Genomic DNA, 72089 nt, shown 5'->3' with positions numbered 1-72089 from the left:
CAGACCCTTGACCAAAGCACAGTTTTTATAGGTGTGCTGCAATGTAATTCTGTCTAACTTTTAATTTTCTCATTTGCATTCTGTGGCTCACATTACCAGGAAAGAGAGGCTGTAACATAGCAGCAGTCTCCTGAGTGTTGCAGAAGTTGCAAATGGTTACTGGAGTAGAGTTATGGCCTGTGCCACATGCCCTGCTGCCTGATTAGAAACTGGTTTATTACTGGATTCATGTGCTCTTTGGGATATTTGTTTCATGACAAACATTGCACCGGCTTCTAGTTCACCAGAAGAAAATTGTGACTGTCTCTGTTGACAAACAATTTTGTGTAACACAAAAGAAACAAGAACCTTTCAGAAGTATTCCTTCAATTTTTTCTTTAAAGTGATATGAAATATTGTGATATAAGAAATATACAGGAGTAAACAAAAGTACTGAGTTTCAAAGCATTTGACTTGTTGTTCAATTCATTACCTCCTGAAGATGACTGCCTTCCACATAGCCAGGATAAGAGGCAAAATATTAATTTTTAAAAGTCAAGAGGATATTCTTACTGTATTAAGTCAGTTCTTTGTATTTCCTATTCATTTTGTGCAAGTCAAGTGGTCCAAAGTGCAGAAGGAGTCAGAAACTTCCAGGAAGGGACTTGTCTGGTACATGAGAATCTTAAAGAGTTCCTACTCCTAATTTCACAACAGTTAAAACACTTACTAGAAGGGGAACAGATACTGTTTGACTTTGGAAAAAAATACAACTGGAGCAGAAGCACATAAAGGAATTTGTTGCAATTGACAGCAACCATTTAAATCATGTTGAAAAGAGGAGGGAAGGCAAGGACAACTATACAGAAATAAAAGGAGAGCTTGCTGCTTTCCAGTGTCAGCTTAAATTATTCTTCAAAAGCAATCCAGTGCTACAGCAATTCCCTGATGGTTCACACAGCCTGGGATTTCTTTACTTCTTTCTCTAAGTAGAACACACTGATAAGCAAAAAGCAGCAGGCTACATTGACATTTACATTTCCACTTCAGCATGTTATCTCTTTTCCTACAGAAATGTAATTTATTTTCTATTTCCTTGTAGAAATACTTAGAGGATTATTATGTAAAATAAATAGTCATCCTTGCTTCTCAATAAATAGCAGTTTTAGGTTTCCTGTTCTTTCCTTTTTTTGGTGAATTTTTTAAGGAATAGATATTTTGATGAAAAACAAACAGAAAAATCACAGCTAATAGTAAGGTCAAAAGATACTTTGCACTGTTATATACAAAACAAGGAAATACCTATTAAAATGTGTTTCTGCAACAATAAAATCAAAAATTCTTTTAGCCTTCCCAGTATTACATTTAGGATATGTACTGCAGCTACATTGAGAGGTATATCTTGAAGGAGTCTCAGTATAGAGCAAAAAAGTCTCCAAATTTTTCATATCTTAATTCTTATAAATGTATGCAAACTACTCAAACATAAACAGCTAAAGATAAGCAATTATATAATTTGCAGGTGAAAGAGCAAGTAGCAAAAGTAACCCAAATGTTATTAGCATTAGCCTCTAACAGCTAAATTCTTCCCACCTATGTAAATTCCATAGTAATTCCAAAGAAGCCAGGTTATCTTTACATTGCTCTGTATTAAGGGACAAATGGGTTTCTAATTTGTGATCTCATCAACTTGCAACTGCACAGGATGTTACTCCACTGAATTCAGCCATCATCATCCATACAGAACAGCAAAGTCCCTGGTTCACCAACACGCTTCAGTAAACCACTTGTTTTAATGAACTCCTTGATGGAGTCATTCCTGTAAGAGCTGCATTCCACACAATAACAGTGTCTCAAGGCAAACAGGTATTTGTGCTTCTCTTTTTTTAGAAGTTTTTCCTTCTTCTGACTGAATCGAAACCAATGGCAAAAGAATTTTTTTTTCCAGAAAAAAGGTCCTTTGTGGCCGTATTTTGCAGTTATCCTGGGTAACGCTGCTGAAGAAGGTGAAGTCTGCAGCCCTGTTCCTCACTTTATGTGCATCAGAGCCCCAGGAGAACAGAGTTGATGCTATGGGTACCATAACATGAGGCAGCTATTTCCTATGGGACAGCAATTACTACAGTGAGGAGTAGTAGCAAGAGCTGATCTGCCCTTCTGCCCCCCTCCGACAATTAGCAGAAGCAACAGTGGATCTCTGGCCTTCCCTCATTCTCACAGGCACATGAAACTGCAGAATAGGAGGAATGAAGCATAGTGGAGAAAAGGGAGTTCTGCTGATTAAACCAGATTTTGGAACCCCCTAAAACAAGAGCATGGACACAAGGGCCAGGGAAGGCTACATAATTTCACAAAGGCAGGAGAGGGCAAAAAGGAATTACACAACTTTCTCAACCCCTTAAAATACCTCTGTTTTTTTACCCATTCAGATTATTTACTAGTTACCCTTTTCTGTCTGTCTGTCTCTCTCTCTGACTTCCAACCCTTTCATCTCCCCTTCTCCACTTCCCTGTTTTCTTCAGCACTCTTCTCATTTGCACCCTCCTTATCTGCTCCAGTTTTCCTTGATCCTATCCAACAGCTTTTCACCACCTCTGCCAGAATCACATCTCCACAAAACTGAACTTTGCTTGCACTGTTGAGGACCTCTAACCCAGTTTCGCCTTCACTGTCGAGGATCTTTGATCCAGTTTTCAGTCTCCCAAATCTGGAAATGTTTATCTGGTCTCCAGTTCTGCAAGGTCCAGAGCAGAATCCCTCTGCTCTGTAGAAAAACATTTATGCCCAAATAGAAGTCTAAAGCCAGGCATTAGGATAGAAGATTCACCCTAACAGAAAGCAGGTGATGTTATAGATATCAGCTGGCTCTGTAAGTCCTGCGTTCCTTTCTTTATCCTATGTTTTTTAAATCTGTCTTTGACCCTTCTGAATTTCTTTCTCACATGGACACATATTCAGTCAAACAACTTAGTGTTTTACTTGGTTAATTAAACAGGGATAATATATAGCTTTTAATTTAAACAAAATGCTGAAAGTTGACACAGCATCTCTTTTTACCAGGTTTCAGACCACATGTGAAATTATGCACCTTCCCCTCTCCTCCCACAATACTGAAGAAGAAATTTAAACTGCATTATTGCTTTCACAAATGTGTATGTAGATATTCAGACATTGATCAAACCTAGTGCTGTTCAACAGATGTTACAAAGAATGAAAGCCAAAACACTGAAACTTTTTGCATTCCTAATGAGCAAACTGTTCCCTTTTTTATTGTCTTAGTTATGGTGCATTGCTGGAATCAGACAGCTATGATACATGGAATGATACAGAGATCTGTGCCATAGTCAAACACTGTGCAGGTGTGCCTCATTAATGTCAGATATGGAAAGATGGCTCCTCTGAGACTGGAGATTTATAGAGCCGAATGCTTTATATATTCTGTGCTGAAAAAGCTAGATGCCACACGTCTAGGCCAAAGCAAAGCCAAAGTTCACAGCTAGACTCTACAACACAACCATCTGAAAATGGAAAGCAGAACTTCTGCTCGCAAAGTACCATGGGACATAAACTCACATTTACTTCCAACTTCCACTGCAGCTTGAGTCAGAATTTTTTTTTTTTACTTTTCTTTTTCTTCAAGTTTCTCACAGGTAAAAAGGGTAAAAATATTATTGCAAGAAGAAAAAATCCTGGATTTTTTCTCAGAGGAGAACATACCGTGCAGTCCTGGGATTGATTTGATCACCAGCTCTTTGGAAGAGGGCGGTGGAAGCTTTAGCCTGCTGTCAGTGCTAACAGGTATAGCCTGCAATTCCACATCATGTGGCACAGTCATGACCCCACGGCTTCCTGGGACACAGGGTCCTGGTGTACAGGTACTTACCTGTGATCCTTTCCACTAAAATTGTAAAAATAATACCAGAACAGATTGGGCTTTTAAACTCATGTATTATGACTGTTCTTCCCACTATGGACTAGAATTTGCTGATTTTATTCCTAAATCTTCCCATGTGCCCCAAATAGGAAGACTTGTGTAAAAAGTGAATAGATCTGATAGTGTTTTAATAAAATTACTTCAAAAGCCACACATTATCTCAATATCTAAGTCACACAATAGAGCTTTGATTTTAAAATTCTTTCACCTTTTCAAATTAAAAAATCTCTAGCCTATTTCAGTTAAGGAAAATCTTAAAATTGTTTCATTTAGTGCAGGTAATTCAACTGGACTTTTGGAATTTAAAATATTGCTGACTCATTTTTTCTTCCAACTTTTCTGCTTCCTATCAAACTTTTTCTTTTCCTTTTGAACTGACAGGCTAAGTGCCATTGAACTAAAGATTTCAGCACATGTCAGTAAGAACTTTCATGGGCTGTCAGTACACCAAAATATCAGCGGACACCCACATGTTCTCCACAGAAGCAAGTGGGACACAGAAGAAAGGGAATGCGAGAATGTTTTTTGTACCCCTTAATGTACCACTGAGTGCCAAGGAACCTGTGCAAAGGGGGTGGTGCTCATCCAGAGGTACTGACTGTCTAGTAGGAGAGGGAATCCAGGATTCTTCAGCACTTCTGTGCAATACTCCCCCTTCCCCATCATAGGATGTGACTTCTGCCGTCATCTGTTGGTATGAATTGAATTATCACGGCTTATATTTTAATGCAAACATCTGTAAGTACTCCTGTAAATATTAGAAATTTCACTGCACAGGTGTTCTGAGGTCTGACCTCTTCAAGAAGGGAGAAAGGGAGGTTAGACTCCAAATATAGAAGGTGTTTATCTTATAAATTCTTAGTAGGAAAGGCTGCAGTTGTCAAAAATATGCAGTTTTTCACTTGAATACATATGCGTACGTTATGGATATTTCCAGGTTCACAGCAATGTGAATCACATCTCCAGCTTCAGGAGCGGACTGCAAGACTGAAATGTTATGGGTAATACAGAAAGACTTTTCCACCTAAAAAAGCAAAGTCCAGCAATTTAGCTGAATTTTCTCTACATACATGACAGAAGTCAGGCTTGTGCAAAGCCAAACAATTTAGGAAACACGCCAGAGATCCATAGAAATTTTAATTCACAGCTTGAGAAAGTAATTCCTATGACAGTGTTCCCAGTCTGTTGGCTGCATGACTTCAGAGCTATGACAGGTTCAAAGGAATCTGGGACAGTGGATGTGATGCTCTAGGTTCACTTAAATGGCAAATGTTCAGCAGGGGTTACAGATTGGTACACGGATCCTTGAAAGGTGCTGGAGTGCATGGATCTGTTTTGTCCATGGTTAGTGTATGCTGTGTTACTTTGAAAGGCTGAGCAGCTGGCAGAAAAGCTCCCTGTTCCCACTGTACTGGCTGCTGTTTGCTGGGCTGAGACGGGAGTGTCACCCCCTCAGAGCAGGTAAACTTGCTCAGCAGAGAAAAGGTGCATTTTCTAGTTCAGAGCTCTTTTCATATTTGAGGGGAGAGCTTCACAACAGGGAAAATGGATCACAAAGACACCTTTAAATTCTGGGTGCACTGGAGTCCTGTCCCAAACTTTCCTCCTTTGCTTTGCTGTGGTTTTGTGAGCTGCCAACAGAGAAACAGAACCTTCGTACAAGAGTGCTGGCTCTAAGGCAACCTGAGAAATTAAATTCTATCATTATTTTCTGTTCCTACCAAGACCAGCAACATTTCAAGGGTATTGCCATCAGCAAATCTTTAGCCTGCCAGAAAGTGTGCAGCTTTGAAGTGAGAAGAAAAAGAATTAGCTGGGTATGCCATTAAAGAAAGAAAACAATAGAGGGAAATTAATCCATCTGTCAACACCCTTCAGAACAAAGAATAGCAACCAGCATCCTGCAGAATAATGCAGGTCATCCCTGCTGGTACCAACATCCAGTCATGGATGCAAAAACCACAGGGTATTGATACATTCAGTGATGTGGATCCATAAATGAAATTAATCTGATAAATAAAATAGAGTGAGATTTTCAAAAGTGTTCATTTTATCTCAAGGCTAGATAACTCCAGTGGGCATTATACACCTTGTGTTCAGGGCAAATTAGACGGACACTGGGACAACTTTTCTGAAAGCCCCACAAATAGGGCTTAACTTGTAGCTCAGTTATAGTCATGTAAACCAGCCACTCACTCAAGACAGCTGAGTGACATTAGATCAGATCTGATCTGATCCTCACAGCTTTGACTACTGCCATCATACTGGGTTCATTTGATGACAGACTCCACAGCAGTCTGGGAACTTGGGAGGCTCTCTGATCCACCCTGTTGCCAGGAGGCAGCATTAAACAGACATAAACCATCTCCCATACATATTTTTCTAACCTGTTCTTTAAAATGTCCAACAGGTTCTCTCTGAGACCTGCTCTGTGTTTATCTGTCTTAGCTACAGAATACCAATAACTCAATATTTGATGTCATAAAAACACAGCCTCTGATTATTCCTACCTCAAGGCAGGTTTTACACACCATGAGTGAATTGTACTTTTAAATACTTCAAAACTTTTGTGCAATTGATCAAGATACTTTAAAATTCTAATATTATCTGTTAATTCTAGTATGAAATTATTAAATCAAATACTATTTTCCCCACAGGAACTTCAATAAAATATTTTATTTCATCATTCAAGTTATTAATGAAACTATGAACAATAATCAACAGAGAAGAGACTCTGAAGAACTCCACTCGGTGTATTTTTGTTTTGTTTGGAATCTTTGATGCATAGATACTTTGTAGCAAAATCTAGATTCACATGGGAGTAACTTGATCTACATCAACTTGTACTCATTTGTTTAGCTGAATGTCATCTGAGACAACCTCAAAAGCTTTTTTAAGGTGCATGTGACATGCTGTTTCTAATCTACACAAGGAATCCTGCCAGAAATGAAAATTAGATTGTTTTAATAGGATTTATCTTGAAAATTCCATGTTTGTTCTTTCTAGTCACTTAATTACCTGCTAGGAAACTGCAAATAGATCAGCTGATTATTTCTTTGCCTATTTTTCTGAGAGTTTTAACTTGGGGTGACTCGTGTATAATATTCTGTCAATAATTTCATTGTGAAGACAGGGAGGGTTACCTCCCATGAATCTCACCTCTTCTTTATGAGTCCTCAAGTACTTTAATATTTCTTTAATGTTTTAATATTTATTTTATATTGTATTGCTAAACCAATTTTATCTTCAGAAGGAAACCTTGAGGAACTAAGGTAGATCTACATGAATAATGAAAGGCATGAACTGTCATTTCTTAGCATAAAAAACATATCTGACAGTGAATATTGGAACTTTAATGAACCCTTTTAAAATGCTCACTTTTATCTTTCAGAAGATCCGTCAAGACAGGATACTCATTTTTATGATGAGGATATATAAGGCTGCACATTTTTAATCTTTAATGTTATACACTGAAAGTGTCATGTATATAATGATTCTGCCTAGTAATGTTTTACTTGAGAATGTATTGTAGAATGACTGACAAGTCAAAAGAGGTAAAAAGAGTTTTTAATCTCCCTTGCAAGCTAGACTGTAGTTGTCAGCCAAGTAACACTGTCTCTTAAGAAAATGTGGAAAACGATGTTGCAGGTGAACACCTTTCCACATTCCTGAAGTCTTACCCCATTTCTAAAACAAATTCCAAATGAAAGCACTTTAGCTCAAACTGGTGGGCTATAACCATTTGCCAGGTTTCAATGCAGAAAAAAGTCCAGGCATCCTTACCCTATGGAACACTTGCTACGACAATGGTGAGCACCAGATTGCCTCCTATTTCTCCAAGCCTTTCTGTATTTTGTACTACACAAACAATTTGTCTAAAATTTAATGAAATGGCTTTTCTGTGCCTTGGCTTGTAGATCAAACTCTCAGACTGCAGGCAGCTCGATTTCCATTACACAAACAACATGACCACAAAAATACTGCCAGTATTCTACACAAGATTATCTGTCACAGCCTTTTGTGGGAGCACAACAAACGAGTGTGGCTATCCTCTCAGTGCAATAACTTCATTTAAGAAAATAAATAAATTATGTTTTAATTGAAGAACCCTGTGTATTTTATAACCTATTTTGGAATAAAGGGTGGGGACACGGAAAATGAAGCTGAGTGCTACAAACAAACTTAGCCAGTCTCCAAATGGGAGCATGGAATGCCTGGCAAAATTGCACTTGCTTTTATGTTTCACAACTAGGGAAAAGCCATTCCACCAAAAGGCACTATCAAAGAGTTGAAATATAAACCATTAGAGCAGCAATTTCAAACTAAACAGAAGAGCAGATTTCAGCTATTATATCACCCGAGTCCATCACAAGAAGGCATCATGAATATGTCACAATCTATTTGACATGGCAATATCTTAGGCATGATAGAGTTGCAGCTGGCTCCCACACAAAGGAGAGGGCAGTAGAAAATGGAGGTAAAAGGCGAGAAGTATGTGGATAATACTGCCAATGAGGTTGAAGTGGTTGCTGAAAGAAGTAAAAGTAAATCACTTTATCAGTTGAATAAAGTTACAGTAAGCCAGTTTACACAATCTGGAAATATTGTCAGTAATAAACAGAAAAAACTTTAACAAAGAGAAAAAAAACCAAAAAGTGTTACTTTTCAAAGATTAACTCAGCAAGCATCACAGGACACTTCACCAGTGAGATAACATTCCAAGAGCTAAACATTAAACATGTCACATCACAAAGTGAGAACCAGAAGACCTAGAAACAGTTGAAGTTTGCAAAAGTGAAGAACATAGGGGAATTATATGGGACCAAGGAAAACCTTTGGTATAACAGCACTTGAAATTGAGATACCAGAAGAAGTATTTTACATGAGTTTGACTTAGTGTAACAGTGACTGAGGTGAGATAAACAATGGACATAGTCATTTTAAGCACCTTTCTTCTTGGGTTTTTCTTTTTTCCTTTTAGAGCTGAAGCAAAGCAAGAACAAGCTGCAAGAACAAGCTGCATCTCATGTGTTGGACAGATTTTTACCCTCAGTATAAACATCAAAGAGAGCATCAAATACTGTTTTTACCACTCAGCACAAACTTCATAGATTTCCCCAGCACATGGAGAACTTCTATCACAAACCAGTACAGAACATCTTGAACTGTTATTATGTTCCAACAAAAATTATTGCCATCATTACAGTGGAGCTTGCACAGATCAACACAGGCTTGAAGGAATGGTTAATCATATAGATTGATGCTAAATAATGATGTTGTCATGTTTGGCATTACCACTAACTTTAATATTAGAAATACAGAGATATGATATAGATTTTGAATACCTAGACTTTGTTGATGACTTAGGGTTAATTGCTATCTCAACAAAAGTGAAAAGAAAAAAGCAGTTGCATATTACCCCCGAAAAATACTTTTCTGAGAAAAAAAACAAAATCTAATTAAAACCAAAGTAAACTGTAACTCAATCACTTAATTAAAAAGACAAAGTAACTACAATAGGAATCAGTCCATTTCCATACACTGACAGTAATGAAAAATCTACAGGATTTTGAGAAGGAAATCATTAATAAATGGGCAAGGTGGCAGGTGCATTTACCAATTTAATCAAGATTTTATCACTAAAAGTCTCTTAACTTCAAGACCAATCTGTGAATTTGTAACACACATTATTTCCATCATACTGTGGATCTGAGAGTCAGACTTTGACCAGAGATACAGACATATACATCCTACCTTTAAACTTATCCAAAGAAAATGGAAATATTCAGGACATGTTAAAAGAGTGCCAATCAAACTGATCAAAATTACTTTTTCATAAATCTCCTGGGAAGAGACAGCATATGGGAACTAGGACTCTCGACCCATTTTCATAGAATCGTAGAATGGTTTAGGTTGGAAGGGACCTTAAAAATCACCTAATTCCAACCCCCTGCCATGGGCAGGGACACCTTCCACTAGAACAGCTTGCTCAGAGCCACATCCAGCCTGGCCTTGAACACCCCCAGGAATGGGGCATCCACAACTTCTCTGGGCAACTTGTTCCAGAGCCTCAACACCTTCACAGCAAAGAATTTCCTCCTAATATCTAATCTAAACCTATCCTCTTTCAATTTAAAATCCTCCCCCCTTGTCCTGTCACTCCAGGCTCTTGTAAAAAACTCACTCTCCACCTTCTTTGCAGGCTCCCTTCAGGTACTGGAAGGCTGCAATTAGGTCACACCAAAGCCTTCTCTTTTCCAGGTTGAACAGTCCCAATTCTCTCAGCCTCTCCTCACAGGAGATGTGGTACATGTCTCCGATCATCTTGACCCACCTCTGGACTCAATCCAACAGCTTGTCTTGTGCTGGGACCCCAGAGCTGGATGCAGCACTGCAGGTGGGGTCTCAGCAGAGCAGAGCAGAGGGGCAGAATCCCCTCCCTTCCCTGCTGCCCACAGTGCTTTGGATGCAGCCCAGGACATAGTCAGAACACGGCCCAGAGCCACTTTAAGACACAGTGGTGAAGCCCTATTAAACCCAAACAAAACTCTGATACCACAGAAAGAATTCAGACTTCAAATAATCTATAAAAGGTATAAACCAGGCATATTTTAAAAATATTTACTTGGATTACATCCTATTTATGGTTCTTTCAATGGAATCACTTGCTGCGAATTCAATGTAATAAGAAAGAAGTACAACATACTCGATCATTAGCTATAAAAGAACAGGAGTCCATCTGGAAACCATGTAACAGATATTAAAAGACTATTTATAAATGGAACTTTAATTTGAAGTGTTTCTGAGATTTGATCCTTAAAAAGTTTTCAGTTTATTTCAATTGGGCCAAGTCAGCTTTATAGCACGTATGAAAATATGTAGAAGTGCTTCAGGTTATTGATCAGACGTGCTGCCAAAGCCCTACTCTGTATTTGGGATTAAACTTTCCATCATAGTAGGAAGCTCTGCTAACAGAAAAATCTTCACCTCCAGCCCTTTTTTACAGATGCTTATTAGCCAGCAGTGCCAGCAAGAGCCACTGGAAGATTCCATGTGCCTGAAGAGTGGCAACCACTGTCATGTTGGATACCTTAGGGCATCCAGGAGTTTGCCTGCCTCAGACAAATGGAAGAGCTGGGCTGGAACAGCTGTCCTTCCTTATCAGCAGCTGGAAACCAGCTGGGATATGCCAAAGCACCTAAAATAACTCTAGATACCTACACCTCAGGTATCTGACTCATACTCATTTTTATACTCTTGTCTGTTTTATTAAAGTACCAAAAAAGGATCACAATCTGATTAAAATACATACAGTATGAGGTACAAGCTATAGCCATAATTTAATAACTTATGAGTTAAGCACATGCACACACATCAAACAAACAGATGGAGGGAAATAGTTTCATTTTCATGTTGCTGCTGTTAATCAGTGTATCTGAATAATATTCACTTATCTGCACTCATGGCATATATCACTGTTTAGACAAAAATATTTCATTTGGAGGAAAATGTTTTTGAATAATTTTATCCAGATGTTGGACAGAAGCTTCCAAAATAAAACAGTTTACAAGTGCCAGATCTTATGCCCCTTATTTATTATCACAGCTGGGAAGCAGGATGTTGTCACCCAAATATCCAGCGTAGGACCACCTTGTTTGACACAGAGAGATGTGGAAGTAACCAGTCCTGTTATTGAAGAGGAACACTAAAATGGGATTTAAACTCCAGCTCATGTTGTAGCCAAGATATTATTAGACAAAGAATGAGTATGGGCAGAGAGTGACAACAGAAGGAAAGCAAACAATCACATCCTTTCCTCTGACTGCTCTGTTAGTAATTACAGACAACCCATTCATTCTTCAAGAACCTGTTGCCCATCCTAAAAGGTCCAAGCTGTATTTCAGCCAACAAGCAACACAAAAGACTTCACAAACCTACCACGCAATGCCTGACTGCAAGTTTAGAAAAACTACAGAAGATGCCAGGAGAAAACAATGTTAATCTCTTCCCATTTCCAGTATTTTTAGCCAAGTACTGCAATGGCTCTCACTGACAGTTTTGTATCAGCAGGGTAATCTATTTTTAGCTCATGGAATTTCCTGTATCAGTTTACTCTGTCAAACAGAAAATGCTCTTGATGAATCTAAGCAATGACATCCAAGCAATGACAGGACTTACACAACATTACTTTTTCCCATCCAAGCCTTTTCTCTCCTGCCAAACCTGATAATTCTTTACAGAGCCACTGGCTTTCCAGTTTTGTGCCATTTTGTCCAATGACTTCACAAGGCTTAGCCTCATACAGTAAAATGCTCAGCAAACATTTAAGTAAAGAAACAAATAATTATAACCAATTATTAAGAAAATCATAATGAACATCCAATCAGAATCAGGTGCAGTACTTATTGTTCTTTAAACATGTGGTTGCTGGTTTGGGCACACAGAGCTGCTTTTCTATTTTCAGAAAAGACTCTCTTACCATTTGATATAAGGATACAAAAACTCTCATACATGAGGAATATGTGCAAGGGCAAGTTAGTCACCCAAGGCAGTACAGACTATCACAATGCAGTTTTAACAGCAGATATTCTTTTTCTCAGTTCCACTGACACAGCTTTGAAGATACTGGATAGCAAGAGCATAACCTGATACACCCTTCCCAAATAAACAAATGGAGGAAATTTAATTCTTCTGTACCTTTTTACTTCTATGCCTCTGCAATTCTTCTAAGGATAGACATTCCCTAAATTTTTGAAGTCACAAAGACAAAGGCAGACTCCCTTGCTGAAGTGAATTCATTCCTGTCAGGTGACTGGGGATGTTTCCTCAGAGCATTCAATAATGTAAAATCTGGGATGACGTGTATTTCACTTGATATACCCAAGTCACTGATGACATCACCACAGGAATCTTAACTGAAATATTAATTTCCATATTCCAAATGAAAACTGTGCATCAAAATCACCTCCAGATAAAAAATAGTGAATGTTCCCCATTACTTTCATAGTTTGACTGTAGGAATCACAAACAAAAACTAAAAAAACCCACATTTCCTCAAAGGCTGAAATTCAAGGAGAGCAGCCTTTTTGAATGGAAAAATGTACATAGTCCTATATAATGGCCAACTAAAACTACGATATTATTTTTTCACCTGTCAAAATCTTTGGAATTTTTTAATTTAGCACTTCCTTTTACTTATTCCTATGTATATAATAGAGGCACTTTTAATTCTTACTACAAGTGTAGCTAACTCAATTTCTGTTGCAATAAAACCAGATACAGGATCAATTAAAACTTCTTACAGGAGACCAGTCCAAAAAAATTAAGATGCTGCATGACAGCAGACACACAAAATAGACAGTCATACATATATGCATTTAGTCCCCAGAAATATTTGTGCTCCAAGATTTTTTCCTTACTTAATGAGAAAACACCATCTCCCCCTCTCAATTACAAACAGCCTCAGGAAAGTCACTGGTGTAAAAAAGGAAAGCATTTGACCCACCCTATTGACAGAAGCAATTAGCATGCTTGTTAAAAGAGCAAATGGACTAGGTTAAGATGAGGGAAATGGGAAAGAGAAAAGATTTGGAGCCCTGAAATCAGTAGAGTGGGAGGCAGAGTGAGGTGAGCCAGCTGTGCTCTTACACTGGAAGAGCTGCATATGGGTTTAAAAACAACAGGTGCCCTTTGTCACCTTCAGAATCACTCCAGACACACAGCTGAGGGTGAGTTTTAAGATGAATTATTGATATATGACACAAATATATATGCTAAGAAGGCAAATTCTAATGGAAACTTGTTGAATGTGGTTTTTTAAATAATTATCTCTGTAACTTCACAATGCTTTTCCTTCAAAAAAGAGAAGTGAAGGTTGCTGTTCTTATATTTAACACATTTCAAACACAAGTAGCATGGTTACTGACCTTTCTGTGTGTGCAAGGATGACACAAATTGGTCTGCATGTAAAGAGACTCACTTCTCCTTTACTGTTATTTTTGAAAGGAGTATCTTCGACAATGCCATTCAAAGAAAGAAGCCCGTATTTTTCCTCTGTAGTTGCAATTCAAATAGTAATAAAACCTAGTAAAGAGAATGCTTCTGAGTCTCTTATTTGGTTCTCAGTCTGAAACAGGATTGCTGATTTTTAAATAGTTGCTTTTCAGTTGCTTGTTCAGAACCCCTTATACAATTGACTATGCCAGCTTGCCTGTTACTGATCTGCCTGAGGCAGATCTCTATGTTTTCAGAACAAACAAATATTAAAATACACGTAGAACTCAGCTGAATGTTAAAAACAAGGCAGTAGACTCTGTTCACAGCTCTCGGCAATGTTTTTATAACAATAGAGACATTTTATTTTATTAAATCAATTTAAAGCTCTGTTTATCACAGAATCGCTGTTGATGTTTTCTCTCTGGATGGTCTATTTAAATCATCGTTAAGTGATACAATGAGGATGGTTTAAGTCCTACTTTAGCATTTTATTCTCCAGATATTATCAATCTGATGTTTCTGGACTGTGAAGGGAGGTATAGAACCATTTGCAAGGAGAATTTTGAAAGAGTAAAGCTGTGACCCTAATGATTATATCCTGTGTATACAAACCTATCTAGTCAAGAATTGTGTAATTTTGAAAAGGGGAACATCTAATATTAGGTAATTTTTTTTTTCTGCCCTGCATTTGGGCTCTTGTGTGCTAAGCATTCTCAAGTTTTACTTTATTTTTCAAAAACAGTTAAAATCCTGTATTAATACATATATTTATACATTTATAACACATATAATAATTTTTCGGCTGAGACTTGATGGGCTTTTCAGTGCAGCAATAATTGTAGAGAAATTTGGAGGTCACGTTGAAATTAGTAATGTATGGCTCCCTCTTCATTAATCAATATTTACAACTTGCTGACACTTCCTGTGAAATAGACTATTTATCCAAAAAAAATGTTTTACTTGCTGAATTTGTCTAGTGCTTATTTTTGCCTCAATGGCTCACCTGGAAGCATTTTAGGCAAAAAAAATCAAGCAGGCTGTGGTGGCCCCTAAAACACAAGGGATCAGAGCTGTTATTTTTAAGGTGTTCTAGATTTCCCTTGTCTCCTATTGAAACAGTCAGCTGTCCCAAATATGTTTTAAAGACTCATTGGAACAGGAACTGATTTTCTCATAACCTAAGAGTTCTTGTCACCAAGTCAGAGAACTGCTCTCTCTCAGTCCTTCTGAGTCAGGGCACATTTCAGTATCTTACAGAAAATTTCACAGCCTCTGCAGCAGTACCTTTACAGAGGTACAAGTCTGCCCTGCTCCAGTATAGTCATGATCCTGGGAGACAGATTTTTCAGGGTCAAATATAGAAATGTCTCCCATTTTTATTTGCATGCTCCATTTGCTTTATTTGTAAGCTCCCCAGGCACAAGACCACTACTAAATACAACAGAATTCCCTAATCTGCAATAATTATTGGAATTTGAGTTGAAGCTTATGTGATTGTGTCTTGAACACGCAGTGACAAGTTAAGAGAGAGGTTCTAGAGAAAATCTTTTATTCCCATCCTTTTTACTTCAATCCCTGCTTACTGAAATGTAACCAGGTCAAAGTAAACAAATTAATGTTTGGTTGCCTGTATCATTTTTCTGTTTTTAATGTTTGCTGGTGCCTGTATCATTTCTCTGAAATAGGCAGCACAAGGGTCAGCTGAGTCTTCCAGAGCACAGTGAATGATTCCCACAATGTCAAATCAGGCCAAGCTAAATTGTAGCTGAACTGTCCTTTTGGTCACAAAGTCTGCAGGCGTGTTCATGAAACACAGGAAGAATTTTGTGTCAGAAGGAACAAGCTTTAAAAGGACTAATGAAAGCATAATTAGATCCCAAATTTTTTCCTTTCTCAGCCAGTCATCCTGACCTGTGGCTTCTTTTAAATTAACTGCGTAACTGCTGTAAGATGTCATTCACGTAAATGTTATTTACCTAAATGTAAACAGCACATTATGCTACAGGATGTAGCAAATACTACATTTGGTAACTGGTTACTCTTACTGCTAACTGGTTACACCTGTGTTACTCTTTCCATGTAAGAACTACCTAGTACAATCTGGGACATGTTTTACTCCAGCCTTGCTCTATCTGAGCAAGGACTTCAGGATTCATTAGTCATGCCATGTGTAAACACAATAGCCTGATAGGGCCTAACTGAGAAAGCTGCTGGTTCTTTGCAACAATATGAAGTTTTAGTCTGTTAATTCAAAGTTCTCAAATATCTAAGTTGCTTTGCCTTAAACTTCCTTTTTGACCTTTTCACTGGCATATCCTTTCGCCTTACACTCTTTTCCAAATAATCTCAGCTTTTTCTTGACTCGAGTCCAAAATGTTCTGTTTGAACTCTCTCAGCAACAATTCCTCCTCTACGCAATTTTGTGTTATCTGCTCAGTTTTTCTTGTTTTCTTTGACATTCAGCAATCAGCAGGCCTGGCCTGTGATCAAATAAGTGCTAGAGCTGAGTCCCCCTGAGAACATGCAGTGGCTGCTGACATCACAGGGTCAGCTGCAGGATAGACTTTCCTGGAGCTTTTGCTATAGGGTATCAAATGGACTGTTAATTGCTCTTGCCCTGATGCGTTATACCCATTTTTGTCCTAGTAAACTCTCATAGGATCCAGGAAAATTTTGTGGGCTGAAATTGCTGGAGCAAAAAAATATTTACCAATGTAAGAAGTCTCATCGCCAAATATTTTCATTCATTGGTTCTTCATAATGAGGATTTTAGTTCTAGCCTGTTGACAGCAAACCAGATTGTGAGTAGTTTCTATGCAATGCACAATACAGGTCTCGATCCCTTATCCTCCACACCTGCAAACACCTGTACATAGGATTCACCATGGAAATCTCCTGGTCACATTTCCTCTTCAGACTATCTTGTCCCAGTCCAATTTTAAACATTCAAGAATCAGGAAGTATGATCAGTTCCAGTTAGGAACAGCTTGAATCTTTAAGTTATTTAAGGTCTTGCTCCTCTATATATACAAATCTAATAGCACTCTGTGGTCAGTTTAGGAATGTCCAAGGAAACATCCAACCCAAACAGTCTGAGAGCCTAAAAATTTGTGAGCTAATGTTTTTCTCGTTTGTTTATCAGGAAATTAGGCTTATTTATATAATTTAAATTCAGGCATGATTGGCCTTTCTATACACATGAAGAATTAGATCTGATATCCTAGTGGAGCCAAAAGAAATTACGTACATTTGGGAAAATGAATGCATGGCCATTACATTTCCCAAATCATACCACTGTAACTGGTTTTTTCCTTTACATACACAATAACCATACTTCTTGGAGCTGCTTCCATGACCATTCTTTCATAAAAACTGAGCTCTAAGGAAAGATAAGATGAGAAATTAGAGGAGCAAATACTGAGTGTTAAAACAACAAGGAACAAAGATGTGCCAGTAGTACAGGACAAGAAGGGAATAGAATGGAGGGAAATGAGCTGTTAAAACCTCTGCAAGGGAAGTAAGGGAAAAAATAAAACCAGTACCAACCCTGAAAGAAGAGTCAAAAGAGAGGGTGCAAAAAAAAAAAGAAAGGTGGCTTATTTTTGTTGTAGAAAGAAATATGTTCAAGGTTTGGGGAGGAAGGAATAATCAAGGATAGAAAGCTATAAAGTTATGAGTTATTGCCTGGAATTTCATCTGAGGCTTTGTGACTTCAGTTTCACTGTTAATAATTTAACTTAATAGACGCACCCTCTATTCTGCTAGAAAAATGGCCCCTTGGTTTATACTGAACTGTTTATTCTATATTTAATACTCCCTGTAGGTGATGGAACACTTGAGAGTGCTGACTCTCAACACAGCCATCTGACATTCAGTATTAATGAGTCAATAAATATGCCCCCTTTGTTATGTGCAAAGGCCCAAGATGTTCTCCTGTCTTTGATTTTTCCTATTCATTAAAAATACACAGCCTTTCAAAGCATTCCCTGTCAAACAGAGATAACGGAGATTTCATTGGCCATTGCCTTGTACATGCTGATATATCATCTAAACAAAAGTGTCAGAACATTGACACAGGAGGAATCTGGCCAGCTGGAGGGCTTTAGCAAATAATAAAATATAAAATTAAAGCATTTGTAACTGTTGCGTTTAATATAAAAAATCTGCAAAAGTTAATGACTGGATGGGTAATTCAAAATAAAAGCCCCAGCAGGCAGAGAAATCTAACTAAAAGCTAGCAAGGGAAATTCTTGATCCAGCTCTCTGGAGAGCACAGTTGGAACATGGCACATATTTTTGCAATACAAAGCAATTACAGGCATCTCCAAACAATAAAAATCCATAAAATGTTCTGGTGTTCTGATTATTTTTTTTTTCCTTAGATAAGGTAGAGAATTTACAGGATCCCATTTCATGCTGACAGCTCTCCACATCTGATAGGAACACTAGGAGATAAAAATGCTTAAGTAATCAAATGCTGTGCATATTTTTAAATGTACCTGTTATGTTTAGTACAGCATCATGAAAATAGATGTGTGAACTTGTAAAAATTGAGAGCTGTATTTGTCCCTTAAAGAATGAAATTCAGTGACTATGGACATGATGAAACAACTCAAAGTACAGTCAGTACAAGATATGAAACATCACAAAATCAAATCTGGCCTGTAATAAATCATCTAAATTGACTTTTGCAGCCTCCTGTTGGGGGTGACCATATCACCCACTGTGGGAAAATCATTCATCTTGTCTCTGCAATCTGATGAAAACATTAAATTCCTCAGAAGAGGGATTTTTCAGTTATTTTGAAAACCAGGATGTCCTGCTTTCAGATTGATTCTATAGAGGCCAATCTATAGGAAACCCTGTTTTGAAAAGTTTCTTCCCATTGCAGCTAGTCAAGAGGGGTTAAGCTGTTCCTAATAAGAAATTTTAAACATAACTGAAAAAATATATCAGACTCATTTAATAAAAATGTCACATTGTAAAGAAGAGTAAAATAAGGAAGCTGTCCTTGATTAATATTTGGCTTTGGACCACATTATAAACTGAATGGCAATATGTGTAGATTTTTTAATTATAGCTAAAAAAATTATTCTTTAAAATAGCACATTAACTAGCTTGAAAAAATCTGTTTATATATCTCAAAGTTGATATCCATTAGAAATCTTACATCAATAAAACTGAATCTGATAGGATTTTCCTGGTATTAGGACTAAGTTTATTGGTATTTAATATTTTGATCAATGATCTGGAAGTAAATATAAAATTGCAGTTGATAAAATGTGTGGAATCCATGAAGAGTGTCAGACTGGAAGCCTGGGGGATGAGCTGGAGAAGGTAATGCCACAGACATTAAGGCACATTCTCCTCTCCTTGCATCCCCTTAGACTGAGAGAATGTACGTCGGTCAGCCTATTTATTTAAAACAAAAATCCAAAACCTAACAACCGAAGAACTGTCATCTTCAGGAAAAGACAAAGATAATTTCTGTTTAACAGGAACAACGCGGGCAATGGCTGTAGCTGAAGAAAGACACATTTAAACCAGAGATAGGGCACAGATTTTTAACTGCATTCACGATTAAAGGAATGACGCATCAATTATAAAACATACCTCAAAATACAAATGAGGTTATTATTCTTCACTACATAAGCACAGGAAGGTAACAATATTGTCCCATTTAACTTCTCAGGAGTTCTTACGCTGCCTTTCTATAAGTTAGAATGCTGGCCAGCAATCAAATAGATGGCAAAGTAGGGAAGGAAATCTTTCAAAATGCTTCTTGCTTTCCATTATACCTACAAGGTTGTTAACTACCTTTGCCCAAAGGAAGTCTTCCATGACTCAGCACACATGAGCACAGCTGTCAGTAGAAAATGTCTAGGATTTTGAAAGCTCCTGTGCATTGATTGTATCAGATTAGAAAAAAGAGATAATGACCTATGGTACAGAGACAGTTATCAGGAACTTGTTACTGACACATGAAGTGTAAAGTAATTCCAGGCAATTCTGGTCAAATAACAACATACAAAGTAATTTGCAGCCAGCTGTTTCCTGGCCTCTCTCCTTGGCTCAGTACTCAAGAAAAGTTCCCATGGTTTCTGGGGAAGCACCTAGCTGGGGCTGTTTTCAATGGTATCTGCAGATTAAGCAGAATTTGCTTCTTTAAATCCTGTACTTGAGAAAATACTTTATTATTGAGCACAAAGTATGAGCTGGAATGTTTATTTTTATATCTGAGGAAACAAAAAAGTTTTCAAATACAGAAATATTATTTAAAGGTTATCTATAGTATAAGTTGTTAGGTATAATGACTTGTTAACTTAAAAATAATTTCTTACAGTTGATGAAATAGGTACTGGTTTTAAATCTCTAATATATTTTAAAATTGCACAATATGAATTTTTTTCTTAGTCTTCTGTAAAATTGTATTGTCTGCATTTTCCGAGCCTTTAATCAGTAACACCCTGCTGTTACTGTTGGCCTCTTTTGTGGAGGAAATCAAACTGGGATTCTCTCCAGAAATGTAACTCCTTTAACCTTTACAGAATTCCTTAACTGGCTAGAGGGCAATTCGTCGTGTTCTCGCTTTACAGAGCTGAAAGAGCTGCCTCTGCTGCCCTGCAGAATGACAAGAGCAATCAGGCCACATCCAACCTCAAAAGAATTCAGAAAAGTAACTTGTTAGTAACTTTATGTTCTGCTTCAGGGGTGCAAAAGAACGTCCTGGACTTGCTCTCTCAAGCCATCTTCAATATTTAGGATGAAATCGGAGAGATTCTTCTTGAAAGCTCTATCTTCTAGTCAGTTGCTGAACTACTCTTTAAAAATCTGCATACTTTCCAAAATTTTATTTATTATGGAACTGGTGCAATATAAATGACAAAGTTTTATTTGAAAGGCCTTAAAGCTGAGAATCCAATTCTCCAAGTTTAGAATGTGTTTTTAGTTACATGATCAGCTGCTGTTTTCAGAGCTCTTTAACTATTCCTCTCTGTTCTGAATATCCATTTTCAGTGACATAAAGAAAACTAGATACTTTAACCAGTAAATATCCAACAGCATGCACAGCACCACTATGGGGGTACTTGTCAAAAAAGGTGCCAGAGCTACTGAGATCCATGAGCTTTGAAGTGTTTGCATATTATATTATTTTTTACAAGCGTTTTTAAAACAATGTCTACATGTAATACATGCAGAAATATTCTAAATATTTCAAATAACATTCCAGAAAAAAAAAAGAGGGGTATTTTAGAGTTCACTATGAGATGGAAACTAGTGCATAATCTAAACAGTATGATTGCACCTTGCCCTTCCAGTGATCTCCAGTAAATCCATATCCTGACCTCATCGGTCACCAATCAGAAAACATAATGCTAAGCTACAATATGATTTTATGGCATACCTTGTCCCTGATTTATTATAATAATGAGGGTCTGCTATGCATCCTGACATAACTGGGCATTAATAAAAGCAGAGTTGCATTAGCTCTGCCTTTATAGATGTTTCTGGAATGCATCGGTATTATTTTAGCATGCTGGTTTAAATTGAAGAGATGTGCTCTGCTGTACTGCAGTTGAATTTTTTCTTCATATAAACCACTTGTGCTTAAGAGAGCTCCAACTAAACATAAGTTGTAGTGGTTTGTGCAGCAGGTACCAGATATTACAAAGAGTTTTAAGCTAGTCTATGCTCCAAATTAAGAGAATATTTCCTTTTTCCCTGTATATATCATGGCAGTCTCCTTCAACACAGCCTGGAGTTCTCACATTGCTTTCCTGTTTGGCAGTACGCTGATCTGGTTTCTCTTCTTAATAATCTTCCTGATGATTCCCAGTCTTCTTTCTCATTAAACTACTGAATATTAACAGGCAGTAACACAGTTGTTCTAGGCACATTAAAGGTGCACAAATGATTTACAGATTCCAACACTTAAAACTCTCCTGAGAAGGAAATGAGGGTTTTTCTTAATAATTTAAAAATGTAATTGCACCTGCATAAAGTACACTGTGACTTTAATGTTCTGCTCGATGTGCATGTTTTCCTGTTGAAGTCAAAGGTGTTGTAATCAGGTTAGACAGCAGCAACAGTCAATAAAAAGTCCTTTAATTCATTTTGGCCAAGTTCTGGTTGTGCATCTGACTCTTCAACCTGCCTACAAATACTTGTTCCATGTTTTACCTGATCTGTGCCAGGAATGTGCTGGAAACTCTGAGACAGAGTGTGCCAGGGAGAGTAGATAGTAGATATTAAAGTTTATGTTGTTTGGAACCTGAAAGTTGCAGATTAATGTATGGATTGCTGTGGCAAGTTCACCACCAAAGAAGCTGAAATAATTTTCTGACTAGCCATAGATAGAAAAAAGTTATTCTATGATTTCCCACTACCTGGAATGGATGACAAGTAGGCACAGATGAACTGTGCAAGTTCTTAACTACAGCTGATTACAAACAGAAAAAATATTTGAGGGATAAAGAAAACAAGCTTTAAAGATGAATACAATGCCAAAACACAAGGTATTTCTGGTGCAGAAGGTGCAGACGCTGTACTTGAGTTCCTGAAGACCTCTCATTTAGTAACTTTCATCTCGTCAAGGATGGGCTTTAGCTGATCTGCCAGCACCTAAATTCCCTGTCATAACAGCTGCTACCAAACTGCAGAATCCATGGCATTTGACACTGAACAGAAACACCGTCAAATCTTACAGTGCAATTGTTCTGGTGAAAACTAGAGCCAGTGGCCACTCCAGCAGTTTTTCATAACAAGAAAGAAAGCAATTCACAAAAGCCTGAACTGTCAAACACAAATCTGATGCTGCTCCACTGGAAAACACTACGGGACTTCTGGTCCTCATTTTGTAAGCTTCCACTGCAGATTTTCTGTAATTTCCAAACATTTCTGTGTGACCTCAAGCCTCACAGATTTTTTATTGACAACTTGTGAAGAATGCAGTAAGATGTCTGTTATTTTTGTAAGCCCCAGGGCTTATGACAGGTAGAGAGAGTCCATTTGATGTTTTCCCTTGCTGAAAGTTGTTCCTTATTCCTGTTAGCAAATAAATATACAATATACTATAACCTTGCCACCAGTGTTCTCAGAGGTGATCACATTTCAGTTCTTGTTTATCTTGAATTACCAGACTTTTTGAAAGTGAACTTGAAACACTAATCCAGTGATGAAAAAAACTTCATTTCCTTTCTTATCCCTGCAAAACATACTTTTTTGAAAGGATCATCTGTATTGTAGTCATAGTGCAAAATTCAGATCCTCAAGTAATGTATTTTCTATCTGTGAAAGCATGACTTTAGTCACCATTACTTTATCTGCAAATCAAATGCTACATTCTACACTGGATTTTGCACAAAAGCTTTACTCAAAAGAGAAGTGTTGTCTGCTTGTTGTCCTACTGCAGAACTTCCTAGGATTCCTCCCTATGTGTCCTCATTCTCTAATGGCAATATGCCTCTGCTGAGACTGGTTTAAAGTCATGGGAGGCAAGTTTCAGAGGAGTTGGCTTTCTGAGTTTCTGATATCCCTGATAATGACATCAGTGTCTGTAGTATTCTAGTTCTCCATCTCCTGTGATTTTTCCAAACAAGAAAACTCGGTTAGGAAAATTAGTAATGTCCTTTTCTTCATATGAAATCTACAACATTCCTACCAACAGTTCAGTTGTGACAGATGCTGTTAAAGAGCTACATGGGCTGGGTAAGTTACCAATATGCAAAACAACTAAGGAAAAACATCCAGGCTTTATCATTTTTAGTTAAATAATAAAGCCTGTGACAGTGCACAGCTCTGTGCAGGTTTGCCAAGCAGATGGGAATCAGGGAAGCAGGAAGAGGCTGCCTTTCATTGCACCACTTTGGATCATTCCCTCGCCTCCAACACTGGGGCACCATTTGCACTTTCCCAAAAAAGCAAAACAAAACAAAGCAAAGCAAAATAAACAAACAAAAAAGAACCCCAAAAAACAACAACAAAAAAAACCCAAACCAAAACAAAAACAAACAAAAAACCCAAAACAAAACAAAGCAAACCAACCAAAAAAAATCCCTAGAAAAACCCACAAAACCAAAAGACAAAACAAAACAAAAAAAGAAACAAAGAAAAATCCAAAAACCACCAAAAAACCAAACACAAACCTCTTTGAAGTCTGACACATGCAGACACAAACAGGCATCTAAAACAGATAAAGAGATAAGGGAGACTAAGAAACTTTTCTCCTCACAGGAAGACATTCCTCTGTGCATCCCATATGAGCAGTTCTGTCTCAAGAACTCTTTGCGTCCTTGGAATTCTTCCTGCACTCCTATTTCCGGGAAGAACAATCAGTGACATTTTATAGGGGACAGAAGCTTGAATTTTTGGCAGCAGAATCAAAGAACAGTCTTGCAAATTCTACTCCCATCACTGACTTCCAAACTATACCTAAAATCTCCCCTTTGTACATTCTGTCTGTACTTTTCTTCTCTTTATAAAAACACATGCGCAGCTTTGAACTCAGTTAAAACTGACCGTAGTGAAATTATCAGTATTTCTGTTAAATTTCAAACAGAATTTGTACAATGCATACGGGGGAAAAAAATATTCTGCTTTTCAGACCAGAGATGGCTTGGAATATGTAACTCTGCCAGCTGCCAGTCACAAGTTACACAATTCTATTTGCAGAAATGGATGTACTTAACGTAGTTTTGCTTCCATTTTCAGAGAAATCCATGTGCAGCTTCACATTAGATTGGTTTTGATGGTGGGTGCTGCGTGTGCTTGCTGACCAAAGCAAACACTGTATTTGTCATTTAAGTCCCACAAGTTTTTCTGCAGTCTGCAAATGGTCTCCACAGCTTTTTCCATCACGTTAGGGAGCTTTTATTAGTTAATCTGAGTTATTTATTAGTTAAGTGAGAAGACTGCTGTTACAGTAGAGCACTGCGGAGTTACCACACGGATGAGCACAGAACTTGCAATGCCCTCTAGTGTTTCTTGCCCGGAAATTAAAATGTATAGGGAAATTTCGTTAGCAAGCTTGGTTAGTTGTGCTCCTAAGTCCCTCCGTGGATACTGAAAACAAACCCATTGTAAATACAGCCACACCACAAAACACAGATCCTCGATAAGATGGAAGGCAAAGAAATAGCTGGAACTGCAGAGAGCAGAAGAAATTAAAGTTGCACTGCAGTTTGATTAGAAGTGAGTTATGTCAGAGACAGGGAGAGCACCCCATCCTAAACCACTCCATGATGGCCCTGAATTTTATGTGTGTACACAGTGAGAAACAGTCCCGATGCTGGAAGACAACAATCAAGCCAAGACATGACACAATGTATTTACAAAGTTCTCTCCCAAAACGGCAGAAATTATAAAAGCTACACTAACATCTGGATTTTGTCATCTACCTAGCAACTATCTAAGAAATAACAATTATTTTTGGAGCAGTGGCTGCTTTGATTTGACATGCAGCACAGCAGCAGCAATGTATCATTACAGCACTGTGCCCAAGCTAAACAGCTTTGATCGTTCTTTTATGTCCAAGCAACTCCCTCATACAGTATCACCCTTGTTCTGCAAGTTTCTGGCTTGGTAGTTGAGATCACCCTCCTGCTGTGTGCACTCAGGAAGATATGTCCCTCATATCTCTTACCCCTAGTCAGCAATTTCTGTGTGTAAGTGCTTAGTTCTTCTTCATTTATCTGAAGAAAGTTCCATTTTTAGTTGGTTTTCATACTTCAAACACTTCAAAATAGAACAGAATAAAAGTTCCAAGACAATGTTGTGACAAACTCCCAAGCTATCCCCTACTCATTTGTGAGAGTTTACCTAGTTATTGGTTAGTTTATTTTATGAACACTCTGATGTTTATTCCAGGAATGTGTTGGCTTCATAATTTTTTTACTTCACAAGAAATGATGTGCAAATAATGTTTTAAAAGTAACATCAGCAAAACAGTGACACACAAAGTGGTGTTTGTGGGACAAAGTGATCATAATGTTACCATCAGTCGCTGGGGAGGAATGAATGGGGAACCTTTTTTTGCAGATATAAATATTTAATGCTTAGAAATTTAATTCTTAGAGATTCATCCTCAGGCACTTAACTTCCCATTGATTTTGACAGGTCTTAGGCAGCTGAAGTCCTTTCAGGATTATGCTTTTATTTCCGAGCACCACGACGACGTCCAGAAATAATTAGAAGCAAAGAAAAAGAGTGGTGAAGTTCACTTTTAGCTGTAGTTTCTCATCATCCTCAAATCTAAACCAGCTGAAGAAAAGCCTAGAAATCATATTTTAATCAATGACTCTTTACACATATCCAGAATGTTTAAGCTATAAGAAGAACTTTTTTTAGAAGTCCCTAAAAACTAGTATATAATGGATAAAGATTTTGGGGCGGGGGGGCGGGGGGTGTGGAAAGGTCTATAAGAAAAGAAGCCAAGGCATTAAAAATAGAAATAGTGATAAGGTTATTTCTTTATCTGACCTCAGATTGATATTGTGAAAGCCAGTGGTTTATATGTACAGCAATAAACTCAAATTAAGAGATTGGAACTGATCGTAAAAACTTTGATCAGCACCAGGTGGTGCTGTTTTGCTTTTTTAAAATCTTGTAACTTAGTAAAATATTTACATTTTTAAAGAATAACCTCTGATGAAAGCTAAATGAGTGAAAAGAGTATCTATTTTCTCATGCTGTAGGTCAGTTGTGATTGCTTTTAGTGTTATGCATTTATATATTTAAGAAGCAAAGGATTCCCAGCACAGCTGATAGGAAAATTTTAGAAGTCTTTAGCCTTCAAAATAATCCTACTTCTCTCACGATTAAACCAGCTTTATAAATTGTTTAATTCATAAAAATTCTACATATGCATCTCTCAGATTCTCACACAAAAATAGAAAATTCATATTAATCCAAAAGTGCTGTTTTGTGAGGTGGCACATATAAAGTACGTGTATTTGTAAATTTTTTAATTACAGACAGGCAGTTCCAAAGCAATGCACCAAAGTCTGTGCCTCCAGAAACTCAGACAAGTCCAGAAGCTGGGGCTAAGAGGGAGAGAGAGCCTTGAAATCAATCCTAGAAAATAAATCTAGGGTCAAAATTCAAAGATTTTTTTTTTATTATTTAGCATGTTTGCCACTTATACTTTGCCCAGATGTTTGTATAAAACACAAGTTGCGCCTTTTTATGGTTCTGATCTATTTCTCACAAGACCACATGACCAAAAACTGTATTTATAGACAAGTTTACAAGAACTTTATCAGCTTCAGATTAACAAAATCTACTTCTGTTTTATCAGTCTTTGCAATATATCAGGCGTAATAATTTTTAGGGTGGCTTTTTCAGTTAGGTTTAGGTTTCTCATTGGTACAAAAACTGTCTTAGAGGAAGTAATAAGAATCCAGCAAGTCCTTTTAAAGGCCATGAAGTAGCCACGTGTTGCCAACCTATCCCCACTGTTCTGCAAAACAAAGAGTCTTTGGAGAACTGAAAGATTGATCTGAAATGAGTGACATCATCCTATGCTGCTCTTCAGCTTATCACTTACTCCTTGGATTAATGGCTTCCTCATAGACTATAAATTCGTATTTCCAGGGTTCCTGTACTGCTGACTTCACCAGTTTGCCAAAAGCATTGCCTTTGTGGCTGCTTTTGAAGAGACCCCAGAGCCGTAGGAGATTTGTTTGACAATAAACGGGGCTTTCTCTCTTGCTGCTGGAAGGCTGGACTGAAGGCAGACCCTGGAATGCACAGAATGCTTAGTGCCCCTGCACTCTGAGAAGAGGAGATCACTAAACTCAGTGTAGCAGAGCTGTTCCTTCTGCTCCCTGCAGTGCAGTGCTGGTGTAACACAAGGAAGGTACCAGGACAGCTTGGGGAACCCAGCTGCCTCCATACAGACACAAAAGAAGGAGCTATTCTTTAAGTGATGCAGTAACACCAAAATCTCTGCATGCTTGGGTTTTTTCATATGCAATTAGCCTCAATTACAATATAAACAAATCCAGAGGTGGATATCCATATTTGATTGTGTCAGAAGTGAAAACTAGAGTTTTCACTTTCCTCTGCCCCTTAGAATCTTGACAGCTGTTTGTAGACAAGAGACAGAGCCCGGAAACAGCTCCTTGGAAAAATACCCACCCATCCCACTCCTCAGTCTTTTAAACATGACAACAGACAGGCAGCAGCAGCCTGAGGATTCATCTTCTGGTGAGGGACAACCTACCCTGTTGTCCAAGAACAACAATACCCACTCCACAGAAGTGCCATCACTATCCACTGTTAATCAGCAGAAGATCAAGTCATACCAGAAATAAGCCACTACCGATCTGAGGAATGTCGACACTGAATGGCAGAACAGGAAAGTAACCTTGTATCCTAACAACCATTTCCCACGGCCCTTGCTTTGGGAACTGAAAACAGTAAGGTACAGTGTCCCTTAGTCACAGGTATGATCAAACAGAAAAAAACAATAAGGATGTTTTTCCTTCAGTTGAACGAATGAAGTCTCTCCCAAAACATTCCAACTCTCCCCATGTGCTGATACCTCATGACTCGTGACATAAATGACACGTCATACATATGAAATAATAAGCTGATTTCCACCTTGTGCAGTCCATAAATGCTGGTTAATCTTTGATCCCTGGGCACGCTAAAACCCACCAGACAAGTCAAGGAGATCAAAAGTATTCAAATACAGAAAAAGTAGCTTTACTACCCCTTTTAGTCTTTCCCGAAAGGGGATTATGACTCAAAAATTTCTGACCTTGTCAGCATAGGAAATAGCTGCATAATCTATTAGAGCCTAACATCTGCAGGAGAAAAAAACACAGTATAATTTCAGAAAGAGGAGTATGTCATAAACACAGCATCATAGTATTTTGCTTTTTTTTTTTCCTTTTACATCAGCAAGACCAGAATTGTTCTGTAACAAAGCAGACGGGTTTTCATAAGGCAGTTCAGCTGGCAGCAAAAGTGCCACAAACAGAAGGGGAACCCAGGCATGCTATAGTTATTTCGTAGGCAGGGTGTCTCTTAAAATTCTCTGTTGTTGTCATTTCTGTGTGTTTCAACTGGTTGGATTTCCTCCTTCCCCAATCCCTAGTGGTTTCGTTTTCTCGGCATTGCAGAATTTTATAATCTTTCTCCAATTGTATGTATTTCATTGGATTCAGGACAATGTTCTGTAGTACCATGTTCTCATTCATGTACAAATACATGAGCTGACAAACTTCAAATGGAATAGTGACCTTCCTTTTTTTGTGGCCTAAAACCTTGCAGAAAATACAATGAAATTGCACTTTGTATTTTAGTGAAACTTCAGTCTATAAAACTCAATAAAGTAATTCCTGTAAATGTCAAAGGCTGGGGTATCTGCAGAAGTTGTTACAGGATTAATGCTAGCTCAGACCCCTGGCTCTTAACTTTAGAAACTTATGTGCAACTAAGGTAATGTAAACATATTCAGGAAAAAATACAGGTCTCTGAAAGTATACACTGTATCACTTTTGACTTTCTGCTCCTCTTTCATTTTCCAGTTGCATCACCCATAAGTACCGAGTCTAGGCACACTAAATATGGTAGAAGTTGTAACTCATAATTATGAAAACATTCTATTTGATTTTAAAATTAGTAATTCAGCCTGCTTATCAGCAGTGTGGTGCTTCAGGAGCTGCCATTTCATAAGCTACACAAAATCTAAGTCACTTTCTCTCATTTTGGCACAGTTCGAGGGTCTCTATACTTATATTTACATGTTCCAGTTTTGCTGAGTTGGAAGCAATTCTAATAAAGAACTTCACAATCAATTTTAAACCCATGTAAAAGTAAAATACTACTAGCAGATGATATTACCATTAAATTCAGTATTAGGTCAGTAGTTTAAGAAGCACACAAAAAATGGTCCCCCAGTGAGAAGGAACCCAGGGAAAAAGAAAAGCTCACAAGGATCTTGGAAAGGCCTTCTGGACACACAGGGTGATTTTGATGGTAATGTTTGGGGGTTTTGCTGTTTTCTACCATCAAATTCCAGGCCCAGATGTGGGGTTTGTGTTGTCCTAAGTGAATTGGGAAAACACACCCCTGTTGTGTACAAATTAAACATCTCTGCTCCCTCAGGGCATAAAAATGGTACAAAGGATGAAAAAAAATACAGTAAAGTCTCTGCAGCCTTTTGCTCTGCTGCTGTTGCATAATGTTATTCTGAAAACCACACTGTACTGGACCAATGGGAACCTAGCAGGCCAGATAAGCTGCCCAAGTTCCAGATCTACATGACATTCTAGCCTAAAATGTACAGCCTCAGTATGCATATGTAGGGACTCTTGCCTCTGATTTGCTTGAGGAAAATACAGTGCTCTGCTTCCTAATCATGCTGCTGTCATATGATCAGCTGCCAAAAGCTGATTACATCAAAGAGGAAGTACACATATTTTTTGATTGATCAGTGCTACCTTAAGCATCCTCAGCAATCTTTGCCTCTTTTAAATTTTAATTCAGCTTGTAGACAAGAGTGAACAAATTGCTTAAAATGACCTGTCTTGTCTCTCCCCCACATTTTCAGGGCTCGTTTACCATAGCAGACACACTGGGAAGAAAAGAAGCTATAGCTGTGAACAGGAGGAAAAATTCTCACCTTGTCATCGGATCTGTACCTCCAGGAACCTTTCTACATGAAATATTGTAAGCTTCAGCTCACACACTGCTCACTGATGCAGTCACCTAGAAATACAGATGGTGCCTGAGTGTTTTTCTAAGGCAATGGTGACATAACCACCATGAATTTTCCATCAGCTTCCTGAAATCAAGATGTGGGTATTGCAAAAAGCTCTTTGCTCAGTACCCACTGTGGAAGCATTATGCTGATTTTGATACTGTACATATCAAACTCCTCCAGTCACTGCTACTTAGACACAAAATTCTGGTGTACCTTCAGCTTCCCTGGCACTCTGGTGTCAAAAATCATGACAAAGGTTTTATGGTCATAATTGTTACTCATGCTGCTGTTGCTCACCTCAATGGATGACGGTGGTTCCTCATCTTTTACAGGAGTAGGATTCAGAGGGGATTGTCCTTCTCTTCAAATTTCATGATGGTATCAAAGAAAAAAAGAAAACAAAATTTTAAGAAAAGGAAAAAAGTTAAGACACCTAAATATTCGAGTTACACTACTTGGTGAGAATCCTAGCCACAGACTCACGGTAATTCTGCACTCACCCTCTCCAAACTGAGCTGTTGCCACCATCTACTCAAGCCAAAATCTTCAAAAAAGCTGAAACTTTTGCTCCATGTAGTGGCCACCATCCCACGGAGTTGGGTGCTAAAACATTCAGTGGTTTCCAGTTTGCTATACATTGTGTATCATGCCAGTGATCCTCCTGTTATGGTCTTTCTGGGAGACTACTGCATTGCTGTGCTGCTATAATTACCTCAGGCACAATGTCTGAGGGAAACTAAAGCTGGTGCTTTTAATAACAGATTTCAAGACTTTATTAGCTGTTGATCTTATGTCACCCTTCGGAGAGAACCTGAAGGAGAGGACCACGTCTTGAAAAATTCTCATCATTAGAGAAAACCGATCTCATAAAAGGGAGCAGAGAAAATAAATTATGGCAGTTCATGGGTAAGAAATAAAAACGGTGAAGATATGGGTCACGTCCCTTTTATACATCCATATCGCTCTTCATTCAATATACTGCATCAGAATTTTGCAGATAGGAACCCAGTAAGGAGTCCTGTGATCATCTGGAGCGCCCTGTAACTATTGTTTTGTGAAAGAGGGAACCAAACTGGATTGGATTTTGTGGGATTGGCAATTATTCATATTATTACTTAAGGAAACAGGATCAACTGGGCAATGCATTATCTTGGCCAGCAGGAAAATGCATGGGGGAAAACTATTGTCTCACATAGCGGGAGCTCTGGGGGAAAGAAAAAAATAAATAAAATCTGCGGCTGCAGATAGGAAAGACTTTGCTGCATTTATCCGAAACTTGGGTTTTCACGGTTCGCAAGTCCGTGAGAGAAACACCACCGTGTAAGAGCGCAATCCCCGCAAGCCCAGCCGCGCTCTCCCGGCTGCGCAGGGCGCGCTTCCCCCGCGCCCCGCGGCGCGGCGCCGCTGGGCCCCAGGAGCGGGCGGGCGGGCGAGCGGGCGGGCAACGCGGCGGGGCCGGGCGGGCCGAGGGGCTGAGGGGCCGAGGGGCTCCCACCTGCCCGCGGCCGCCCGCAGTCCCGCTGCCGCGGGCCGGGCGATGCGGGGGTCGCGGCCGCCCGGCCGCCCGCGATGTTCGGGGCGGGCAGGTACAGCATCCCGCGGCCCGTCACCAGGAACCTGGAGGACCTGGACTCGGTGCAGAGCGTCCTGCTGCACAGGTCAGTGGCGGGGACGGCGAGCGGCTGCTGCGGCGGGGGGCGGCTGCCTGAGATCGCTTCCCGACATCGGGAGGCTCCGGGCGCCCTGGGAGACGCGGGGCAGGACCCGCGGGGCGGACGGACAGCGGAGCTCCCCTTTCGCCGTGGCGGCAGGAAGGGCGAGGGGCCGCGTCCTGCCGCCCGGGCAGGGGCCGGCGGGAGCCGGGGCTGCCCCGGTGTGCATGGCAGGGGAAGGGAAGGGGCGGCTGCCGGCGGGTTTCCTCCCCTCCTTCCTGGAGAAGGGGAGGACGTGCAGGTGAGGGAAGCTACGGCGCTACGCCTGGGACTCCTACATGTGCAGAGAAACGTGCTGATACACTTTGGTACGAATTGATGCTGTTGCATCCATGCCATAAGTGTTTTGAACCCTTCTTTAAGGGGAGGGAAAAATGTATTCTAACTCGCACAGATCCAAGAGGGATGGGAAAAAATTCTTCAGTGGATGTACAGGAGGCACATTGTACGAGAAGCAGCTGCTTTTCCTCCTGCATTCACCATCCGTAACGTGCGATTTTCCACAGTATCCCCCCACAAAGACATCTCGACAATAAAATCTTGCCCAATAGGCCCGTGCAGGACTTTGAAAGACACCCTTAATGGCTTTTTCCATATGCTAGCTGAGAGCCGCAGAAACTTTACAAAGAAAAACCTATCCCATTCAGCAGAATCCAAGAGAAGCTCATCTCCAGTTCTGTTAAGTGTCCGCTTCCTGTTTCTCAGCCACGCTGGTTTATTTCCAGCTGCACAGAAAAAGCACACGGGCACTTCCAGTGCCAGCTCCAAGCAGCTCTTGCTATGGAAACTAACAAGTGATTAACTCCAGCTCAAGGCGTCAGACGGAATAGCCGTGTGAAATCCATTCCTGTGAGCACTGGCGAGGAAAACACAGAGCACAGCAAGGAGTGCACGCTGGGATCAGCCTGCTCCGGCATGGCACTCTGAGACTGCTTTATGCACAGTAAATGTGCTCACATGCAGACAGACCCTCTGAAACCCTGCCCATGGACTTTCAGTGACTTAACAGAAAATTTCAGAGCCGGATTAAAACATGCTGCCCCATGGTCTTGCTTATATTAATATATTCTAAGTGGAATAAGGCTACTCATGCTTGAAACATTTGCATGTTGCCTGACTGCAAATAATAGTTTTCTTTCATGCCTGACATGCCTGCTATGTATAGCAGGTGATCCTAAAAAAATAGTATTTAAAAGATTTAAGGTGAAGTAAAAGCAGTAGAAAATAAATTGAAAATTACAGCTGCTTTTCATTCTAGAGAGAACTCTTAACTCTTACAGAGTGTTGTTCAAAAGGATGAGATGGGTTGTACTGCTCTTCCCAGATTCTTCACGGCTGTCTTCCTGTTGGTTTTGTGTTCTTCTAAAATACCTTCTGTGATCAGAGTTGATACAGAAAGCGTAAGAAGTCAGAAAGAACAGTCTATTTTATTTATTGAGGACTGGAGAGTTTGCTCACAAAATTTCTGTTCCTTTGGTCCCAGAGGTAGCCTTCATCCTCCGTGGATGTCTATATGTAAATATCCCAATTAAACTGACAGCCCAGTGTCACTCTTCAAGTCACGCTGCTTTGCTGTGGATAGTCTCTACGCAGTCCTGTCAGAGAAGTTGTGAACAGAAGGTTCTGTAACCACAGTCTTAAACGGTTTTATGGAAACCTTGTAATCAAAAAATCTTAACTATTAAGGACTCCTTGTGAAATATGTATTTTGTCCTTTAAGAAAGACTTTACAGGGCAGGGGCAAGTTGTGTTGTTGTCATTATTCCTTAAAAAAGAGGGAATTATTTCTGACATATTTTGCTCATGCTGTGCACTGGAGGAATTTTAAAAAATAGGAATCAATAGATGAAATATAATGTCACTCATATTTTTTGTTACGTTTTTCTTTCAGTAAAACAGGTGTTAACAAGAAACAGAACTGATAAACAAAGATGAAACAATTTTCTGCTTAGTTTTATCTGTAACGTATCATGTTTTATTTGCAGTGTATCATTTATGTCTGTCCAGTTGTTGGTAGAGCCTTCCTGGAAATATTAACTGATCTGAAAACAAGCAGAAAGGAAAAAATGAAACAATAACAAGTCACTTAGGGCCTTCTTGCCTCTTTATTACTAATGAAGAGCTGTAATTTGAAGTACGGAACCAGTGTGTCCTATACCCTGTCTTCTTTTAACTTCAGTCGACTTCTGAATGGATCGAGGCAGACTGTTATTTTTACAGCACAGCAGCTTTTGAAACAGGTTAAGCCAAAAAAAAGGTAACAAGAAACTCCTGTTCAGGAAATAAATTTCCACACGTGGATTTAGTTCTTTGCAGGAACAGCTAATCAGAACAACCTTCAGGCTTTAATTATCCACTCCTAAGCGCTCATTAACCAGTTGTCCAGTGAGGGTGAGCAGTGCTATTGATACCAGTGATGCCCCCTGGCAGAGTTTTCCCATCTGCATGTTAAAACCAGCAATTTAGCATAGAAAGCTCATGGATTCCTTAGTGAGGAGCATCAGCCCCAGCTACTTGGACTAAGTGTAAAGTGTCTGCCAGAAGACAAATTATTTCAAGTCTCTTCCTAACATTTATGCCCAAGAAATGAGAGGCTTTCCTCTCAAGAGGGATTGTGTGGGAAAATATGTGTCTTCACTAAAATAAGATCCTGCTGTGTGAGATACATGCTGCAATCTTTAATTGTTCTCACAGCAGCAAAAATTCCACATTCGTTTCAGCAAAGCATTTAGGTGGCTCCCAGCTACTCCTCTCTGAGGACCAAAACCTTCCATCATCCTTCCATTCATGATATGTTACTCCTATAAAATAGCAAGTGGTGTAAGACCACTGCCTCCTTGAGAGAGAGTCTGTATTTCTCACTTAGTGAACAAACAACTGGAACCAATTAACCAACTCTTGAACTCGGTGAAATTTAACTAACACAGCACCATCTGGCATTGACTATCACTTCTCTACAGAAACACTTCACTGTGGTGCTCGGTGTATTAAAAGTGCTTGCAAATGTAAGCATAATTAGGAAGGGCAGGACAGTGTATCTCACCTACTTCTAAATGAAACCACAGTAGAACAAACTTTTTCTCTTTAGATAGGAAATGGTTCTATCTCCCCCTCTGGATAGGTTTGTATTCTGTGCAACAGTAATTCATCTGTAAAATCAGGTCTTGTACAGGGACTTCAGAATGGCCACAGTTTTTAACATAGGTATTTTTACTCCAGTTGAAGCCTTAATCACATGGATGTGAGTCCAAAACATTTCTGTCTGTTAATTCACTTTAAATCACACTTACTAATAAACGCTTCCCTAAAGCAGTTTCAAGTACAGGAATTTCATACCAGGATTCTGTCACCCCTACATAGCGTTCCAGCACTATAAAACCTCACTGCTGAAGCTATGCAAATATCCCACTGAGCAGAGATTAAATCCAGCACATTAAACATGTTCCAACAATTACTCTCCATCCCTTTCCCCACTCACCATGTGTGTCCTGATGGGTTTACTGACACAGCTACACAGCAAGTTGTCTGCAGGGCTGCCATAGGTCTTGTTTTTCATGGATACGAATAATTTAAATCCTGAAAACCGAGTAGGGGTTTGGGGTTTTTTTTGTCTCTCTCGACTGAGCGTGATTTTACACGCGTAGACTGCATAGGCTATTTTAAGGTACTTCTTCGGGTCTGTCACATCCTTGCTTCTCCTGAACCACACCGCTCTTCTGACAAACCTACAGAGAAGCTACTTTTATTTCTCACAGCTCATTAAATTTACATAATAGCACATAAAATAAAGCACAGAGGCATCCCACTGCTTACCAGTTGACCCGAGAATCACTTTTTACCTCGTCTTTCCCCTTCCGGATCAGTGTTTGCTTACATTGCTCTGAGCCTCACCGCAGGACACTCGAGTTCCACTAACGGTGTCTTTTATGGGACTGGTACTGGGACCTTGCAATCAGACAACTCAGTAAAGTCTGGTTCTGCATTATGCGTCCCTGTTAGGCCACAGAAGGCCGTTCGAGGGACGGGCGAGGCTGGGCGCAGGGAAATGCCCATTGCAGAGCGCGCTCTGCCCCCAGCGCGGCGGGACCGCGGCGCAGCCGCTCACGGCCGGGCCCTCGCGCTTCCCGCCGTCTCCATGGCGCGCGGGGCCCCGGCCAATGGGAGGGCTCGGCGCGCGTCACGTGCGCCGCCGGGCGCGCGGCTGTCATGGCGTCCGCGGGGCCCGGCGGGAGCGGCGCTGCTGACGGGATGGAGCCGGGCAGCGGAGAAGGCGCTGAGCCCGCGGGCACCGGCAGCGAGAGCGGCTCCTGCGGCTCCTCCGGCTCCTCCGGCTCCTCCGGCTCCTCCGGCTCCTCGCTGTCTGCGAGCTCCGAGTAAGGGCGGGGCCGCGGTGTCTTGTGGTGGATGCCGCGGTGCGGGGCTGGCTGTAGGAGCAGTGAACGGTGCGAGCTTTCTGACAGAGTGTCTCTGCAGAGCCCTGACGGTGACGCGGCGTGGGTTCAGTTGCGGGCAGTCCTTGCACTGAGTCCTGTATCCCAGCGGGACACGAGCTGGGAAGCAGAGGGGAAGGAGGGACTTGGCACATGCTTTAGCAAGAAAGGTGTAGTCTTTCTCTTTTAGTGTCCTGTCTTTTGGGAAATACTGCGTCAGAAGATAATTCTGTAATACTAATACGTCATTTTAAAGTTATAAATGCAATCTCCAGGATTTTAACATATGTACATGTTATTTTAATTTGGGTGAAATTAAAACTTACTAAACTTTAAAAATTTACTTGGTTCCGTGCATTAAAACAGCTCTGCTTGACACTTAAAATGTGTGTTTCAGGGTCTAATCAATGACATTTCATTCGGCGTGTTCTTTTCATCATGCTGTGCAGTGGAGGACAAAAAATATTCAAATGGGAGAATTTAGAAGTGTGTTCAAGTGTACTTTAGTTTGTAGTAGCCCTGTAACTCTGGCTCAGGGACACAGCTGTTGTATGTACATCCATCTTACTTTATTCCTATATTTGTAAGTCAGAAGACAACTGTAGCATTTCAGCCTGAAGCCATGTGTTCTTGTATTTTGTGTGTTTGGGATTTTTCCTTTCCCAAGTTTTTCATCTAAAATGCCTCTTTAGTGGCATTCTTTATATACATTCAGGGAATAAAGCTGTCTTCCACAGTTTCCAGCACAGAACACGTCTAATACTCGTAATAATGTGTGTAATACTTTTAATAATTTATCTGCATTTATCCAGCAGAACTTGGATCCTTTCTTTCTAATATATCTTTCTTCCATAAATGGAAAATTTCAATCAGCCCAGTTTTTCAGACATTTGTTCCAAAGTGGAAATACCTGTGTGGGATCAGTGAAACTACTCTTAGGGAAGTGCAGGCCTTCAAGTTTTTTAGCTCCCTTGACTGAAACTTCCAGTCCTAGAGGCAAGTTGAGGTTATTGTGTAAGCACTTGTTTCAACACAGGGGAAAAGAGATAAAAATGAGATTTTTCTTTCTTCTTTTCTTTTTTTCTTTCCTTTCTTGGTTTAAATCTATTGTGACACTACAGCATTAGGGGGAAAAAAGCCTCTCATCCTAGGTGCAGACTTCTTGTTTCAGGCTTTGCTTTTCCAGATATCTGTATGGATCTTTACTGGGAAAGTGACAGTTTCTTTACACTATAGTTCCTTCTTGACTTCTCTCTGGCATTGTTCTGTTTGGGTAACCAGAGTAAACACATGCCCACACCATTTTTTTTCCGCTTGGTCCATATTGGTCTAATAAAAACAGACAACAAAGCTGGAGAACATGAGTGTATAAACTGAGATCCAGGCTGAAATTTTGACATCTACCCCAGAGAAGAAGCAGCTTTTCCAAAAATCACAGTCTCTTTTAAAGAGGGAATAAAAATGCTATCATACATCACAGGAGTTTCTGCTAATTCAAATGTTATTTCTTTGTAAATTTCTTGTGTTTCCTTTTTTGTTTGGGTTTTTTTAGGGGCGGGGGGGGAGTACTGGTGTTGGTTGGCTTGGGGGGGTTGTGGGGGTGGGGTTGTTTGATGTTTTGGTTTTGCCTGATTTTGCTCACGTATGCCAGAATGTAGTACGCCTTAAAAAATAAACCAAGGAAAAACTCTTGTCATGTTATTTCTTGCCTACCACCTTCTGAGAGATGTTGGATCAGATAATGTGTGGCCTTGACAGCCTTTAGGTTTTGTTAGCATTCTGATACTTCCTTGAGTAAGAACTCAAGATTCCCTGTAAGACTCGGCAGAAACCGCACACTTGGGTTTATCCCGGACCATCAGGTATAGCCAGATTATCACAAGTGGTGGTTCTTCTTTTAAACTATCTGTTTGGGCAAAATAATAAATGGAGAGGAGGTAGGTGATGCTTTTTCTTGTCTGCACCATCCATAGACTTCTCTCAGTAGCTGGGCCTCCAGAAAGAGAGTAATGCCAGTGTTCTCTGTATTGTTAGTCCAGCCAGATCCTCTCATTGAGCCTTGAAGGTGCTCTGGTGCAGTGTCTTTTTATAATGTTCTCTGTTCAGCTACACTTTGAAGCTTTATCATTTATCTGTGTTTTCAATGTAATGCTCTATTTGAATTATTTAGTGCTAGCTTTAAACAAAATCATCGCTCTTTATTCAGTAAAATTACTTCTAGTGTAAAATGTATGAATGCGTGTTAACTTTAAACAATTATAGTAATTATGATTTAAATCTCCGTTCTCGTTTTTCCTTTTATGATTTTTATGAAACAGCAAGACCTTTGTCATCTAGTCAGGAAGAATTAATTGGTCTTGTCTGTTCCTGAAAATGTTCCATACAGAGCATCCCAGATAATTAAACCTCTGAGTACCCTTCTTACTTTGGCCATTATTGGTCCTCATCCATCTGGAGTAACATTCTAAACTTCACCTTGAGGTTCATTTGGTCTGTTGCCTCTCAGCAGGCATTTTTTGGTTGTTTTTTTTTTTTCTCAGCCAAAAGAGTATGATTCCTTCTGTCTCCTTCCCTTTAAAATGTGTTTATAGGCTACTTAGTATTTGTCTCTTTGCTCTGGCTATGTTCCAGTTATTACATCTTTCTTAAAACTTATTACCCAAAACTGGACGTAGCTGACACATCAGCGTTGCCAAATTAGGACAAAGAATTTTTTGCACTGTGCTGATGATGCTTCTGTTAACACATCCTGGAGCTGCTTTGCCTTTGCTTTGCAGCAGTGTCTTGCTCTTGCCTTTGGGTGATCCACTCCAGCTGCCAGATCTGTTTCTGTAGCAGTGGTGCCTCTTTACATTTTTAGTGTGTATTTCTGCCTGGAAGCTGGCATGTGCTATGTGGAACGTGGCGTTTAAAAACTGTTACCTAGATTTCATCTTAGATTATTTGGGGGTTTTTTTAATGTTAAATTTAAGTGATTTTTTAGATGTTAATCTTCTCTTTCCAAAGGGCTGGTAGTACAATCTGTCTTCCCATAGCATTGCAGAATATCCTGAGTTAGAAGGGGCCCACAAGGATAAACAAGTCCATCTCCAGGCTCTGCACAGGACCACCTCAAAAATCGTGCCGTGACTATATTACAAATGCATAAGGGAAAAAATAATGGGAGAGAACAAATAGGATGTCATTTTTTCTCTTAAGGGAAAGTCCCATTGTACACATGAATGTAATTACTAATTAAAAGTTTTATGTGAAAGAAATGTTGTTTGTTTTCTGAAAAGAGACTACTGCTTTTTGCAATGGATGTTTTCCTCTAAGGCATTTGAAGAAGCTATTTTAATATACGAGAGGGATGTTTTTCCTTGCCATATCCATCATTTATCTAAAACAAGTTCTAACCATCATGGCAGACTTAGAGCAGCTGAGCTTTCAATGTTCAGGAGGCAACTATATTTTTCCTTTTTTTTTTTATTTAACCTTTGCACTCTGTCCCCTCCCTACTTAGAATAATCAGATGTCACTTGCACAGTGATCTTCCGTATCAGAGTTCACTGATCATTCTTCTTTCTTTTCCAGTGACCTTGAGCCTGAATGGTTGGATAGTGTGCAGAAAAATGGGGAATTATTTTATTTAGAACTAAGTGAAAGCGAAGAAGAAATTCTGCTTCAGAACAGCTGTCCAGAAATGCCAGCAGTGAATCATGTCAGGTTTCGTGAAAATGAAGCTGAAATTATTCAAGAGGGATCACGAAAGGAAAGAAAGTATGAACTGAAGAAATGGACCAAAATGCTAAAAAAGAAGAGTCTTTTACCAAAGCGTTCTGGTAAGAAAGGCAGTGGAAGCTGCAATGTGCACCCCACTGGTCCTACTTCCATATTGAAACACCAGTCTGCTCAGAAAATGGGTGTCACTGTTCAGCAAAAGTACAAAGATGTGTCTGTTTATGTAAATCCCAGAAAACTCTACAGTGCTGGGGAAGAAGAGCAGCAGAGGCTGCTGGAGGCCTTAGTAGGGATTGTCCATCAGTCTTCATGGAGCAGCAGAAGAGTGGAAAAACAAGGCAGGAGGGATAAAGCCACCAGAGGAGTCAGTGAAGAGAAGCTTGTGGTACATGGCTTGGTGCCAGGTAGTTCTGCAATGAAAACAGGTCAAATCCTGATTGGTAAGTAACTGAAGGAATAGTTAACTTCTACACTCTTCCTTTAGCATGAAGATTTGTGGGTTTTTTGCTGTTAGAGGCAGCTGACTTGAATATTCCCGAGACATAAGCAATTACATCAGTTCTCGAGGGATTATTTTAAATCAGTGTCATTGCATCTGATGTTTTGTTACCTAGTCAGTTTTACTGCATTATTGGTTTTAAGAATATGTGGCGTAATCTAGAAGGTGTTAATACAGTAAGGAGATGACCATTCCTTAGTGTTCAGAGATTGAGCAGCTTGGAGCAAGAAATACCCCCCCACCACCTTTAATTTAGGATTTTAACTGAGAATTTGCTCAGTAGATAGGTGGGACTGGAGGAAACGTATAGTCTGCCAGATACCCTATTTAGATTTTGTTCTTTTCCACAGCATCCCCCTGAGATAAAAAGCTTTACTGTATATACGTTTTAAATTGATTTAGTGCCATAAAAATGAGGAAAAAAAATACCGAGTAAGATACGTTCATATGTTATAAACTTTCTGCACAGCCTTGTTTGGTTATTTTTCTGTTCAGCAAGCCTAACAGCAGCTTCCTCAGTAGTTTAGATTTTGGTAGGCTCCAAATCCATCTCAGGGCTGCAGTTTGGGGAGGCAGTGAGCCCGTACAGCCTTTGTGTTGGTTTGGCTGCTTGGACACTTCCATGAGCTGATGAAACAACCTGGCAGGAAACTAACCCAGAAGAGAAATTGGCAGTCTAGTATTTTGCTGGTGTAGTAAGTTAAACTTGGGACACAGAAGGTCTGACAAGCACCCAAATGTGAATAATGGAGGGGAATGAACTGCCGTGAGGGGCAATGAGGGAGCAGAAATACTCCCACTCCCAACATTGAGGCCACCAAAAACTTGGCACTCACAGACATCAGCCTGAGAGACAGTAAATGTGAGACAACTAGGCCACATCTGTAAAGGGTGAAAGATTACATAATTATCCTTGAAGCTGGTTGCTCACAGAATGGGAGAGCAAAGATGTGATGTTGGTTAGGAGATCATTAAAAATCTTAATGCTATAGTAGCACAAATCCCACAAAGTCAGCATGAGTACTTTTGAAATTCCAGTGTTGTGTATGTAACAAGGCACATCGTGCTTTGACTGGCTGGTTGTTCCAGCACGTGTTTTTGGTAGAGATGCTAAAGAATACTCCAGAGGGAAAATTGGATAACTTTCAAATTTTACCAGCAAGAACTGATTAGTCAAGAAGTGGGGGATGTCGGCTGAGAGGGAGGAGAGAGCAAGTTTCAACTTGATCTGCTTAATGCTATTTAATCTCATTAGTGTACAAGTGGGTGTTTGTAACCTGTAAGTTAATTTTGGGACACAGATTTGTATATAAGAGTTTTGTGAGAGCAGGTGTGAAGTCAGAACAGCGTAGGCAAGTACCAGATCCAGGAGATCAAGCTGACCTAACCAGAGATAGAATTTCATCTGCTGCACTTAATGCTTCCCAGAGCTAGTGAGGACAAAAACTGTGGGGGTTTTTCGTTTGTTTCAAAGAGAAGAGCATTTAGCTTAATCTAAGAAGAGTCTTGCACTTTAATATGTCCTAGGCTATCATCAACCCTTGCCTTGTTTTTTTGCACATTGAAACTGAAATAGTTTTAAGCATACTGGGGTTATTCAACTCTTAAATGGGAAAATGAGCTGCATTCAGTGCCAACAGTGGAAAATATATAATTTTCATGTAAAAATACTTTCAAATTATATATCTATAGTGAAGCTGAGTACTGTGGAATTTTTATGTGGTGTCTAGAAATAGGGATGCTTTGCATAAATTAGATGTTCAGATTTCAGTGTTGTCTGCATAAAGAATATACAGGAAAAAATTCCTGTTCTTGTCAAAAATCTGTCTGGTTTACTGGTTCTGTACAGCACATCACAGAATGGCATAGCTATGTTGTACACCCAAAGCCTGATTTAGAAGCAAATAGACAGCTCCTCACATCTTCCGAAGAGCTGAAGTTGGAAACAAAGTTCAAGAATAATAACAGTAGAACTTTGCCTTTCAGTCCTTCTTGATAAAAGTAGGTTTTTGGAGTCCTGTTGAGAATTGTGGAAACAGCCAGTAAAGGACATGTTTGTGGTCAGTCTAAAACTGAAGAATTAGCGTAAAAGTGAGCAGCTTCTTAAGCCATCACAAATGAGGAATACCTGATTGGCACAGCACAATGCCTGCTGGCTGGTCTGGTTATAACTTTGTTCATCTTCATTGACCTGTATGTGCATAAGCATTAACCTGTTTTTGTTTGGCTTTATAATATTTCAGTGGCCTTCAGTGGTCCAGATCAGCTTGGTAGTAGTCCTTTGTGAGGCAAATCCAAACTATATTTTCCTTTAAAAAGACATGCTTTAAAATGACATCTGGTTGTCTTCCTGGTAAGCAGTTTGCAGCACTCATTTTGACTCACAAAGTGGTTTATGCTTCAGCATTTTTAGTAGAAATAACTTCTTTTCCCATCCTTAATAATCACTTTCCTCAGGTGGCTTTTCTTATTTGTTTTGAAGTGTGTATCCCTTATAGCTTTGAACACTTAAAACATCTGTTTATTATTTGTGCAATACACTTTAATTTTTTGTTTTTAGGATTGCATATGGAAGTCGTAAGTCTTGTTGCTGTACTTTATTAACCAAGTGGAATGCAGGCGCTGACCATATGAAAGTAAATACAGCAGTTTTGCAAGCTAAAAAACCCTGCTGCTTTGTAACTCTAGAAAGATGGCACTCTATCCATGTGTTGCTTATCAGTTCATCTATCTTTTCTTTTTATATTTAGCAGGTCAGCATCCATCTTAAATTTTCAAAACAGAAAAGCTCTCATTGATTTTTAAACTCATTGCCACTTTCATTTTGGTTAAGATTAAATACAGTTGCTTCTATCTCCTGCTTTTTAAGTGTCTTTTGTATTTTCAGCAAAATATTTTCCTTGCTTAAGTTAATTTGCAACATTATACAAAGCTTGGTCTGCAGTGGAAAACTTTGAGCATATCTTCAAAGAGGAAAAGCTTCTCAAAATACTCACGTTTAAATCCAGACAAATAAGGGTTGTGATAGGTAATGCCATTATAATTTGATTCCCACCCCCCTTCAAATTGAAACCTGTTGGATTCATGGCAGGGAAGAGTTCTTGTAAATGCTGATGAGCATCATCTTTACCATAGTAAAAATAAAAAATTAATTCCAATGACACTGTAAATAGAGCAAAGCTTTTCTCACTGGCAGAGAGTGCTGTTGTTACCCTCTTTGAAAGTATCTTATAGCTCTCATCACCAAATAGCTCAGCATGAATCTTCTCACTTTATCAGTATGTACAATTGTCAAAAAATTGTGAAATCTCCTGCCTGACAAGAATTAATTGTGGAGGAAGGTAAAGATGGGTTATAATAATCCAGTTTTGAACATGTATGCACAAGCTACAGGCTGCTGGTGCAAGCTTCCCTTGAAAGGTCCATATCCTTAGAGTCCTATCAGAAATAAAAGCCCTTGAAAGGACCAAAATCCTGTGAGAGTTTGAGATTTTTATGTGGAATTACTGTAGATGGTGTATTTGTTGGAAAGACTCTCCCAAGTAGAGATGTTGGGCTCACAAGATGGAAACAGAGCTTGTGTAAGCTTTGCTTTGTGCTCACTGGGATGTTGGGGATGTTGCTTTTGTTCTCTTAATCTCCTCTTGAAGCACAGCAGCATTGGTTTGGATGAAAGCAGCCTGGTAACGTATAAAACAAGTAATTGATCTTTTTTTCAGTAGGAATGTGTTCCATAGTTTGCCTTTTTTGGAAAGACGTATGGGAACTTTTGTAAGTGCTCCCACCAAGTCATCACCAAGAATGGAGGAAACTAAATATCAGGACTCCATGACAAAAGTGTGTTTTGTCTCCATCCTCTCCCATGTGAACAACTTGATTCTCATGATTTCAGAAAAAAAATGTTCACTTCCCTTCACAGTATGGAAGTGGTGTTCACTTCCAGTCAGTGTCCCTGGGCTTAATGCAATGGAGATCTGCTTTTAGAAATGGTGCATGCAGGTTTATCTCTAGGGAAGGGATGGTTAATAGCAGTCATAGTCTTGTGCCTCAAGTGGCGAAGAGATAGGCAATTCTGAAATAAACATTCTAGGGATGGCAGCAATGCCAAAGACTTTCCTAAACTTTGTCCTTAAAGAGGCAGGAATAATTCCATCAGCTGTGTGCAGACTGGGTGTTTGAGATCAACACACACTGGTCTTAGCTGCTGCTGACTGGATGGGAGAAGTCTCTTCTGATGAGAAGATTGATAGAACAAATAAAATAGGAAAAAATTCCTGCCTCGCCTCTTTTTGTTTCATCACTTAAGTACAATTCAGTCCTGCTTAACATTGTGCAGAGAACATGTATAGATGTCTTGCAGTTTCTTTGTGAACTGAGAATCTTTCCACAGTAAGTAATAGAATTCAAAAGCTTGATCATTCATTTTAATGGGATCAGAGTAAAGCTTACTTCATTCCTTAAAGAGAATCCTAGACTCATAGTACAGTTTGGATTGGAAGAAATGTTTAAGATCATCTAGTCCTAACCCCACACTAGATCCATCCAACCTGGCCTTGAACACTTCCAGGGATGGGCAGCCACAGCGTCTCTGGGCAGCCTGTGCCAGGGCCTCACCACCATCAGAGTGGAGAATTTCTTCCTAATACATAATCTAAACTACTTTCTTTCAGAAGGACATGTATTTTTTCTAAAGATAAATTTGTTGGCTTAAGGAATTATATCCTGGAGCTGCCTGAAGAAAATTCATTTCCCCTATTGTAGTGGCTCGCTGCGTCTCTAAAAGTGGAACTGAGTGATACTTTGTTCTGATGTTTCTCCCTATATCTGTAATTCAGTGATGTTTTAGTCTGGGATGGTTTGACTTATTCTGCAGACAATCGAGTTAGACCAACTTAAACAATTGCAAAGGCTATTTCCACTTTGATTTCATTTAACCTGAATTGTTTAAGCATTAGGTAAGTGAAATTAGATTAAATTTCATACAACTGCATTGATTTTTTGACATAATTCATGTGTGTAGATGTAAATCAGTCTGTCTTTCTCTAAGTCTTTTACTCTGTTAAAGTGCAAGAAACAATTCTCAAATAAATGTAGATGTCAAGCTCTTACAAAGTAAGACTTGCATGTACAAACTCTTTCACAGCAGTTAATTATTACACTGAGTAAATCTTGTGGTCATGTCCTGCTTTAAAAATACTCAGGGTTTGTAATTCTACATATCTTATTCTTTGCCCAGTGATGTCATTTATTCTCTTACTCTATTCTTTGACTGCTGTTGTGTGTGGCAAAAAGAAAAGAAGGAAAAAATGCAAGCACCCACCCTCACTGCCTCTACTCCCAATTCCGAAAAATCCATCCTAATCAGTAGAGATTTTCTCTGTTGTGGATCAAGTTGCTCTCTTTGATAGTGATGCAGCATTTTCTGGCAGAAGGCAGGCAGCCTTACAGGACTGCTTGGCCTGTGTGCTCTGGAATGCTGTTCCATGTATGGTCCATGATTACATTTTTACCAATTGGATGGAATAAATATTTACTGCTGCAATGAAAGTTTTACATGTGTAGATTAGGCATTGAATAAATAAAACACTTGGAGTATGTAGCATGTAAATACTGATGGCTCTTCTCCTTTTAAAGTGCCTTTGTCTATTCCACCCTGGGAGATGTGGTTCCAAAACATTCCCTCAAGTGCTAAGGTGTGGATGTCTGCACAAAGTGTGTGCAGCTCCTCTGACTGGCTTTACAACAGAATTCCTAAGGATCCAGTCAAACAAACAGAACACAAACAACTTTTGTTTAAATAGATGAGTTTAAGATGAGTACAAGAGCAATTTATGCTTTCTCTTGTAGTTGTGGACAATGATCTTTAATACAGTGTTCTTAACAAAGAACATAGTAATCCTGTTTATAATTCTTGTTATATTAGAGTAGCCTGAGTGCTCTGCTTTTCATTACTAATTTTCATGTCCTGGGGCTCTGGCATGGGCTTACTGAGTTCCTCTTAAATGCTGTCTAACTTCCAGCTTTTCTGTTTTTGAATTACTGTTGTGTTGAAGATTTGACAGGCTAAAACTTAACTGCGCAAGAAACACAGAGGTTAGAGAGAGAGCCATTTCTTGAAAGAGAAAAAAATTAAATATTTTTATGTGTAGAATAAAATGTAACCTTTTCTTGGTTTTGCATTCAGGAGGAGTAGGAATTAATTTTCCTTCAGTGTAAAAGAAGAGTGAGCAGTTGGTTATTGCCTGATGTATTAAAGAGGAATATTGCTTGCGTTTTGGGGGTACTCAGTATTTCCTTTCTGATGGTTAATTAAGAAGAATGTTCTTTCTCTTGTTGGCCTTGATGGTGCGTTGCACTGATTTTGAGGAATCTACTTTGTGCCTGGGAAGAATTCCAGTTGCAGTTGAAGGTATTTAACAACAAGGTAGAACATAGGAATAATGGTAACTGTCGGTTTCTTCTAAACTTGAACGTTCCGTGACCTTTGATAGATTCTCAGGGAATGGAGAGACCTTAGAGACTCAGGCTGTGCTTTTCCATAGTCTGCATGTCATTATCACTGTGTCAGTTTGAGCTGAGCAAGTCTTCTCCTGGAAAATTGAAATACCTACTGAACCTCACAGTGGGTCAGCGCTTTATTTCTGCAGTTGATCACATCTTTGTTGCCAAGTCGAGGCTTAAAATACAACTATGCTAAACATGCACATTTGCTGCAACTCCATATCCTTTTTCTAATCCCTTTCCACTGCCTGAGTGATGAAGGCCATGTTAATAATCTTGGAGAGGATGTAGAGGTACTTTTTAGGGGAGTCTTTGTGCAGCTCGAGAAATTGAAGCTTGGTTTTCAATTTGCTCTTTCAGAGGAACTCTTGGTGTTTTTAGTTGATGCATAAGAAGGACCTTGGAATCGAGTCCCTTTCAGTGTTCAGTAAGAAGCTAATTTCTTTATTTCCCTTCCTACAGAGAGAAGATACAAGCTAGAAACTAATCAAGCTTTTCACCTGACAAAAAGCAGAGACAGTTGAAAATGACATCAAAGAAAAATCAAGTAGAAAATAAGGCCTGTTTTGTTACTCTGAAGTTGAATATTTGCCTCTGAAAAGGAACCAATGAATCAAGTCCTGGCGCCACTGGCAGTCGCTTCTTACAGTTCTTGTCATAAATTTATATTGCCTCATCTTAGGTATTTTGCTCTAGGTACCCTTATTGGAAAGTTTTTTAGAAATTCTCTGGTTAGGGTCTGCAGAACCTTCTGATTTCCGCTCTGATTTCTCACCTAGGTTTTGCTTACCTTGTCTTTAACCAAGAGGTTCTTCATTTCCCACGGTTGCTACAGTATCACGTCTGTGTATATGATCTCATTTGATTTCTTGAGCACAGGTGAATAGGACTGTAAGGAGTACTCTGGATGGGATCACTCACCTACATTTCAAGGAAAGAACAAAAATGGTCAAAAAACCTTTTATTTTTACTTTCCAATCTCTATTCCTTTTGACAGGTCTGTGTAGTTTTATCTCTTGATGCTATTTTATGTTTTATAGCTTCACCAGTTGGTTTTCTTTTCCACAGGTCTCATATCCCTCTTGCACACTCCATGCTTAAACATGCATCTTTTTGAGGGGGATGAGGCATAGGTTACCAATTAGTTAGCACTGGGATACTTCTTGAGAATATTTTCCTTCACTTCATATAGAAATCCCAGTCTGATTTTTCTAGTTTAAACTGGAATGTGGATTTCAAGTTTGTAAGCTCTAATTTGGTTCTGTTTTCTTTTGTAAGTGGTGCCTTTAATTTTTCAAACCTTTTCCACTTGTAGTTAATGACTTTTTCTTTGGGACCGTAAGGGGTATTTTTTCCCCATTTCCAGTGATTGTAAGGGTGTCAGATGTACAGAGCACAAGATGCCATTGGGCAGGAAAAACTGGCAGATAAAAATATGGAGAGGAGGAGCCACAGCAGGGGCAAGGAATGGAAAAGAAAGGACTGAGTTGTGAAATCTGTTGTGTTTTCTGGTCAAGTAACAAGAGTGATAGAAGCCTGGATGGAGGGGAGAGGCTTAGAGAGTTATTGTACAGCAGAGCCACCAAGATGATCAGAGGGATGGAGCACGTCTCTCATGAGGAAAGGCTGAGAGAATTGGGGTTTTTCAGCCTGGAGAAGAGAAGCTTTGTGGTGACCTAACTGTGGCCTTTGAGTGCCTGAAGGGAGCTTACAGGAAAGATGGGGAGACACTTTTTACAAGGACATATATTGACATGGTAAGGGGGAAAGTCTTTAAACTGACAGTAGATTTAGAGTGGATATGAGAAAGAAATTTTTGACTGTGAGGATGGTGGGACACTGGAAAGGATTGCCCAGAGAAGCTGTGGATGCCCCATCCTTGGAAGTGCTCAAGGCCAGGTTGGATGGGATTTGGAGCAACTTGGTCTAGTGGAAGGTGTCTCTGCCCATGGCAGGGGGTGGAACTAGATGATCTTCAGGGTTCCTTCCAACCCAAACCATTCTGTATTTCTATGATTTTTGTCAAATGATATGAGTGTGGCCGTAAGGCCTTAAGAGCACTGAGGTAACAGACTAAATGTGGTAAATGTTGCATGTAGCAAATGTCTGTTTAAATGTAACACATAGACATTTATGACAGCTTGAGAGGCATACTAATTTTTAAAACTAAGACTCTTTTTCTCTCTGTATTGTGGTGCAATAGCAACTGCCTTTCTCATTCCTTGTCTGTTCCACCTCCAGGAGATGTTCTTGTTGCCATAAATGATGTCGATGTGAATTCTGAAAACATCGAGAGGGTTTTGTCTTGCATTCCAGGTCCTATGCAGGTACAGTAGTTGAACATTTATTCCAAAAATCCTCTGTAAAAGTGAGTACTGCTTCTAGCCTTTTTTTTCCTGAGGAAACAAAATTTAGGTGGCCTTTTTCTTAAAACTTCCTCTGTTACCTTTTGAATGCATTGCTTGACTTCAGTCAGAGTAGAAATTTCAGAGTTTAATTCTGGTAAGTTACATGAAAATAGGTAGGTGCTGATATCTAGCTTAAAAATAAACATGTCAGCAAAACAGTAATGGATTTTGTTCTGCCAATTACTGCATTTAAAATGGTAATAATTGCTCTGAAAATACTTAAATAGAATAATTATGTCTTCATCATTATCAACAAGACTCACAAACCACAAGAGAGTAAAAAGAAGCCTGAATTAACAAGTAGTGTTATTAAAAATATTTAAGAGCATTTAAATGGTGAAATGGGTACTGCTTTAATATTTAAATAAAATAATTAATTACTGGGGTTCTAAGAGATGTTAGATTGAAGACTTTTAAGATCTTTCAAAACTCAACAGTGATGAAATTGATAGAAGTCAGTAATAAAAACTGATAACCAAAAGAAACAATTCCAGAAAACCTGACCTGATGAATAATACTTCTTTCCCCAAAACCTACTGCAAATACCTTTTGTTCTAGCTGAATAGTAATTTTGTAGCTGTAATGAGGAATTAAATAAGTAATGAAGAATTAGATAGCTATTTCAGAACTAAACCAGGAGAGTGCTACTTACCTAGGATGTTAGTAGCATAAAATTTAATATTTTGAATTATGCTGCTTAAATCCACTTCCTCATGGACAGGAAGACAAGGTAAAAGTTGACACTTAGAGGTATGAGCAGGAGCAGGTTAAAAATTAAAGTGTCTCTTGGTAGTTTTTCTTCAGGTAGAATATATAAGGTGATGATAATAACTGAACCCTTTTACAGTCCAGAGATTTTAAAAAGTGGAAATTTACTGTTTTCTTTAACACAAAAGCTCTGTTTGCAACTTACATAGTGCAAGTTCCTGTGGAAATATATCTGCAGCTGCAGTGAGATTGAGTACTGGGATGTCAGTTCAGGAAGCTTTCCAAGATATTTGACAGTCTGAAGTTTGCCTGAGCTACTGGAGTTGTGGTCAGGTACTGGCAGAGCTCCATGGGAGAAAAATCTTCTCTTGTCCATCTTTGACCAAATACGGAGTTGCTGTAACTGTTATTAAACACAGAATGATTAAAAAAGCAGAGATGATCTAGTTTGTGTAATTGTATCCTTGCTAGATTAGAGGTATTGCTTGTTGCTAAAAGGCAGTGCAGCCCTTTAGAGAGCAGTTCCTTGTGATGCTGTGTTAATGCTTGCACTGTCAGTAAATCTGTCAAGCGGGCAGCGATTACTTGAAATGTGTAACAGTTTGTCATGGTGGCTTTCCAAATCCTTTCATAAAAGTGCAATTATTCCTTTTCTACTGTGCAGTTTGAGTCAAGCTAGACGAGTGATGGCTGGAATAGACCAGTGGAGATTTAAATACAGAGTTCTGGGGTTTTTTGCAATGCAGTACGCTGCAATCATGCTGCTGAGGGAATAGAGGGTTGTTGTGTCTGACATTTTGTAGTACAAGCAAAATTGTTACTGTGTTCTCATTCACCTTACCTTGCAAAATATCAAAAAAGATGCCATGTAAAAAGCCTTTTTACTTACATATGAGTTATTTCCATAAGTGAAGTCCCTACTCTTCTGGGTTCATGTTAAAAATTGCTGAAATTAATTTCAAAAACTTAACTACCTAGATTTTCTCAGTTGCACCATGTGACATAACATCTCATTACTGTATTTCCAGAATTTTGTTTTTCTTACCTCAGTTTAGGCAACTAGATCTAGGCTTGTAAGGGCTAGTTTAGTGCATTTGCTGAGCAATACAAATCCAATGCTACATTAGTCCTTTTCTTTACATTTCTGTAATCAAAATAGTTGCTGTTTCCTAGAACCACAAGACAGACTAGGAAGGGCAAGATACGCTAAAAGAATATACTCTTTTTTGCTCTGATGCTCAGAAGTTGCAGAACCATTTTACACAAAACTTTCTAAAAATATTCAGCCTGAGGCAGACATTTAGAATCAGAAATTTCAGCCTGAAATTTTGAGTTACAGTTGTGCAGACCATAAGCACATGGCAAACAGATACTGAAAACAGGAAGCAACAGGCAGTCTTTAAAAGGCAGACAATGCCCCCAGCTCTGTCTGCAATAAAATCCATATTCCAAGCCATGCAGCTTTCTTGCAGATGAAATCATGCCTTTCTGGGGCATGTAGTCTAACAGCTACATTTTCTCTTTTGACACTGAGAAATGTTTAAGAGTATCAAGAAACAAATAAAATACAGAGTGACCGTCCAATCATTACTTTCCAGCTTCCAGCAGTTAATAGTAAAGGACTTGTAAAATCAGTTAAGGGTTTCTATGTTCTCCTTTGTTTCTTAAAATTCTTTTGACCTCCACAGCATCCTGGAGCAGTGATTTATGTAATTGATTTGTATTATGTTAATTATCATTGGTTTTCAAATTGCCATCTAATCAAGTGCATGTCATACCCCCATGTTCCTGTGTTATGAGAAAAAGTTAACTGTCCATGTCTTATCCTTCCATGGCTGTGGAGAGCTCTGTCATGTTCCACTTCTGTTACGTTTCCTAAGCAGAAAATTATGATCCATGTCCCTCAGGGTTTGCTGTTCCTGACACCTTCTTGCCATTTGATTCAATTCTTTTGGAGAACTGTTCTAAGTATTGAGAATGCGTGCATGATACGTAGAATGGAATACTAATGCTTTTCCCATTCTTCTTGTCATTTTCTTTGGTGTTTTCTGTTGTGCATTGAACTGTTTTTCTTCAGGAGAAATGAAATCAGAGCTGTGGAAGGTTTCGCAGTCAGTACTTATAAAAGGGGACTTCAGTAGTCATATTTAATCAGATCCCGTGCATATTTAATCAGATCAGCTCAGGATGAAGATTCATCTCTTCTCCACAAAAAACAAACAAACAAACCAACCCAGTTTTTTAGGATATGTAGAAATGCAGTCTCTTGGTCCTTTTCTATTACAGTTGTGTGGGAGGCAGCATGGACGACTCCAGGTTGAAAGAGAATTAAAGTGCTGGTCAGTCCAGTTTGTTCTGAGCTCTTCCCTGGAGGATCGTATGGTTGTGTCTCTAAGACAGGACAGAGTTTGTTTTTTTAAGAAGTGGAGAGACTAAAAGATAGACTGCAGCAAGAATGACATCTGTGTGTCATTAGTGTAGAGACTGTAGCCTAAGTGTCATGAGTAAATGTCCACAGACAAGATGCAGTAGAAGTTAAGAGAAATAACTATTGAGCCTTGAGGAAATCTGTAAAAAGTTAAACAGGGTATGAGGAAAATGTTCGGAAATATATGCAGATGGCGTGACAAAGAAACAGAACCAAGTCTCAGAATGCTGGAGAAGAAAACATACTCTTATGAAACTGTCAGCTATCAAGTTACTGGGTCTTGGAAAGCAGCTGCTTCTTAGTGTTCCTGCTCCTCGAGCCCTGTTCATGTGCAGTGTTAGGAATCAAAACTGAACTGATGAGGAGAGGGCGAGGGATGAGTTACTGTCAGAACAGAAAGGGTAGTACAGGACAGGAGAACAGTGCTGTACCAGGAAGAGGAAGAGAAAAGAGAAAAAAGGCTGATAGCAGCCCAAATAGGAGAGGAGAAAATCAATGGAAAGTGTTAGGAGAGGGAGTAAAGTGGAAGGGGAAGGTGGCAGCCAGTGACACAAATGTAGCTGTAAGAGCTGACGATGGCACTTCTCTCCAAGCTAGTTTGACAGTCAGTGGGTGTTTTAAAGCATCATTATTTCTTGCTGGCACCCCTCTCTTGAAGTATGTGTACACACATAGACAATTAACAAAAAATACCTGGTTTTAAATGTATGAATTACCTCTGCTTGGCCTTCTCAAAATTTATCACAACTGGCAAAATATAAATGGATTTTTTTGCATCAGTCCTCAGGCTAAACTGTCACTGATTTTAGCAAAGAAGCAGGATTTGGTGTGATGTGTTATGTTCAGAACTTCCCAGTCAATTAGGTGTGTTACAGGTATTTCAAGGCAGACAAACAGTCTTGAGTAAAAGCATGTGGAAGGGGGAACTAAGAGCATGCCTACTTACACCAAATATATCTTCATCCAAGAAGATAAATGAATTTTTTCTCCTTGGAAATTACAACTTTATGCTCAGTCAAGAGGTAGGTGTTTCTCACATCTCCTCCTTTCATACTTTGGATAATGTGTTCATTCACAGAAAACGAAAAAATCACTTATGTCACTGCTGAGACAACTAACAAACATCATTTTTGTAAGTCAGGGCTTAAAAAAGTAGTTCTGTAAAGCAGATTTTGAAACATATTTCTGCATCAAGTTTGGATTATGTGCTGCTTGTGTGTCGGGAAAAGCGCATTTATTCTAAAATTCCTGGGGTTTAATTTATTTGGGAAATAAGGGACAGTAAACATGATATAATTTTTTGGCAAAATAAGCTTTATCATCTAAACTTCCATAGTTTTATTTAAGAGAGGATGTTCTGTTTGTGTTTTGATCTTTTTTCTTCTGAGGACATAGCACAGTAAGGGATGTAAACAATTTTAATGCTACTTGGTAGTCGTGTAAATTGTTAAATATAGCAACAAAACCCTTATGAAGGTGGAAGATTGAAAGAGTTGCTACTGTGGCAATTTAACAGACTTTTGCAGCCCAATGTAAATTTAAATGGATTTCCCTGTGCAAATGTGTCAGTGCACTCAAAATGGCAAAGAAATGCTCAAGAAAGAGCCTTCAGGATATGTACTTAGGAAACTGCTGACATTTTGAAAGAAGTCAAATACTGTGTGTGTTTCAAAGGCACAGTAATGGGGTTTGTGTTCAAACAAAGCCAGAGCAGTAAGTGTATTTTTCCATTCTCAAAACCATAAGAATTAAGTATGAAAACACAGCAAACCACATGCTTACTCGCATGGTTCATAGAGCATGTAATAGCTGGCTTTGTCCTTTGTAATAGATGGTTATGTAATGCTGAATGTATAATTGGTTTTCTTGAAACAGCAGGAATTTTATATGCTTACATCTTCATCAGTAAAGCTGAGGCTGAGAAAACCTGACCTCTTAAAGGGCTCAAGCTGCATCTGTTTCATCTGATACTGGAAATCAATTGTAAGTACAGCCTCGTTTTCACAGTAATTAATTACCTTAATAGGTTAAACTGACATTTGAAACCTCAGTATTTGAGCCCGAAGGAACTTCTCAGCAAAGGAGCAAACAGGCGCAGTCAAGTATGAACAATCTGGTTCGGCTCCTGTGGGGAGAGGACAGCTTGGACCTCCAGCAGACTGTGCAGGATGTGCCTCACATTGTCATGTTCCTGACGCTGAAACTGGACTCTGAGACGTCCAAGGATGAGGTACGTGGCTGACTAAATAACGCTGAGCTGAAAGGTAACAACTGGCCACAGCAGCTGCTACGACATTTGATGTGAAAGGATAAATAAAAAATCCTGCTAATGGTTTGGAGTTGTGAATCATTCATAAAATACCCATTTTGGCAGAAATAAGGCCTGGAATTCCAGGGGGGAAGAAACAGAACACTGTTGACAGACTTTTAATTGTACTTGAGCTCAGTTGAGCGCTGCTGAGCAGCAGCAGGTGAGGAGCAGGCCAGGGTGGTGATTGCACAGCCGAGGTGCGTGCCCCAGTGCCGAGCTGTCTCTCAGATGCTCACCGGGATGTTTTCAACACGCCTCTCCAATTGAATTACGAGATCTGCCTAGTCAAAAAATTCCATCCAGCAGGAGCTATTGGCAGTCCACATCCATAATCTGTCTGGCTTCTCCTGTTTTGAAATGCTAATGTGTCTTTTCTTAGAGGTCTCTGGCATGTCTGCTGTTAGCAGGCAGCTGCTGATTCTTGCTTGGGCAGCATTTTAGAGCTCTGAAGTACTTCTCCTTTGTCCTGTGAAGCTTCCTTTCACATCTCTTTCCTTTTTGTGTTACTCAGGAAAATTTTGCCAGTGTACATGTAAGCCACTGTAAGTTTGTGTAGATGTTGTTCAGGATGTAGCCATAGCTACAAATACTCCTCTTCACACAGGGACGCAGAGCTGAGATTGGCCTCTTGCCCAGTCTGGAAATGACAAGTGAACAAAGTGGACTTCTTAGGAACAGACATTTAGAAAAGGACTCTTCTCCCCTTGTGTGAATTCTCAAATTTAGCATTGTGTCCCAGTGATCTTATATTATTGCTGGTGAGGAGACGTCAAACAAAGCATAGGTTTTTCCAGTCCCCAGGGACTGGGATGACAGGACAATGATGGAGTGGGGAGCAGAAGGAAAACATTTTGCTTTCCTTAGATTGCAATACCTTTCCTTTATTTATACTGTTTTTCAACTGGTACAAGTCTGCGTTCTGTTGGTGATGTGTAATAGAGAAAAAGTGTTTCAGCTACACAAAGTGGACTTCAATTTTATTTTCTTGAGTCAGGGCTGGGGAGAACCCTAGAAAATTCCATGATACCGTAATATGTAGTAGTCCAAGACTGCTGTGTTGTATGGATAGAACAGTTATGGACAGTTGCTGTAGACTTGAAGACCAGTGTTTTCTTGACCACGTAAACTTTATGAAATATTAAAAAAAATAATTTCAGGGCCTCTGGCTCCTCTCTGACACATGTAAATGCCTGATTGCAATTCCTGCACTTCACAGTAAATTGACTGCTGGTTTCTTGCCCCGTTGTTTCTTTACACTCTCCCAAGAAACGGGATTAATCCTGAGCATTGAGCAGAGGTAAAAGAGGGATTGTAATGCCCTTGTTGTCCCTTCACAACATGGAATAATTGTTTCCTGAGGAGTCTTGGCTGTTATGCAGCCCCAAATATGTTGAGAGATTCTTTGCTGATATAATCAAGCTCTTTATAACATTTCCTTACAAAAGAATGCTGCCTTCTTTAAGGCATTTGTCTTTAATTTCATTTTCTGAACTTCAAGCAACTTCTATCCTGTAGATGTACTGTCCCAGATTTTATTTAAACAGTACTTTAAATGAGTAGTGAAGTTATGGTACACCAAAGCCATCCTGCACAATAAAAATAAATGATCCTTTAATAAGCTGCTTTACCCATATCCAGAGGAGGCACAGTATGCAGATCACATCTGTGTAAACTATGGCAACTAGAACTTGTAAATAATTCTCCCACTTGTGCGCTTTTGGCACCTAAAATAGAATTAATGAGCTTTAAGACTTGTAAGCTCTGTCTGCTCAGCTATACAGGGAAGTAGTATTGGCAATCATTTGGGATGTGTGTATGCCTGTGGGGGGTGTCCCTATGGCAACAGTTTCTCAGTGAGTAAGGTCAATCCTGCCTGGTTTTATATTTTAGTTTAAGGTGGATATTACAATTATACCTTATTTGTAGCAGTGTACAACACTACATCTTTGTGTTTGACCTGGTTTTGGTGATAGCATGTCTTAAAAGGAATAATGTTGATGTTCTTCCTACTGTTACTAGAAGAGTCTGTCCAGGTTTGGGGGGTTGGGTCGAGGGAGGATTTACACTTTAAGAAATGAGCTACTTGTCATTTATTAATTCCATTGTCACTGGCCTGTGACCTTTGGGCTTACTTTGGAGACAGCTGATCTGGTGGCATGTCCTGGCCCTTGCTAAATCACTATATCCGTACATGAGAACAGCTCTGCCCTTTCGTTACAGTTGGCTTTTCTTTCCCTGCGAATGTGTTCAGATAATTCACAAACAAATTTTGTGTAAAGGCCCCAGTTCATAGTGAGGAGGGGGGAAAAGGCTCTTTCTAGCCCTTTGCAGTGCTGTAATTAGAAAGAGCAGGGTTTCTTCAGTTGAGGGATTGACTCCAGAAAAAAAGATCCTTGTCACTAATGAGTATTTATGGAGTTAGTTAAATTGGGTATGAATGAAGAGTTTGTCAGGTCCTTCTGTAATGAAACTTTGCATTCTTTTAGTCTTGATGAAGGAAAATTTTCCAACGGGCGTTGGCACTGGCTTAATGTGCTTAGTGACATACACAGGGAAGTTAATCATGCCTGGGTTTCGTTTGTTTGTGTAGAGGGATAATTAACTATAATCTTGGTGGTGGATATGCTTAATATTACATGCGTTATTTTTGGCCCATCATTATTTGGCAGAAAGCGATAAATGAGGTGGAATCATGTTTGCTTATTACTGTATTTTTATGGTTGCTGAAATAATACAAAATTTTTGAAAGTACTTGCATAAAAATTATTTTTAAAACATTGTTAGAAAAAGAAAAACAACTTCACAAATATTTATCTCTATGGAGCTTTAGTTTCAAGATAGCTTGTATAAGAGTATGCTGGTCGGATGTTTTGTGAGAAATCTTAATGGTGTATTTTAAAATTTGAGCATATTCATCAGTTATGTTTTATGCTATACATGTAAAGCAGCTAGGTAGGGTTATACAGAGAGACTGGAGTTTTCATATTCTTATGTCAGTTTTGAAGAGCTGTATGTCTGATGATGATTTAAGTCAGAATTTGAATATTGAAAGAACTGTACAAATACTTGAATCAGAGAATGACAGAATGGTTTGGTTGGAAGGGACCTTAAAGATCATCCAGTTCCTACCCTACAGCCATGGGCAGGGGGGACACCTTCCACTTCCCATCCAACCTGGCCATGGACACTTCCAGGGATGAGGCATCCACAACTTCTCTGAGCAACCTGTGCCAATGCCTCAGCACCTTCACAGTAAAGGATTTCTTCCTCCCTCTTGGCATCAGATATATTAACTGTGTACTTAAAGCTCTAAATGCAGTGATCGCACTGTTTGTCATTTTACATTTCTCCATGTAATGATGATTCTAAATAAGTGATGCTTTTCTATAAAATAGAGAATTTAAAACTGTCAGAAACATTCATGTGCATTTTAGAACTTTCCAGTATGCCCATGCAGCACACTGCTTGTTTCAATATCATATGAAAGGATATGATAAAAGATTTCATGTTTAAAAAAACCCCAACTGTTACCACAAAAAAAAGATCAGTATCTTGGTTTCTGTGGGGATTTTTTGGAGGGGTTTTGGTTTTGGTTTGCTTAACTAACAGCTAACTTTCTTCACAGCAAGAAATTCTTTATCAGTACCCCATATCTGAAGCATCCCAAAAACTGAAAAGTGTGAGAGGGATATTTCTCACACTGTCTGACATACTGGAAAGTGTTACTGGTACCGAGATTATCAGGTAAAAGCATTTGAAATGTAATTACTGTTTTATTACTTTATACATAGATGTACAGCAAACATGGGTCATGCATCAAGTTCTAGACGAAACAGAGCAACTCAACCTGTTAAGGCAGTTAACACTTTAACTACAACAGCATGCTTGAAGTTGGACTGCTCAGCCTGGATGTACATTGATTTGGGGGAATTTCTTTGTAGTGGGTAGCAGTGACTAGGATTTTTAGTTCAGTGAAATGGTTTTCAACTCCTTTATAACTTCATCGTGTTAACAGAAATACTTCTGGTTTCATTTTTCTAGTTCCTCCCTTTTCTTATGTGACAAACTGGTTCAAGTTGTTTACTGGAAAGAATCTGACAAGTTGCTTGTAATTGGCCTTCCTGAAGAAAAGTGAGTTTCAAATGAAAAGGTTTTGTTTTCCTTTAAATTTTGTGTCCTCAAATCGTACTTTTCTAACAAAAAAGGCAAGAAAGGGAGGACTTAAAGCATACTCTTTTTACTGTAACTAGTTTTTATACCTGTGATTCCACTATTTTGATTGACTTTATTCACATCTTTTATATATCCATTGTTGCAGTTTCTTTTTCATTTCCTCTGAAGAGAATAAAATCCCAGATATGTATGTAAGTTAGAAAAGAGTGATATTCTAGGATTTGGTAAATACTTTGCAGAGACTGCTGAATAACATCACTAATATTACATATTTTACACGTTCTAGGAGGACTGCTTATTCATGGTAAAGATGTTGTAACCATAGCTGTATGTTTTAATTTTTATTTGTTAGTGTGCCACTTTCTCAGCTGAGGAACATGATTGAAGATGTTGTCAGGACCTTGACATTCATGTACAGTTCTTTGGACAGGTGAGTTCTTTCAAAAATATTTTCTTTTCAGTCACTCATATTTCATTGGTGCTCACTGAAAAAGACAAATAGTAGAATTAATTTTAATGTTTCCAGGGATTTTCTTTGCATCTTCCTTTACAGTTGTATAAAAACCAGAATTCCGTTCTTTTTGCTTTTTGGTTTCAGTCTTAACAGTAGTAAGACACTGTTTAAGCAGTCTTTGTTACTTCAGAAAGTTTTGTCCTTGATTAGGTTAAATCATTCCCATCATCTAAGTCACTGTGGATGTCAGCAGCACTCTGCAAGTGTTATCCTCTGTGTCTGTAAAACATATGTGTGTATCAGTGTTACATTTTTAACAGAGTAAACACTCTGGACTTCTCAACTCCATTTGGCAGAGTGAGTGTCTTTCTCTTCATTTGGAAATCACCCAGGAGATTTTCAGTCTGACTTTTACTTAAATAAAATTGCCCAGGTGGATTTAGTCATATTCTTGCATTTAATTCAGGGTTAATATGTGTATGCCATAGAGAAAGATAAAGAATAAATCTCAGTTTCCGAAAGGATGAGATTGATGTTTCACTCGTCTTAAATTGCTCTAAGACATCTACTATGAACTAAACCATACTGGTTTAGTTTGCTCTTTATTTGTAGGTACTGCCTGGGTATCAGTCTAGTGGTTTTTTCCCTGTTAAAAATACATCCAAGTGTAGCATCATGCTGCAAAGAGACTTGTGTAGCACTGAGGGTTATAGAAACAAGCTGCAAATTTCTCGGTGTTATTCTAACTTGGAGTTCATGTTTGTCCAGTGCTTTTTGCCAGGTGGAAAATGTTTCTCGCCTGGATCATTTTTTCAACCTGTTCTTCCAGCGTGCCCTTCATCCTGCCAGGCTCCAGTCCAGTGCCAGCCCCAGTGCTCAGCACCAGGATTCCTGCAGTGCCCTGTTCCTAGACAGCCTCCCAGGCCTGCGCTGGCTGACACTGCCTCAGGACATCAAGGTAGCAAGGACATCCTTCTCACATCTCTCCAGGAAAACCTGTGCAGGAGAGGCCAAAAGGTCCATGCAGCTGTCTTCTGCTGCTACTGTGTGATTTACCCAAGTGCTTTGCCCATCCCAGACCATCCATTTTCCTATAAAATTCAAGTTTGGAGCTACACTATCATTCCCATAGGATTGCCATTGTGAATGTAGTTTGTAGTTTTGTAGTTTGGTGACTTTCAGAGTTATCTAGGAAGAGTATATGCAAAGCAGCCCCTGGTATGTAGCTGTATGTTTGATTTTGACCATTGAAGTATTTTGGCAGGCAGGAAGTATTATTCTAGAAGCCCATGTATTGCTCATAATTTAGGAGAGATCTAAATGGCTGTTGCAAAATCATAATAAATACCCACATGTCATTCGTTGACACCAGACAGGCACAGCTTTTCTGCACCATTTCACTGGGCCAGGTTACCTCCATGTTAGAAACCAAGTTGTGCTTTAAGCAGGAGTAAGACAACTGGTAGGTCATAGTAAATAACATTATAGCTGCCAGTTGTAAACCTCACTTTCATTACTTTAATATCTGTGACTCCAGTTTAAAATATGTTATTTTTGTCATGGTAGAGTTTGTTTTTTTAATGAGTATCTACTGTGATTTATTGCAAATAAAACAGCTGGGAAATTTTAAATTCAGAGTTTTCTTTCATGGAGAGACCCAAAATATTTGTAAGTTTGTAGATAACATAGTTAAGGCTAATTCTAATTATTAGAATATTATTCTAATCTGAGCTGACCATAAACTCCATTATCCAAACTTATTTCGTCAGCAACAACAACAAAAGGAAAGAACCTTGTACTCACTGAACTTCGAGGCTGCCTGATGGAAAATTAGAATTGCTTCTCAGAATGGCTCTGGGAAAGGCCCAAGTTTGGATGTTCAAAATTACCTTTCTTCTGCAGTGGCATAATTCTGTAATTTATAGGTCTTTATTTGAAGATAGCATTAACTAGGACTTTCCTGCATTTCTGATTTTTATGTTTAGTAAGACCTCAGTGTATAATTTTCATGGGAGTGTTTGGGGGGAAAGGGATGAAGGGTTAAAGTCTCTCAATTTACTATTGACAGGGTTTGCAGAGTGATTTCAGGTTTGCCATGATTCAGTAAGAGTTGTCAGGGATGTTACAAGTTATAAACAGATTTCTCTTTGCTAGTGTGGCCTTCTCCCTCTTCTCCTCTAAAGGAGACTTGTCTTCTCCTTTATCTTTAGTCACAGACTGACAATTATTTAGTTCTTTCCACCTTGCCCTGTAGTTTTTTTACTATTTGTTGTTGGGGTTTTTTCCATGCTTTTTTTTGTCTCTCAAGTTTCTGTAGAGACTCTGTTGCACTTTGGTCTCCAGTTTAGCTTGCAGACTGCTTTTTTCTTATAAAATAGTAAGTGTTAAAGGGATTTTGAAAACAGCATTGCTGATACTTACAACACAGACATCACTTTCCAGAGTTCTTTGAGATCATTCACATTTGCCAGAGAACTGTTGCTGTTGCAGAAGATGACATTTCCAGTTAGCGTTTTGGTGAAGATCTTTATATTCTGTAAGGACTATAAAACTAAAAATGTCAGTTCTTCAGGCAGAAAGCCATTTAAATTTTGACCGAGGAAAAGCTGAGAGGCTGGTTAGTTGTTGAGTGCCAACAGGCTTGCTGACATTTCTCTGTTTGAAAACTGGCTGTATTTCAATTAGAGGCAGCCTGTTAGCACAGCCCAAGAAGTTTGTAATTATGGGATTTAGGTTCTTTTCATTAAGCAGCACATTTATGTCATGAGTTTCAGTGCCTAGGACTAAGGAAAGTACTCTTAGTAAAACTTGATTTAACCAACAGCTCTTGCAGTTAGAGAAATAAGGAAGCTTAAAGCAGTTTCAGTAGAACAAAAATAACGTGTGAGAGAGTTTTGGCAACTTCCATAGGGACAGAAAACTTAAACCCATTGGATAAAAGATCTTTCTGATAACTCAGTTGGATGCAGTAGTGAGCCATGTTTGTCTCTAGACCTCGTGTTTTAAAGCACACTGAAAGTAAGAGTGACATCTCCTTTGTACCAAACACTGGGGTCAGCAGGCACACAAGCAGAGAAATTGTACAGTTCCAAAGAACAGGGGAATTGACAGCAATTAGGAAGGATTTTTCTTCAGTCTGGTATCTCCAGGTGTTCTTGATATTGGATGTTACTAATAAAAAATAGGTGCAGATGTTTATCCACTCCCTTTGTACTTGTGAAACCCAGTCTGAGACGAGCAAGACAGAGCAAGCTGTGCTATTATTGGAAATTATTGTGTTGGAAATCTCTATTAAAAAGTGGGTTTTGAATGTTTCAGATGGAAATTGACACAGCATTGAGTGATCTGGAAGCAGCTGACTTTGCAGAGCTGGTAAACATTTTATTTTTGTTTGTATTGCAGGTATCTCCTTGTTGTCACATTCAGTGGTTTAAACAAACACTATTTTCAAAATCCATCAACTTCTTTTAATCAAGTGGGAGTCAAAGCAGTTTATCCTGAATTTCTCTCCATGCTTAATATTTTAACATATTATAATCCTATAGGATTAGTCACTGAAAATCCATTATTTAATATAATTGAAGTCCATGGGATGATGTCTACAAAAACGCTAATTTCAACAGACGTGATTGTTGTTACATTTCATCTTTCTGTAAATAACTGTCTCCTTCTCAAGCAATTGTGAGTAAACTTGGAAACATCTATGAATCAGAATTTAATTTTCCAGTTTACAGAAAGCAATTACAAATTCTACTTATTTTTACTACTGTTAAAGGAGGTAATAGTAATTTGCTTAAGTAACTGGTGGCTGTGCAAGGTGTAACCAGATTGACCATTCAGCTTTACTTTGTAATGAAAGAGCTCTCCTGAGCTCACATTCCACAACAGTTACTTTAAACTTCTATCCCAAAGAATCCCTGCACTAAACAACCTGGATGATTATTTACAGAACTCAGTGTTTATAAGTTACAGTTAATTGCACAGAAATTGATTCCACCTACTTAAAATACAGTATATCCATATAAAAATAGTGCTACTAATGGGAGAGCACTGAGCATTAAAAGATGAATGAATGAATGGGTATCTTTTGGGTAAAATGTCAAAGACTAGAAAAAAATGCTTTTAAGTTTTACTCTAGGAGGGCCCCTGGTGTCAGTAGTTATGCTAAAAGCTAGTTTGCTATTAACTGTGAGAATGAACATATCCTAACAAAAATAGTTTATGAACACAGAATAATTAAACAGGAAACTAGTTATTTTGAGCTGAAATTTTTAGAGAAAATTGTAATGACACGAAATTCAATGATGAAGGCTAAAAACTTGGTATTTCCCTTAACTGCTCGGTATTAAGTGCTGCACTGGTAATAAGAGGTGGTGAAATATGAAAGTGTTAAATAATACATTGATTACAATTGAGCAGAATTAGTTCACTTGCAATTGGTAAATAAAATAAAAATGCTGAATTAAAAATTATACAGTGCTTTTTTTTCCCTCCAACAGTCTGAAGATTATTATGACATGAGAAGATTGTATGTGATTCTGGGCTCTTGTCTCTTTTACAAGGTAGTATTAATGATTAAGGCCTAAAGATTAGGAAAATGCATCTAGAAATCTAATTTAGTCTTTCAGAATCTCACAAATCTGAAATGAACATATGACTGGTTTAAGCATGTATTTCTAGTAACAGCCCTAAAACTCAAACACCATAACAGAAAAAAATCAGTGTTGGGAAATATGTACTGTATGAACAGTAAGAACAAAAATACTTTAAAACTGGAATTTCTTGGTGTACAATCCAAGGATTGGAAAGACAGTAATAAGAAAGCAATAAGAGTCAGTTTAACTGAGACTGTAGGATATTCTAATAGGAACTCTTTTGTTCATTCCCATTTTTTTACAGCAGGTTCTCTATTTTTAATCTGTCTTTAAATCCAAGACTTGAGAAATTGTATTGACAGCTTTTTTTCACTTTGGCCTCATTCATAACTTTATTTATCTTTGGTAAATATAGACAGTGCAATCAACAGTATAAAGAGGAAGGTAACAGCCTTTGCTGTAAGAAAACTTGCATTTTAAGGATTTTATCAGGCAATTGTTCTTTGTGCTGGGAGCGTTGTGAGAGAAGTGGAACTGCACAGTATCTACCATGACAGCACTTCAGCTGTGAAGCCCTTAGTGCTGGCACCACTGTTATTCTGTGGATCTTCTTTGGAAATTTTATTAATTCCAGTAAAAGCACACTATTTTTGGAGAGGGAATTAAATGAGAATTCAAGCACCTTAACACTGTAGCAGTTTTGCAGGCTGGGAAGACCCAGCTTGCCTTTGGTAACTTGCATTTATGCTGATGGTTTTTTTGTTTAGTGTTTTGATTATTTAGATGTAGTGCAAAATCTCGGTGTTGTCTGTTGTACAACTGTACACCAAAAGGAAAGTCTGTGGCCAGAAACTTTAGGATCTCAATGCACGTGGAGCAGGGATATCTCTGTATGAAAAGTACTCTGAAGTGCCACGTGGTGGTGGTGTATTTCTCACTGAACACGCTCCCTCTTCTGTGTTTAATTAAAGGGTTACTTGATTGGTAATCACTTGCCAAAGGAAGACCTTGTTGATGTGGGTTTCTACTGCCGGCATTACTGTCTGTTACCCCTGGCAGCGGAGCAGAGGATTGGGCAGTTGGTGATTTGGCGGGAAGTGTTCCCACAGCATCACCTCCAGCCATGTGAAGAGTCAAGTTTGACAGGATACAGGGAACCTGAAGCAAGATATTTCTTACTGATAGTTGGCTTGGTAAGATAACAGCTGCAGCATGCCTGTTCTCTGAGGCTCTCTTTTGCTGTTGTGAGTTGTCTGCTGTTCACCAAGATCAACACTTTCCATGCCTTTCACGGGGTAATTTTGCAAAATACTCAAATTGTAGCTGTCTTGTGGGATAGAACTTCCCAGAGAGTAGCATTATTTATACATCTGCAAAGCTTGCAAAGTTTAATATAAATTCTCATTATTTTTATGCCTTTTCACTTCAGTTGAAAATGTTTCTACCTTCATGATCTCACATTTTCAGACAACTCATGTCAGAAATGTCTGGTTCTGTTCTTTTAAATGTGGACTTTCTTTAAAGCAAACAGCTGATGAGTTTGTAAGCAATCTTTTATGTTTGCATCCTCTGTATTTACAGAGACACTTCGTGCTGTGTGTCCTGCTGGAGGCAGGGGGCTGTGCATCCAAAGCTATTGGGCATCCAGGGCCAGACTGTATCTACGTAGATCAGGTCAAGGCAACCATACTGCAGCTGGAAGGAATAGATGCCAGCATAGAGGAGAGGCTGGATTCTCCCTCCATTCCACCTTTAGCCTGTGCTGACTGGTTCCTTCCTGCAGCACAGGACAGGCTGGACAGCTTGAGCACCTCACCCATCCTAAGCAAGCTGCAGAATTCCTGCAAAGCAGCGAGCACTCCGGGGAGCAGAAGGAGCCTCTTCGGGGACTCCTCCCTCAGCACACGGAAGCAGAGCCCCACGAGGAGCAGCGGAGGGGCCGAGCAGGGCAGCGAAGGGCCTGTGGAAGAGGAAAGCACCAATCCACAGCCTGTGGTGGAGCAGGTCAGAGAACAGAGGCAGAGAGAATTGATAAGGTTCTGGGGGGCTTAGGGGAGAGGGCAGTTTGTTCAAACTCAAGGTAACTTTTATAAAAAGCACACTATAAAAGAATACAGTCCTTGAACTCAGTAGAAAATACTTCTGTTGCCTTGGGAAGCTCTGAGTCAGCCTCAAAACCATCACACTTTTTTATTTTATCATTGCTTGTAAATATTTGGGGATTTCACATGACTGAAGTGGGCACAGCTGTGTTAAAAAAAAAAGTAGCTATAATTGGAGAATATCTCCAGAATAACCGATGAAAACTAATTGCTGTACAGTTGTACAACTGCTTCTAACCAAGTTTAGTCTAAAATAGGCTGTAAAATACATTTATATAAACTGATGTAACTGTTTGGGCCTTATTAAAAATGTTACATTGTCATCTTCTTTCTGTTGGTTTGATTTTGTTCTTTCTTTAGCTGTGTGTTCTCTGTTAGTTCATCTATCTGCTTGTTTTTCAGGCCACTAGGAGAAAACACACCCTGCCAAACCCATTGCATTCAGGAAACCTTAAAAAGAACCCTTCCGAGAAAGATACAGAATTTCTTAATTCTATCAAGTAAGAAATTATTTTTTATTAAGTATTTCATTTTTAGGCCATGCTTGGATTTTTTTTTTTAATATACACAGATCACAGAAGTCCCCACATTATTTTATTCCAACCAAAGCTTTGTTATGCAAGGATTATCAGAAGTGAATCTGTTAAACTGAGAGCTTAATTAAACATTAAAATTTGAAATAATGCGATGAAAGACAAATGTTTCTGAATAATTTGTCAGTATTGTGCACACATCCCACATCTGTGTGACCTTGGAATTTCAAACAGAAGTTTCTGGACCACACATATCCAAACCTTGTGCCTCCCTATTGCCTTTAGGTAGGTGTACAATGAACAAAGCTTTTATTTCTCTTTCCTTTTTCTTTCTTGGAGACATCTTTTGAGAACACAAGTGTACCACAGTTTTTAATTTGTTGGTTTTTTAAATTGACAGTCAAAATTAGCAGGATTTCCTTGGTGTAGAGGTAGGAACCTTTTGAATGCCTGCATCCATTTTGTACTCTACTGTAGCTAGAAAAACAATTCTGTCTTAAGAAACAGAAGTTGTAAATTATTTTATATTTTTTAATTAAATGAATTCTCCAATATTTTTAAGGTTGACATCTGGTCCTGAGAATACCCTCTTCCACTATCTGTCTTTGGAGACGATGCAAGGAATCTTTATTACTCCAACTCACAAAGAAGTAGCACATCTCGGTGGCTCCATCCACCCCCAGTTAATTGAGAATTTCTACCAGTGCTGCCTTTCAATTCGTTCCATTTTCCAGCAGTCCATGAGGAAAGAGGTAGGGAAACTTGGATTTCTCTTTGTCCAATCACATTCTCAACTCAGTATTTCAAGGTTGTTTTCACTTCATTATTTCAGTGGTTCATGAGCAGCTGTATTTGCATGTCTGCAGACTCTAAACCAAAGTGGAATACCGTCTGTCAGCTGTATTTTTTAGATCCTAAAGTGACAATTCAAGTGAGTTAAGTGAGAAAAGGGGAAATAACAGTACAAGTTGAATGAAGGCAAGTTTGCAAATAACAATATATATAATTTTTCTCAATGTTTCTTTGATGTTACTGAAGAAGTCATTTCTGGCTAGACCCATGTGCCTCGTAAATCTAGGAATTTTTAAGTGTTAAAAGTATGTGTTGATTTGGTGGATTGGTCACATGACACTGGGGTTTGACTGAGTAGGGCTTTGGCAATGAGCCATGTATTTTGGGCATTTCTGTTGGGAGATGCAGAAACCCAAAAGCAAGCAGAGAGAATAAATGAGTATTTCTTACCGTCAATTGCCTTTGGCTACAGCCATTAAATAGACACTTTATAGTTGAAGCCATAAAATTGAGTTCATTCTGCTCTGAGAATCAGAAATAACTGATGAACACGTCTCTTTCAGTGAAATTTGGGGTAGTCTTTTGCATATTGGCTCCAGCAATTAATGCTGAAATTGGCAGGCTGTATTATGGCACAAGGAGAATGTAAAAGAATAACCAGAAAATTGCCTTGTTCATAGTGCATGACAAAAAAATCAAATACAGAAATGTACTATTATATTGCATATTCTTTGTCATCTGGTAAATACTGTTATGGTTTAGGATTCAGAGAACTGCACCAGTAATGCAAAGTTACTGTAAACTGATGAATAATTAATTTAGCCTTACTTTCTGACAACTGAAAATTCACAATTAAACTTCTAAACATGTACAGGAATCTCGAATAAATCTTAAATTGAGCAAAAGTAAGCTCTGTAGTTTTAAACCCCAAAATACAATGTTTTGACCATCTTTTCCAGATCTTCAGCCCCCACACCTTCAATATTGTAGGCAGATTGAACGATGTGGTTTCTGCTTCTGCATATGGCAGACAGAAGTTCCTTGAGTTGTTTCCTAAGAAAACCTTTTCTTTCATCTTCGAACCAACTGATTGTAGCAGGAGTTTCCCTGGCAGATCCACAGATGAGCTGGAACTTTTGCAAGGTTTATTCAAAAGCTCTGTACAAAACAGAGCTCTAAAAGCTCGAGAAAACACAAAAATGTCTTTATTTTCTGTGCTCTTATGTCCTTGTACTGGTTAAGAGTCAGAAAATGCTCTGAGCAAAGTGCTTCAGCTGTTCATTTACAAAAAGAAATTCCTGCCTGGCCAAGTTTATTCAATAGACTCTTACTATCACAGTTCTTAATTAGGGAGGCACACAGAGGAGGAAAGGTGAGAGCTTTAGCTGTTGAAACACACTTTTTTAAAGACCTGTAGTATCTCAGATGTCTTTTTAGAAAAACTTAGTGTTTAACTAGAAGGGAAAAAAAGTCAAAAAAGGGAGCATGTGTCTAATTCCAGCTTGTGTAACAATGGAAAAGCCTTTTGATGCCAAAGTAAAAAAACTGTGGAGAAAAGAATCATGAGAGCAAGTTAGTTGTTCTAAGCCTGGCTTTTTGACAGCAGTATCATCCATCAGAGAGTCCTGAAGAAATCACATGGTTATCTTTGTTCGTGTTTATGTCAGAATGTTTCATTCTCTACTAACATTTCACCAGTCATTTTACAGAAAAAGAAAAAGGCAGGCAGTGGGATTTCAGAATTGAGTAAGGCAGCTGAGGACCCAGATCTGGTAAGAGAACATGGACTTCTGTTTGAGTGCTCTCCTGAAAACTGGACTGACCAGAAGAAACCACCACCAACAATGAACTACTGGGTTGTGGGGTAAGTTTATAGAAAAATTTCACCTCTAGTTTTTCATTTTGACTGTGCCACTGTGTTCTTTAAAGATAAATTTAACTGTAGCACATCACAGGAATACTTGAGCTGAGTGACTGAGGTAGCTTTAATTTAAGGGGACTGGAAAGTTGCATTGGTGTGAATTTCCACCTTTAACAATTGCTGAGTCAGTGATACAAACAAGTGAGGTGAACAGTTATAATTACTGGAGAGGCTTTTCCTTTGGGAAGGAAGATGTTTAAAGAGAAAAAAGAAAAAAAATTGTTTCCCACCCTGAATGTACATAGTTGCAGTTTGTGTGGGAAAAATTAAAATATTTAATTAAAATATTAAAAAATGTTTATGCTACTGTTGGTATCTTTTGAAAAATAATTATAATGCTACACAAGGTTATGCACAGGTATTAACAGCTTTTCTATTTTAGCTCTTTCCCTAGAAGAGCTCATTGGATTAATATGTGGGAATGTAACTACCCAGATGTTATTAAGTTTAAAAATCAGTAAGTACATGAATCCTGGGGCTTGCTCCCAAGGACCTTGATTTCACCTTGTAGACCAGACAGACCAGTACCACAGAAGATCCTGAAAACCGGGAGATTTTTTTCTCTACACAGCCTGAAAAAAACTGAGTAGAGAATAGCTTGATTTAAAAATCCAACGTATTGAAAGAGGTAAAGTAGCGCAAGACAGACACCGAAATTTGCCAACTGTCTTACACAGCAGCTTGTTTTAACTCCCTACTGAAACCTCACAGTACAACTAGAATCTACCATTTGAAGAGAAAAAAATAACACCTGTGATGGTTACCTTCTTTTTGTTCTTTCTTTTTTTCTCCCCAGGAGACTCATTCTCCACCCCAAACCTCAGGAGTGTTATGTCTGTTTCCATGACTCCGTGACAGAAGCTGCTGTGGAACTGGCCTTTAAACTGTCCTTCGGCTTAGCTACATAGATGAGCTTCCTGCACACTCAGGCATCCTGCATGGGGGTGTTAATTCTTTAGAGCATCCCATATAAAGGGAAATGAACTCCCTTTGGGTGCCACCATGGGGTATCTTTGAAAAGCTTTAAAAAAATCAAATACCTTGTGGTATGGCTCAGTGTTTAAAAGTTTAAAATGAAATTTAAAACTTCAGTGGTGATTCTAATGAGCTCATCAGTTGAATACTTAAAAATATTTCAGAGAACCAAAGTTCTTATTTTTATATGCTATCACTGTTTCTTATCCTGGTCATAACTTTATTATATGAAAACACCACATAATTTGTGCATTCACTGCTGTTCAGTGTACAATATGCAACATAAAATGGTAAGCTGATCCTCAGAGTACTCTCTGAACATGGAAATTGGATGGAGGAAGAAAAAAGTTTTCCAATTAGTTAAAATATTGCACCTCTGAGGGCCTGAAAAATACTGAATGTTTTCAGTAGCATTGTGTTAATAAAGCAGAGAGAAACCTTTTCGACAATTCCTGGCACTTAGCCTCACAAAACTAATGGCTTATCATTTTTGCTCTCCTGCACACTCGAGGACTATAGTGTGGCTGATGTTTTACTTGACTCCATGAGTTTTAACTATAAATAATACTTTTATTTGTTAAAATGCAATTTTGAAGACACAAAGAAGGATGGGGGAGGGCAGGGTGGTTTTAAGACTTATGCATGGACTTGGCATATTTTATATTCATAATTTCATAATAAAAGTCTATATTTGTTAAAGAATAGTAGAGCATTAATTTTGTATTCTTTTTTTACTTAATGCATTTTCTCTTTTGTTTTATGATTTTATTCTACTTGCTTGTCATGAGTGCTTTTCCTAAAATGCATACTAGACTTGCATTTTAAACAATGGGATCAAAAGCTTTAAGTATTTGGGAAAGCAAATTCAATTTCATGGCTTCTCATGACCAAATCTTTAGATCTTGTTTTCACTAGTAGATGACACTGTTTGGGGTGCCTCTAAAACAGTCAATCAAAGGCTTGCAGTGCTCACAGAGTGATTCACAGCTTGTCTTGATCACTCAGCAGTTGCTTTAGTTCCAAGCAGCAGAAGTCTGAGGCCTGAAGTGCAAGCATATGATTGAAGACTTAGCTAATCAGCTTTCTCCAAGATTTATGGTTCCTAGCAGATGAGCAATAGTAGTTCAGTCTGAGGCATACAAACCACATCAGTAATGTGTTAGCTGTGTTCCCCCTGTATAAATCAAGTGATGATGCGAGAGTTACC

At 38.9% G+C, this 72089-nt stretch overlaps 1 protein-coding gene and 1 long non-coding RNA gene across 5 annotated transcripts; one reads left to right on the top strand and one right to left on the bottom strand.

The window, feature by feature from the left end:
- The first annotated feature begins 32133 nt into the window (after positions 1-32133).
- On the top strand, positions 32134-71589 carry INTU (inturned planar cell polarity protein). Of its 4 annotated transcripts, none has more exons than XM_032109833.1 (16): positions 32134-32278; positions 40336-40922; positions 49724-49809; positions 55053-55256; positions 58963-59081; positions 59379-59468; positions 59863-59940; positions 60733-60922; positions 63283-63336; positions 64464-64526; positions 65531-65752; positions 66141-66563; positions 67064-67161; positions 67757-67946; positions 69696-69850; positions 70704-71589. In XM_032109833.1, the coding sequence occupies exons 1-16, from the start codon at positions 32190-32192 to the stop codon at positions 70813-70815; spliced, it is 2760 nt and encodes a 919-aa protein (XP_031965724.1). In that variant the 5' UTR covers positions 32134-32189; the 3' UTR covers positions 70816-71589. The 4 variants fall into 4 exon arrangements, with proteins under 4 accessions (XP_031965724.1, XP_031965721.1, XP_031965723.1 ...); XM_032109830.1 differs by lacking the exon at positions 32134-32278 and adding an exon at positions 36528-36705; XM_032109832.1 differs by lacking the exons at positions 32134-32278; positions 64464-64526 and adding an exon at positions 36528-36705.
- On the bottom strand, positions 34285-36455 carry LOC116444438. Its single transcript, XR_004240309.1, has 3 exons — positions 36146-36455; positions 35811-36057; positions 34285-34374 (listed from the first exon to the last, which is right to left on the bottom strand). It is a non-coding gene; the product is annotated as an uncharacterized LOC116444438 (long non-coding RNA).
- Positions 71590-72089: the final 500 nt, after the last annotated feature.

This window comes from Corvus moneduloides, chromosome 5 (genome assembly GCF_009650955.1).
Source record: "Corvus moneduloides isolate bCorMon1 chromosome 5, bCorMon1.pri, whole genome shotgun sequence".
Classification (NCBI taxonomy): Eukaryota; Metazoa; Chordata; class Aves; order Passeriformes; family Corvidae; genus Corvus; species Corvus moneduloides.
This window is presented reverse-complemented; position numbering and strand designations above follow the sequence as displayed.

Coding starts and splice junctions, on each gene's coding strand:
- INTU (XM_032109830.1), top strand. CDS start 36,539: ATGGCGTCCGCGGGGCCCGGCGGGAGCGGCGCTGCTGACGGGATGGAG. Junction 60,923..63,282: donor CACTGCCTCAGGACATCAAG/GTAGCAAGGACA, acceptor TGAATGTTTCAG/ATGGAAATTGACACAGCATT. Junction 63,337..64,463: donor CAGCTGACTTTGCAGAGCTG/GTAAACATTTTA, acceptor TCCCTCCAACAG/TCTGAAGATTATTATGACAT.